Source organism: Nannobrachium achirus, assembly GCF_963921795.1.
Source record: "Nannobrachium achirus genome assembly, chromosome: 2".
Taxonomy (NCBI): Eukaryota; Metazoa; Chordata; class Actinopteri; order Myctophiformes; family Myctophidae; genus Nannobrachium; species Nannobrachium achirus.
In genome coordinates, this window is record NC_137811.1 from 19,350,829 (window position 1) to 19,422,917 (window position 72,089).

Genomic DNA, 72,089 nt, shown 5'->3' on the forward strand with positions numbered 1-72,089 from the left:
TGTGGTCGTTCTGGACGACTGCTACGTCACTAACTCTACCAACGCTGAAGAACTTGTGCGTTACTTCCTCATTCAAAACAAGTAGGTTTCATACTTTGTTTGTTACAATAATGGAGGGATTGGTGGGAGTTAATTACTGTATGGGCAGTAATCAATTCAGTGTCTTTGTGTGCTATTGAGCCTATAAAACCTGACCCTTCTCTCCAGGTGTCCCATCAACCGTCATCAGGTGACTGTGTATGAGAGCGGCTCTTCCTTCCAGGCTCGTTTCTCTGCCTTCCTGCCCTCAGTCTTCCTGTTCCATGGAGACAACCGAGATGTCTACCTTCACTGCAGCATCCACCTGTGTGACCAGAGAACCTCCTCATGTTCTCCTGTGAGTTTCACTTTGTTTCCACACTCTGCTGTTTGTTTCACACCAGACAGTTAAGTCGGTAGCAAACTGTGTGCTTACTGCTATTCCTTCACCGTTCACAGGTTTGCTCAGGGACGCGTCGTCGCTCCGTTTCCACATCTGTAGGCCTCCCCTTGAAACCTGTCACCGTTGGACCAGTCACCTGTGAGTATCAAGAACAATAAGACTATTTTATTAAATGCAAGGAGGGAAGTGGAATCTGAATATGATTAAAGGATTAATTGTTTGTTTTTTTTGCTTTTCAGGGGACAAGCTTGTGTAGTGAACCAGTGGATTTTCTGAATTTTTCTTATCTGTGTATAGGTTTCATAAACGTGCTATCCTTTGATTAATCTTATCTAATTAATTAACAACAATTTCTCTCTTGATCAACTGAACACATACTGCAAATCAATATTGAACAATGAAATGCCGATTTAATTCAATCAAATGTGCATGAAATCGCAAATCTGTGTCCACTTAAGGTTCACATCCCAAATAAAACATGTCTTTTAGTAAATATATGAAGTGTATTCATTGAAAATGTTTTATGTAGTTTCAATGTTTAGTGTTCTAAAATGTGTTTTGTAAGAAAAAACAATGATCATTTAACTCCAAGGTTTTTCATGTCATTCTTGACATCAAGTGCGTGTTTCCAAAACGCACATGGGTACCGTCATACAATGATGCCATAAAAACACAAAGCCCTAAGGGCTTGTTTCCATTGTGGTCCTATGTATTCAATTCATGAATTGAAGACGTACAATAATATACACTAAAACATCAATACTAGGAGTAATAAAAGTACAGAAACGGAGGAGAGGTGATTTCTTTTGGCCTAGCTTGCCAATTGCAGACAGGTGTAATGCACTATACTATGATTGGGCCATAATATAGAATAGTAGAATTCCACAAATTAGTTAACATTAGCCAATCAAATGCCACTTTTTTAAATCTTTCTGGTCTCCTTTCTTGGTCTTGTAGAGTGAAACACTGGTGTCTTGTGTACCAAGGTTGATGTAATGTTTTACTTAGTCTTTGCTTAGATCAGTGTTTCTCAACCCATTGATTGATTGAAGACTTTATTAGAAGTTTGCATAGGAAAAGGTACAGTTTCATGACGGTACAGTTCACTGGTACAAGGTCTACTAAAAGGAGATCCATGAAAAGACTAAGCTTATTTCCACAGGAAACCATTTAAGTATCTCATATAACATTGAATGACAGACGAATAGTACACAGTACTATGCAGTAGATATGTAAAGAAAAGAAAAATGAGACAAAAAAAAGAGTCTAAACAGTAAGTAAGTATATACAAAGAAGGGGCAGGGGAGGGTAGGGTTGGGCTAGGTTCGTTTTTTTTTTTTTTACCAGTTGCGAACGGCTGCTGCCTGTAAGTGGTTTTTCAGGGATGCTAGTGATCCACACTCCTTTATGGCCTTCGGTAAGGCTTTCCACATTTTGGTGGTATAGCAGAAAAAAGAGTTTGACCCTTTGTTGGTTTTGACTCTGGGTTGAAAGTGATCTGTGGCGCTGCCTCTGGTGTTGTAATTATGGACATCCTTAATGTTTATAAAGTATTTTGACAGGTACTTGGGTATCATGGTGGTGTAGTGTATCTTGTACACCAGGCCCATTGCAAGTTGCTGTACTCTGTCATCTACTCTGAGCCACCCCACTCTTAACTTAGCGGTGAGGTGAGTCTGATAGGGAAGGTTAAGCAGGACCCTAATTAGTTTATTTTGGGCTGTTTGGAGTTTAGTTTTCAGGGCTTGTGGGGCGTCACGATACCATACGTGGACTCCGTAGTCAAAGAGGGGCTGGATTATTGCACCAGCTATGGTCTTCAGTGTGTTGAAATTGACCATTGGGGCGATCCTCTGTAGGAAACGAGTTTGTTGGTTGATTTTATTTATTACTTTAGAAGTCATCTTTTCACTGGAAAGATTAGCTTCAAGGATATCCTAAGTAAGAGATTTCGTTTTTCGTGTTATGACCTTGTCACCCACTTTGATTGTGAAGTTATTGACTTTTTTGAGGTTATGATTTGATCCAAAGAGGATGGACTCAGTTTTTCCCAGGTGAATTGATAATGGCTCAAGTAACCCATGGTACTTGAGCCAGCCCCCCTCTGGTGGTACGCAGAAGAGTCTCCCAAAAAAGAAGAAAAATAACACCCAGTGTGGAGAATGGAGCGTATTTTTGCAGAAAAAACTCCATTCCCATTGAAAAGCAGAATCCACCTTCATAGGTAGGCCTATATTTAAACTTAATAGTCAGATAAGGTCATAAAAATAGCTAAAATAGCTGATCTACAAGCTCAATGTTCTGCAAATCCCTCTTGCCCATGGCAGGGGCAGGACGTGTGAAGTTTTGAAATGGCACAAGACTATTCGAAAATATAGTCACACGGGGCCGGATCTCCCCATAGGCAAGGGGGGCATTGCCCCCCTAAATTATATATACATTTTAAAAACTCTGATCGCCAATGCCATCTCTCTCCCTCTCTCTGCACCTCAAAATAAGTAAAACAAATAATAATGTTCCAGGCCAGCAGCTCCGCCCTGATATGCGTTGATGCGGAGGAGGGAACAGCAGTCAGTCTCGTGACGTCTCGACAGACAAGTACACGCACCACTTCTGGTTGCCAACTAACTTCAATTTTGTCCAGCGCATTAAGGAACTAATCGAGAGAAGGAACAGTTTGTTTTTGAGCGGTGGTCACAACGCTCCTATACGTGGCCGTGTGTGTTGGTCTGTCTGTCTGTCTGTCTCCGTGTCTGTCTGTCTGTCTGTCTGTAGCCTGCAGTAACCTTTTCTGACCACACATGTTAAGGGAGGGGCGCTGTTGCACACACACACACACACACACACACACACACACACACACACACACACACACACACACACACACACACACACACAACACACACACACACCACCGCTCAGTTCACACGAGTGTGATTTTTAGTTGTGCTTGCAGCTTGTTTCACTTTAACTTCTGTTCTCTTTCTCTGGCTCTTTCGGTCAATATGCGTCGATTTCTGGTTTCTAAACCTCGCGACGCGAGTAGCACTGCTGCTACGGCTCCAGTCAGTCCAGAGGCAGGCTCCTAGCCGTCGTCGACTCGGGGTACAGCTGCTCCTCAACCCGACCCAAACCCTAACCCCCAATTGAGTTCCACAAGCACGGCAACACCAGCTGAAAGCGTCGCCGTTCGCAACGCAGCAGCGGTCGCCGAGAACACAAAATGCAGGGGCGTGTACAGACATTTTGAGGAGGGGGTGCTCAAGTGAAAAAAAGGGCACCTTGTGAATGAAAGCAAGCAAGCAGCATGTAAAGACTCAGCACATCTGTGGGTGTATTTACCACTTGCAGAAATAATGCCATATAGTCCCTTCGAGTTGAGAGGGACATGAGTCCTTTTTTTTTCCTAATTCATTTCATTCAGCAGTTTGTTTTGTCTCTCCAGCAGAGTTTCTAGTGTCTCTCTCTACTCTGGAAGAGAGGTTATACATGAACTCTGCAGCCACACTGAGGCGCTCCAACCACCCTGACAAGCTAAATGTTGCCTCAATCAGTGGTTCTCAAACTTTGTCATGTCAAGGACCCCCAAATGATATGTATTTGGCCGCAGACCCCCATCTCAAAATATTTTGTTCCAGGGACCCCCAGAAGCAAAGATTTTAGTTAATTTGGGTTGCCTCAAGCTAGATGCCTAATAGATACAGTACATGCTGCTTTGCTTTGTTTCAGGGTAGAGGACAGACAAAAGGCAACACCTGGTCCTCTTTGTTTGTATTGTGTGTTATAGGTATAAGAGTGCCAAAATGCATAGGTTTTTATGCATTTCGGGCGTTATGACCCCTACAAAAAATTCCGCCCGCGCCGCGAAATGCTGCTTTGCTTTGTTTCAGGGTAGAGGACAGACAAAAGGCAACACCTGGTCCTCTCTGTTTGTATTGTGTGTTATAGGTATAAGAGTGCCAAAATGCATAGGTTTTTATGCATTTCGGGCGCTATGACCTCTACAAAAAATTCAGAAGTCGCCCCTCTGGCATTTCTTCATGCCCCACCTACTACTAAAGCTTAGATCCGGCCCTGTAGTCACAAGAATCGAATGCAGGTGTGAAAACTGAAGTATTACTGCATATAACACACATCACATTTGTTGCAATCTGGGAGCCATCGCAAAGAAAGGGCGACGCCCACTCGGTCTGTCTCTCTTCCTTTGAGAAGCGTCTGAGGCTGTCTCGAGAGATTACATTTGTTGTACTCTGCAATGCATAGTGTTGACTGCATAAAAATTAGTCCACAAACGATACAATTAAAACGGGTCAAACATTAGCCAAATTCAAATTATATAAGTAACAAATATTTTGAAAATAGACAATCTGCTATTTTCACAATGTGGGAACCTATAGTGAAATTTGTAATGCCTCAACTCCTACATTTCCAATTAGCTGGGAGGGAATTCGGCCAAAATCATCGAAATCTTGCACTTATATGTTTTTGAATAACACACTAAAAGTTTGGGAAAAGCTAACTACTGGAAAGGCATAATTTTCATCTGTCCACGGGAGCTTAACAATTTGGAGGGAATATGTGCCATCTTAAATGATACCTTTACAAGAGAATTTCTTAGTATGTTACCATACCCAATAGCAACAGAGTCCATTGAAAAATCTCTTCCATGAATTATTTGCGGTTTCAACCATATACTGACCAATATTTAATATTGGATTAATTGCAAACAGACCACTAGGGGAGCCCAATTTGTTTGTCATGGTTTTTGAAAGTCTTAATATGTCCATATACCTATTCCAAAAGCTTGTCACCAAGTGCACAATTGTTATGATTTTGTATACATTACCTCCCAGTTTATAGGCATTTTAAGCTCCCTCCAGCCATCGTGGACGCCCTCTTGAAAATAATTCCTTTCCAGAAGTTGTTTTTCCAACATTTTTAGTATGTTATTTAGCATACCCAATAGCACCAGAATCTATAGAAAAATCTCTTCAATCAATTATTTGGGGTTTCATACTGACCTATAATATTTGATTCATTGCAAACAGAAGGGGTAGTTATAACCGTACCTAACACCATACCAAAAAATCTAAAAGTTATCACCAAGTGTACCACCATGTGTACAACCATTTCCACCATGTGGAAACATTTTCAAACATTTTGTTTTCATTTCTTCATTCACAGCCTAGATAACTTGTATTCTGGAGTGGACATCAGTTTCACATGCGCTCACACTCACATTAAGGTAAATACTCTGTTTGATAAAGTGAGGTGCGGGGTCTGGGTATAGTAGTAGATGCACACGTTAGCTATACTTGCACTTAAATATAATGTAACACATATGGCACAGCCTGAGGCAGATGCGAGAATGGAATACAATAGTTTTCAGAGAAGATTACAATGGTCTCTATATACAGCCAGGTGTGCACTCGCTGCTTGTTGTCTACCAGGGGTCCTCAATATGTCCGTACGGTAATATTTGTCGGTGGTAAAGCCTTGGCCTTGTCCGTGGCTAATTTGAGATTTTCTCTTTTACACACCAATAATGTTCTTATTTTGATAAGACACAATTATTGAATGTCAAGTCTCCAGGATTTCTTCCAAATATGTATAATACTTATTTACTATGGCATGTGGTTCTCAAATGTTTAAAGGACAACTTTAGTTTTTTACAACAAGGGTTCATATTTTAGATTGTAATTAAAGAATATAAAAGATGAGTGTTAAAATAATTTCATTTACTTCTTTCTATTGCGTACTTGTGGCTAAATATGTCATTTTACATAGAATAAGCCCATTCCCAAGATACAACGCAACCTTTCATGGTTAGATGTGACTTATGGGGGGTAGTGGTGTTACTGTAAATAGCAATAAAGAAACAGCTGGCTTATTGCGTCTAAAAATACATATTTAGCCACTTGTAAGCATGCCCCCATGCGTATGCATGCCCCACATTTTAGCATGGTAAACGCGATGAAACAATAGAACGAAGCAAATGAAAACATTTTAACACTCATTTTTTCTTTTCTCTAATTACAATCTAAAATATGAACCCTTGTTGTAAAAAAAACAAAGTTGTCCTTTAATTTGCAAGGAACCCCATAACTCTGAGAGTTACAGACCTGTTATGGTCATTCAGGGCTATCTCTCTGTGTTTCTGGCAATATTATTGTCCTCTCATTTAGTATGTCTGTGCATGGCGAAACTAATTATTTTGACAAAATGTCCACCACAATCCAACAGGGCGATGACCCCTGTTACAATGTCTACAATTTGGACTTTTACGCATGAGAAATTCATTCTAATGCATGAGGTGGCTGTGATTCTTTTGTGAAATATCCCTTTAAATATGTGGCTTGGTTTGATACACCACCAACATACAGGGTAGAAACCTTTTTATACAAAAGTGAAGCTGTTGAACCTCAGATAGTGCTTAACGTTATAGTGCTTAAAGTACTATGAAGTCCTTCTTATTCTTAATCCGAGGTCACTCATGATATAAGTTGGACTGAACAAACAAGGCCTTGAGTCCAGTTGGTACAATCCATGAATTCTCACAACGTTTTTTTGTGTGTGTCTGTGCGTGCGTGCGTGCGTGCGTGCGTGTGAGGACAAGTCCAAAGCTCTTCTACGTGAATGATTACATTTTTACCATTGAGCCATACTAGAGCCTGCCTGCTTGTTCAGGGGATAAATTGAATCTTGGCCATCAGGTCAAAATTTGTGTCAGATCCTGTGTCTATAGGTGAGACATGACCTTTGACCCGATCTAAATGTCTCAATAGAAGAGCAGGGAGACATAATACAATAAGTTATATTGTATTAACATACCCTACCAAACAGATTAGACAAAATTACATAAAAAGATGACATAGTGCCACTTTAAAAGTATTTAAAAAAATAAAATTAAAAAAATAAACTAAACCAAAATGTCACTTTATGTCACTGTTATGTCATCTTACTACATTATGCAATGTCATGTCCATGGTGGCACCAAGTTAAAGGTGGTGCAAGTGGTAGTATTTGTTTTGTTAAACCTATAGGTCTAATTCTTTTGTCAAGATATTAAAACTCTGTATTCAGATAATGATCATTTAAAGTGTTTGTTCAGTAACATGGGTCTCCCCGCCCCTCCAAATGTCTAATAAACAGGAAATCCATTTTCAGGTGGGTGAAGGATAGAAGGATAGACAGCAGTGATTACTATCATAACAGAATATATTGACGGAATATCACTTACTGCAGCTTTAAATAGCTTTCTCAGTCTCTGAAAAATGTACATTCCAACAATATGGGACATTATTCAGAAAACTAAAGAGTTTAGATCTTATGCCCATCTTTTGTTTTGGTGTCTGGAAGATCTGGGGCTCATACTGACCTTGTCAGTTAAAGGGATATTCCACTTTCAAAAAACTTTTGGTCATTGTATGGTCTAATCAGGCTTGTATGAACACCCTGAACAGTTTTTAATTTTCTTCATTCAATATTTAGATATTTGATGTAAATGTTATCTGGCCCTCCAGGCTCAGGGCCTCTCCCCACACACACTCATTGTAACTTCAAACTCCATTTTAACCATGATAGATTATTTAAAAACACCCATTATTTTTTCTGGTGACTCATACTATCCTCCTAATACGTGAGCAGGCCGTGTTTTTTCCATAACGGTTTTCATTTATTTTTTTATATATTTTTATTGTATTAAATTTTTTCCATTTTCCCAAAGAATTATTAAAAATACATGAAAAACGTTTTACATCAAATATCTAAATACTGAATGAAGAAAATTAAAAACTGTTCAGGGCGTTCATACAAGCCTGATTAGACCATACAATGACAAAACGTTTTTTTGAAAGTGGAATATCCCTTTAAACTGTTTTAATGTAAAGAACTTTTGTATATACTTGATGTGAAATACTGTAGGCATGTTGTAGTTTAGCTCAATAATAACATGAAGTGAATGCTATTTTATATTGGACAAGCAAAGCTTTGGTAATTCAATCATATTTCTATCCCCTCTGTTTCCCTCTTTCTGTCCCTCTCTCTCTTTCTGGTTTTCACTTCTACACTCTGTGTTTTAAGGTATTTCAAAGACGGATGGATGGCTCAGTGGGATTTACCAGACTCTGGGACGAATACAAGAGAGGTTTTGGCAATGCTGGCGGAGAATACTGGCTAGGTGAAAAGATACAGTATAGTGTGTAGATTTAACGTGCTGTCAACAGGAGCAGAGATGTAACCATAAACTACTTGTGACATTAAATGAAAGATTGTGTGACAGCTTTCTAGTTCCATTATTGTCCATGGCCTAAAATAAAAATAAATAAATACATATTTCTAGGCCTAAACATTTAACTTAAAACTGCTACTTGATTGATTGATTGATTGATTGATTGATTAGTTTATTGAAAATAAATTCAAAAGTATAAAAACACAAGAAAACCGCAATTATAAGCCAATCAAATTAATTGACCGTACTTAGACTACTTACTGTACTGGTCAGCTGTTGTTGGGGAGCGAGGGGCAGATTACACTGTGACATGAGTTTTAAACTAGTTCAGACCGTTTTCAGAGAGACCACGTGACCTACTGTATCATACTTTTATCATTTCGGGGCATGTCAGCGGGCCTTTAAGTAAAAGAAAATAGCCAATCTACAAGGTCACAATGGGTCACGGTGTGACGCGGTGATCAGTAGTATTTTTTAAAAACGGTGAAACATTTTTACAGCATTTTCAAGACGTGATAAGCGGCATTGTGTATAACGTGTGCTTTAATTTGGTACTTCAATATTTGATGCAAAAATGCAGCTACCTTTTTTCATTTACTCAAGTAACATTTTTAATGTAGGACGTTTACTTGTAAGTTGTAACAGAACATGTTTACATTGTGGTATTGCTTCTTTTACTTAATTAGTAATACAATAAATAATTTGAGTATTTCTTCAACCACTGGTCTTTATGTCTTGTAGGGCTGGAGAACATCTACTATCTGACCTTCAAAAGAAGTGAGCTGAGAGTGGACATGGAGGACTTCAGTGGGAACGCTGCATTCGCTGAGTACAGCAACTTCTACATCAACTCTGAGGAACGTGGCTACATGCTGCACTATGATCTTTACAAGGGTGGAAATGCAGGTATGTTTGATAAGTAGCAAAATGACTGCTTTCAAACACAGCAGAATCCGGAGTGTTACTTTGAGTTGAATATACTATTGAAAAATGTTCTTTACACGAACAGTTAAACCCTCACAAGTTAAACTGAGGGTTTTGGTCGAGCTTCACATGACAGTTAGCTTGCTGCAGAATAGTCCGAATAGTCACGTCGGCAACCACACTTGCAATTTGCTGTGTGCAGCAAGCTAACTGTCATGTGAAGCTCGACCAATACTCGAGCTAGCACCAATCCCATTGATTCCCTAAAAACCCATTCACAAAAACAATTTGTTTCTTCAATTTTACAGTTGTATAATATGATTTAAATCACAACAATATTTGCATCATATCTTTAGAGCAGTGGTTCTCAAAGTGTGTTATTTGTGAACCGCCAGGGGTCCTTTAGGAAGTTCCACAGTAAAATGTAGACCAGTTTTACCACTTTAACCCTGTTTTTAACATTGTTTAAAAATAGACGATCTACAAGCTCACAACGCGTTACCATTACAGCCCATGTTGAGCTTGTAGATCGGATATGTTTTAAACATTTTGATAAATCTTGAAAAATCTTCCCAGGCAGAAAATATTTTCAGGTGGGGATCTGCAGAATGAATGAATATCAATTTTGGGGGTCCTTGACATGAAAATGTTTAGAACCACTGCTTTAGACTAGTTTTCAACAGTCTAAAGCACAAACATGTCACACTTACAAACTAAAAGGCCACCCTAAGAGTGCTCTCCAGTGTGCATATAGATTTTGTCCTAGCATAAGAACAAATCACAGCAAAGAATGAAGACATTTCTTCGTAAGAACCGTCGGTGAATGAGGCCCAATGCTTGCAACACTTCAATTTCAGCGTGCTAACATTACAGGAAGAGAAAGGCTATAGTTTCTTTTAGCTGATGATGATGTCATTGGTAGGCAGGTTTCTGAACTGTCCACAGGCCAGCAATGAGTATTAGCGAGGAGTTATCTTTCTTATTTCTTTTACTTTATTTGAACTATTAAACTACAGTAAGACAGATTTGTGTTGGTGGTGATGATGGTGGTGGTGGTGGTGATGATGGTGATGATGTGGTCAGTGTACTGCATTTACCTTCTGTTTTAACTCTTTCCACGTAGGATCATGGGACTCACTGGGCCAACACAATGGAAAGAAGTTCTCCACTCTAGACCGAGACCATAGCTCAGATTGTGCAGGAGTACGTTTCGGGGGGTACTGGTATGGCAGTTGTGCAAATTCAAATCCCAATGGACTTTATATGTGGGGGGTTTATGACAGACATAATGAAATTGGTGTTACCTGGGATTCTTGGACAGGTCAGTACTATTCCCTGAAGTCCATCAGCATGAAGGTCAGACCTCTACCCAGAAGGGAAGATGATGAACAGACAGATGAATAGAGAGCCCTGTTTGAAGCACTTGGTCAGGAGTTAGAGCTCTAATCTGTTAAGAGCACTTTATAGACTGTATATGGTGTTGGAAAGTAACTAAGTAGGTTATGCAATTATTTACAATGTTCAGATACTTTTACTTTACTTGAGCATTTCCAAAAGTTATGCTTCTACTATACTAAAGTGTAATGTATTTATACCACTATAAGTATTTGAAATCCTTAGTTACAAGTTACTTTGTATATTTAGATTATTAATACAAAATCTTAAGCAACAATGCCTACCATATATTATATTTCGCCTATTCAAAAATAGCAGCTCTACAAGCTCACAAGCTTGCAGATCTGCAATTTTTTCAGTTTCCAATTCTTTTGACATTAAGAAAATAAATAAAAAATTAGGCCAATCAAATACACAATAAGAATGTTCTACACTATGGTATTAATTGCTACTTTTACTTAAGTAAAGCATCTTAGTTACATCCACCACTGGTATGACCATGTCACTTACTAAATAAATAAAATATGATTCTAAACACAAACACATTGACTGTAGTAACATGACACAACACAGTTATGACAATAGTGTACATCGTAAGACGGAAGGATCACTTATATATTATTAACCTCTTTCGACCTTGCATCACGATTTAGTGCCATGACTTTATATTATATTGTCAAAAATAGTAAAGATTAGTGAAAATAAAAGATCTACAAGCTCGCAACGAGTAGAGATTTTGAAGATGATGTGTCAAGAAGTTGAAGAACCTTTCAGACCAAGGTTTGTTAAACTAGACCAGGTCAACCTGGTTGTGCCAGACCAACCAGGTTGCCAACCCCCTGTCTATCATCATCATTTATGACATCATGCCTTTTGTAGGCATGTCATCATCATGTCATCATCATATATACCCTTTATATAGAAAAGGGACAGACCGACATTTGCTTATGTAGGCCTACCCATTTCATGGGTCTGGCAATAACTATATTCATACCATATATATATATATATATATATATATATATATATATATACCGTAGTAAGACGCCTCAAGGAGACAAACAACCTCGCCCTAAAGGGTAAGGTCCATGGAGCTGTGAGACCCCAAACATGCGTTATCCGTTATGTGAAAATCCTATGATGTCTATCTATCACATCTGACATCATACATCCCTTTTATGCCCATACATGGAGATACCTGTCTGAACCAGCCACACAGATATGGGCTGTCTTACTCCATATATGGGCATTCCCATATGAATTCCTGTTAGATATGGGCTTAATATTGATGACATCAGGAATCTCCATACATGGACATAGAAAATTCTGTTAGAGTGGTTCCCATGACATCACAAGACCTATACGGTCGCAATTATGTAATCGACCGCTGTCTCCCAGGGCTCTATACTTGGTCAACTCCTTTTTTCCCTGTACACCACATTTCTTATGTGACTCCTGAACCAATCTGTCTGAACTCCTCTCCTGATTACCAAGGTTCTGAATATCTGTCTGATCCCAGTCTGTTAAGATTGTTTGATCTCCTGGTTAAGACTCTTGCTTGGATACTGGATTGCATTCTTGCATTTATTTCATAATTACAAAACATATTATAACATAGTGAAATTTGTTTATATCATGCAGTGAAGCTAATTAACTTGCGATGTTATTCCCCTCTCTGTAATAACTGTAATAAAGCAAGCAAGCAGCATAATTGTTCATGTCATTCATTCATAATAATACTATTTTGGTATTTCCCTATCCTACTTTTTTAGGATAGGCTGTTTACATTAGTTTTAATTAGCTGAAAAGCAATTTTACTTTCTGGTAGCCTATTTTTACTTCCAAGTGATTGTCAGCGTGGGTGGTCCCAAGTTCAGGTGGTCCCCAGATAAATTATGGAGAGTTGGTAACCAAATGGGCCCTTTAATTCCATTTGGTTTCATTTTATGCTCTCAATAGTTAAATTATTGTTAAACATCTGTATTACTTCATTTAGAAGTCGTGGAAGAAGTTTGCCTGTCTTCTCTTCTATGGGACCACATCAGTACGGCATGGAATTGTGGATAAAATCTTATCTAAAGAAAACAAAATATTCTAAAGTTTTGGGTCTAAATCTCATCAGATGGTGTCCCGTGGCTCAAATGCCGCATAAATAATGGACCTTGATATGAAAAGGGTTGAAAAGCCACTGTCCTAATAGAGCAGGGGTTTTCAAAGTGGGTGACGGGGCACCCTGGGGTGCTGTGATGCCAGTCCAGGGGTGCCGTGAGTTAATTTGATAATATTGGAATTCATCAATATCACTACATCAATATCACTTCACTATGCTTTGTAAAACAGACCTGATTTGCACCGTACTTGATGAGTTCTTTTTCCATCTACGACAACTCTCTTCACCAAAAATAGCAGATCTACAAGCTCACAATGTTGTGAGCTTGTAGATCGGCTGTCTTTGGTGAACCTTCCCCCCCAGAAGAGGCATGCTGGGGTTTTGTATATCACGGTTCCATTGGGAAAATAGTTGTGTAAAATCGACATGCTCACAACGCCTCGCGTTCCAAGGCGAACTTGTGAGCATGTAGATCGGCTATTTTCACAATTTCTGTCTCTAATATTTGACAATTTGGCCAATGTTTAATTTGTCATTTTAGAAGTATTAAAAATTCCTTAAATTGTCACTTAAGAAATGTGCATATACCCTCTATACACTTAAAACTTTATGGTGGTTTGTTTAATGTTGAGTGAGAAAACAATGTTGCACCATCTGGGGACCCCCCAAAATGATTTGGGGACCCCCCTGGGGGTCCCGACCCACAGGTTGAGAACCACTGAGGATCATTATATATGTATTTACCTGTATGTATAGAATAAAGACAAAACAATATAAGGCATCAACCAATTGGCAGCGGCCAGATTGTGTCTCATGGAGCAGCCTAATCGGCAACAGTCTTGGCCGGCTTGGTCTCATCCAGCTCAGCCTCCAGGTAGCGGAAGCGACGATGGCGTCGCAGGATCTCGATGGCCTTCTGCTCTACAGAGGAAGGAACGATGCCGAGGTCTTCCAGACCGGGCAGTCCCGGGTGCTTCATGTCCGTCGTGTGGATCCTGTCCACTTTGTCTGGGCTGGTCCAGGGCTCGAATGGACTCATTGCAAAAACACTCGCGAGAAGGTGATAAAGTGGCCGTGGCAGCGGGTAAGCCACGAAAGGCCTGTGTGCGACGGCGTAAATATACTCCACCAGGTCATGAAGCAGGTAGCGGTCAGCTAGCAGTTGTGTAACTGATGACAATTAGGACAATGTAAACAGGTGCTCCCAATCAGATCAACTAGAGGCAAGTCTACACCTGCACCCACAACACAGACCGAGATACCAAGTCAAACTGCATTTATACTTTTTATCCTACTATTTTCTGGCTTTAAGCGAGCCCACATTGTTTCCTTAGGAACAATATATTTTCTAGTTACAGCCTACTGTGCTGCACAAACTTTTAGTGTTGTGTCAAACAGAGTTTAAGAAACACATGATAAGATGTTGATTTCCTTTGTGCAGGCACATGCGTGTGTGCGCGTGTGCGCGCGTGTGTGTGTGTGTGTGTGTGTGCGTGTGTGTGGTCTTGGTGGTGAATGATGGCCAAAGTTTTGAGTAGAATATGCTCGCTGCTGCTGCTGCAGCGAGCCCACAATGATAGACCACCTAGCTATTTGAAGGCTTTGTGTACCATGTTGCACTCTAGTGGCTCCAACCAGGATGGCATATCTTGGTATATTAACAATCTCTGCTGTCAGATAGTGAACAGCTCACCCATGATATACCCCATGGCCCCTCCCACCAGACTGAACCTAATAATCAGGGTGATTTGTAATATACTGTCACTTCTGCTCACCAGCCATGAACCGACACAAAGTTACATCATGAACATTTTCAATTAGAGTTGTAGGTTTTAACTTTACTTTCAATGTCCAGTGTCCCTGATCTTTAACACCTTAATGAAAAGGACAAGGTTGGTTTGGCCCAATTTGGCCCCAATCAGAGGTTGGCTACAGGTGCGTTCCCTGGCAACCCTATACAAATAATTGAACCCCATTTTGGCTGCTACAGGATCCAGAGCAGGGCCACAGTGAGAGCGAGTGAGCTGATTGTGTGACCTGTGTGTTGATTGTTCCTTGAATAAATAACTTTAAAGTTTGTAGTTTCTGTTTGTGTCTTACACTATGTAGCAAGTGTGTGCCATTGATAGGCATGTGCCAGGTACATCACAGAACATTAACAGTGATACACACTGACTGTCACATAGTCTTGTCTAAATTTGTTGTGTATATTTTCTACAGGTTTGTGTCAAGACTCCAAGACAGTAGGAGCGAGATCATTTAGCGACCTACAACTGGGTTGCAACCCAGTCGGTAGTTTTCACCGACTGGGTCGCTAAAACTACCGACTGGGTTGCTAAAACTAGCGACCCTGTCGGTAGATTTAGCGACCCAGTCGGTAGATTTAGTGACCCAGTCGGTGATTTAGCAACCCAGTCGGTAGATTTAGCGACCCAGTCGGTAGTTTTAGCGACCCAGTCGGTGAAAACTACCGACTGGGTTGCAACCCAGTTGTAGGTCGCTAAATGATCTCGCCCTCTCTCCTCCAAGATGTGGACCATGGTGAGAGTGTCAGCTGTTCTGTTGGTTCTGTTCTCTTCATACAGTATGTACAGTATGGCACAACTGGCTCCGTTGAGTGCCTCCTGCGTATCATTGATATAGTAAAATTGATCATAAAAATATTAACCTATAATTGTGCAGAACCTTGTACTGTAAAAGGCTTGAGGGCTTGTTTGTTAAAGATGTGTTTTAATTCTAACACCTTGGTTTTTACTCCTCAACCCTCCAGTTCCTGCCACTCGACTCCTTTCAACTACTGTCCCTCAACTCCAAGAAACTACTGTCAGTCAACAGTCTCCAATTCCTGCCCCTCAACCCCCTCCATCTTTAACTTCTCAGCTTATTTGTGGTCAGAGTCTAATCCAGATTGGCCTGCGACTGACCGGTCTACAATCCTCTGGTTTAAATGGATCCTCGACCCGCAGTGCACATCTTTCACAGAGCGTGATGGAACAGTGTGGTACCAAGTGGAACGTCAGGCTGACGCCTGTGGGAACAAATTGACGGTGAGGATTTGGCTAACAATGATGATGTTGCCCACAGTACATTATAGAATACTAATAAAACCAACCAGGGATTTAAAGGTAGGGTAAGTGATTTCATTTAATTCAAATAATAACAAAATGGGTCTACGTTCTGATAGTACTAGTTACTATAGAGTGTTTGGTCCATATTTGGACTTCAGCCTTAACCCCTGTGAGGAGAAAAAAAGCTGTTTCAGTTGCTCCACCAAAACTGTTGGGTGACAGGTTTTCCTCCAATCAGGATAGAGTGGGGCCTTCCTCCAATCATGGTCGAGTGGGGGAGGGCCTTAAGCGAACCAAGGCACGCCCCACTTGATCATGAGTGGAGGAAGGCCCCCGCCTGTCACCTAAATGAAAACTGAAACTTAAGTGAAATCACTTAACCTACCTTAACTTTGTTACTAGGCTTAATTGTGGTGGATATTGGCACTTGGTGCATTGTCCGCTCGGCTAGATCTGACCATGTCTTCTTTCAGACCAACAACACCCAAGCCATCTACTCCCAACAGATGGGTTTATTGCGACCATAGGTCGCACTTACTATCAAAACCTGCACAAACTGTGAGTGAGTCCGTCAGTCAGTCAGTCAGTCAGTCTGTCTGTCCGTCTGTCTGTCACACCTCACACGTCACACTATTGCCCTGCTCATATCTCCACAACTGTTGCCCCGATCCATGCCAAATTTTGCACACACACTCCTTGCCTGCCAAACTACAACCTGCCAAACTAGGACCCCCCGAGCTCCAGGGACCCCCAGGTCCCTGGGGGACCCCCAGATGTAAAAAATGACCAAATGCGCAAAAATGACCAAATGACCACCCCAACGGGGCTGCTCACGGGGAATTCCCGGGGACCACCGACTCCTGGTGCTCCAGAACGGATGCCAAAGTGGTGGCGCCCCCAGTGGAGGACCCCCTCCACTGCAGCTCACATAAAATGCCGTAACTCGGGCTAGGAGCGTCCGGGAGAGCCGGGGCCGGTACCTATTCGTCCGCCAAGGCAACGCGGAGACCCCACCCCTCATTTCTCACATGGCCCTCTTCTAGCGCCACCATGAGGCCGATTCTTGCAAAACACATTTTTGGACACTGCTCCTACATATTTTGCCCTAAAATCACGCACATCGGTACACAGTATGTCTACACATTACCCACACAACTAGGAACCAATGGCAGTTACAGCCCTCTTTGTGTATACATGTGACCTACGGTCGCTTATCTCCCGATTAGGGAGTCTTACTGGTCTATAACCTGTCTTTCAGACCACAGACAGCCTTGCCATCTACTCCAATAGAATAGTCTTCTCTGCAAATGTCTCGCTTCCTGAGAGTTTTCCCTTCGTCTGTGTCTATCCCTTGGACACAGAGACCAGCCGAGGTGTGGCTAATAGATCAAACCCTCAGTAAGTAACATGTTTTCAAATTTCTAGTTACAGTGAAAACACAGTTAATTTACACAGGTATCTACTTTAATATGTATAGCCTATTGTGCAGATGGACTCACTGTACTAAATTGTGATGTGAGAGTGTGGTCTAGTGCAGGGGTTCCCAAACTTTTTGGGCTCAGGGCACCCATATAAATATGACTTTCATGGTCTTTGCTTAGATTATTATTGCCAGCTTGCTTTTACATTAAGTTATATAAGTGTTGTTGTTGTTGCTGCTCTCTTTTTGAAGTGGTGAAAGCCGCTTCCAAGGAGTGGCTTTGTGTGTATCGTGTGTCCCAGTCTGAGGATTGGTCAAGCTTCACATGACAATTTGGCCCTCCAGATAAAATCATTCATTCATTCAGAATTCATAAAAATACAGAACTAAAGCACATAGAAAGAAAAGTAACCAACAGACTAGGCCTACTATAATAAAATGGTCAAACACTGGCCAAATTGTCATTTATTACCTACTCTTTTCTTTTTTTTTTTGCGAACTCAAAGCGCTTTACAATGGTCCATTCATTCATACATTGGGAGGAAGCAGCAAACAGTCAACGCCAACATCCTCAATTCCCACATTCACACACCAATGGTGGCAAGTGGCAAGCTAACACCATTGGACTCAACGCAGGCAGGGTTCAGTGTCTTGCCCAAGGACACTTCAGGAACCGGGATTTGAACCGCCTACCCAGGGATCATTGGCCAACCTCCTGAGCCACAGCCGCCCCTAAGCTCATGAGCTTTTGTTTGGCTATTTTCACAATATTTATCTGTTGAACCGAGTCTAACTAAATGTAATACCTCAAGTACTACAACTTGAGACGAGACAAATTGATCAGGGGGGGCAATTTATATATCACAAGAATATAAAAACAATAGCCTATGTATCAGTGTAAAAAAACTACTACTAAAGAAAAGGGAAGTGGTTGATTAGGACCAGGACATGCTACTGCTACTGTATTAACTTAAAGGCCTGTCCATACTGTCTCCGACCACCAAACTTTTAGTCAGAAAGGTCCGGTTCAACTGCAAAATGACCTCACTCGCATCTTCTGAAAAGCATTAGCCTGAATTAGAGTTCGGAAAGCTGCACGTCGGAAAGTCGGAACTCCTCCGACGAAAAGTTCGGTGGTCGAAGACAGTATGGACAGGCCTTTATGTTAGGACATAGGAGCTAGTGCATAAGACAATCAAAATACAGCCCTGAATAAAACGTTCGGTTAAGCGGCAGGTCTTGGGCGTGCTATGACGTCATAAGGGTTGATCTTGAGCACCACGCTGGCTACTCCTCTCAGGTCTGGCAGGGAGGCGTGGCTGTCTGGAGGAAGGAACTGGAAGTCTCTCAGCAGGTAGGCAGTGAACAGGAACACCTCCACCTTGGCCACGGACTCCCCCAGGCACAGCCTGGCACCTCCTCCGAAAGGCAGCAGAGCACGAGTGGAGCCTCCCCCGCCCTCCAGGAAACGCTCTGAAAGACGAGAGAGAGAGAGAGTGGCTGCTGTTAGCTTTATGTCTGGCTGTAGGAGAAGGACTCCATTTGTTAGGAGGGATGAGGTAAATCCATGCCTAAGCTCTTTATTAAAAAAAAAAAAATCTTTTATATAAAAAAATATATATTTTTAAAGCGGTGAAAACCGCTTCCTATGAGTGGCTTTGTGTGTATCACGCGCATATATGGTCATTTTAGTCCAGAATGAACAGGCTTTTTCAAAAACAGAATGTCCGTTTAATTACCATATATGGTGATCTCAGTCCAGAATGAACAGGGTTTTTCAAAAACACAATGTATGTCACCTCATGTCCATATATGGTCAATCCAGGCCAGAATGAACAGGTTTTTCCTGTCCCGTACGTGCAAAATATCAGTCCAGAATGAATAGGCTTTTTCAAAAAGCAAAATGTGTGTCCCATGTCCATATATGGTCATTTCAGTTCAGAATGAATAGGCTTTATCTGTCCTGTACGTCCAGAATATGTGTGCGGTGTCTCTCCCGGTCAGATGAATGGATACTTTGAGGATTGGTCAAGCTTCACATGATAATTTGGCCTTCAGGTTTTATCTGTCTTGTACATGCAATAGGTCTCACCTATTGCAGCAATGACAAATAGCCGCATAAGAGCAAAAGCAAAGGCACAATAAGAATATACAGATGCTAACAGAATGGTAAAAAGGAGCATTAAGGCAGACAAGAGTAAATACATTGAAAATCTAGCAGAAGTTGAAAAATTTAGTAGGCCACAAAGATAACAGAAACTGAAATAATTATAGAGGGATGCAGTTGACAAACAACTAAGAGACCAGCAAGCAGGACTTTTTATATATTTTTTTAAAACCTATTATACCGGCTGTCATACCGGCTCTCCAGACAATTCTATACTAAGATTCACCGCTTCACTTCGAACCGAGGTTTGATTTTTATATATATATATATATATATATATATATATATATATATATATATATATATGTATATGTATATCTATATGTGTGTGTGTGTGTGTGTGTGTGTGTGTGTGTGTGTGTGTGTGTGTGTGTGTGTGTGTGTGTGTGTGTGTGTGTGTGTGTGTGCGCGCGCTCGTGCGAGCGAACACCGGCCCACAGAGAAGAGAGACATCACACACATGATTGGCCCACTGGCTTGTCTATCATCTGAATACCGGTCTAGTAGCCCAATCACTGTGGCCCAGAAGTCCCACACAAACACATAGCAGCTGATACAAGCCCACAACGCGCCGCTGCCTCAACACGTTGTGGGCTTGTAGATCTTGTAGTTCTGTTCACGCCGATTGTGGTAGGCCAGTCTGGGATCTAGGACGCCAGGGCCGAATTTATGTTCAGACTACATGGTCCTATACTGGTTTGAAGTGGTATGGGTCCAGAATTTAGTTTCCTACCTGGTTTGAAGTGGTATGGGTCCAGACTTTAATTTCCTACCTGGTTTGAAGTGGTATGGGTCGGTCCAGACTGCAGGGTCGTGGTGGGCTCCGAACAGGTTGGGAATGATCACTGTGTTCTTAGGGATGAAGTAGCCTGCAATGCTAGACACATACAAGGCACACAGATTCGATCAGTGGTTCTCCACGTTGGGGTCCACGGGTGCTTGAGGGGGTTCTATGGGGTCCCCGGCTAAATGATTAATAATAGCTTAAATTTATATAGCTTATTTCATGAACCCAAGGACACTTTACATAAAAAACAAAACAATGAACAACCAGCAAACAAATAACCAAATAAAGTTTATTCCACAGTTTGGGGGACAGAGGTTCTGGGGTTTTGTGCAACTTTTGGTACTTTAAGTATAATAACACTTTTTTCTACTTGTAAGAGTATTTCTACATTGTGGTATTGATAGGTTTTCTTAAAGGAGTTCAGACCAAAACACATATAGGGTTAAATCTGCCTTTTATCATACCCTTCATACCTGCTTTAGTTGATTTTTTTCATAGCTGCCCCTGTTGCTAGATTTCGGCTGCCCCTGTTGCTAGATTTCGCGGGCCCTCTCATAACTAACAGAGTATATAGTCTCTATTCTAGTGCGGTTATTTCTTTAGCTTCAAAGTTAGTATTTTTATTTATTGGATTGGAACGTCCTGAGACCAACCAAACCGCTGTTTTGACCTCACAGGCACCCTTACTTGTCAAACAGACGAGAAGATCCTATGCTCCTCTCCTCCCTTTCTAGGCTCTCCTCTCCCTGCTCTGGTGCAGAGCAGAAGCCATTTGACAAGTAAGTGTGAGGTCAAAACAGCGGTTTGGTTGGTCTCAGGACGTTGTGTAAACACAATCCAATAAAGAAAATACTAACTTTGAAGCTAAAGAAATAACCGCACTAGAATAAAGACTATCTACTCTGATAGTTATGAGAGGACCCGCGAAATCTAGCAACAGGGGCAGCCGAAATCTAGCAACAGGGGCAGCTATGAAAAAAATCAACTAAAGCAGGTATGAAGGGGTATGATAAAAGACAGATTTAACCCTATATGTGTTTTGGTCTGAACGACTCCTTTAAGTATACTGTGTATATACTCAAACGACACACTGTGGAAAACCACTGGCCCTGGATATGTGTAGCCTACTGTCAGCACCGACCTGCTGTCTCTGATGGCTCTGTGGGGAACGGCCAGCGGAGCCACGGGTCTCAGTCTGAGCACCTCGCTGATCACAGAGCCCAGGACGGGGAGGCGGTGCCGGTCGTTGTACGTGGGGTAGCGTCCCTCCAGCACCGAGCACATCTCCTCATACACCATGCACTGGAGCTAGAGGTAAGACATTACACCAGGGGTCTTCAACGTTTTTGGGCCAATGACCCCTTAACAGAGAGAGATGAAGCAGGGACTCCCACTACATATTGTATAAATGCGTTATGCAGATTTTCATCGACTTGTTTGACAGCACTGTCATCAGTCTATGTTGGATTCGTGTTAATGTTTTTTTAGAAAAGAGTAGAAAAGAGTGCTAGGGGTGACGTGGAGTCGGAGGTGAGTGCTAGGGGGATCTTAATATCATCTTTTTACTTTTCAGTATTCAAATAAAAAAATAGCAAACATAGCAGATCTGCAGAAATGTGCCGCTGTGTTACATTTGCATGCTTTCATGTGGAGTTGTAGTATGATTGCAAAAAAGTTAAAAAGAAATTTGAGAAAAGAGGTTTCTGCCGGACAGCAACAATATCCATTTTGGTCAGAATGTATTGAGAGGATAGCCCCTTGAGATGCAGCATCTCATTTTAGAGGGGGTCCTACACACATACTGTAAGTGAACATTATATACAGTACAAAAACATGAGTAAAACATTACATACAGTACAAACACACAACAGTACACGATAATGGTCTCCGTAGGAGATCCGTGGTTTCCCGTGGCTTGTGATTGGCTGAACCTGAGGTAGGGAGCGCTCTGCTGTATTCACTTGGACCGTGCGGACGTGCCGAAAGTCGGGGGGGCGAAGATTTACTATTCTGGCCCCCTGATTTACAACTTCTAACGGCGCTGAGTCGGCCCGTTGCGACCTTCGCAACGCTCAACATGGCTATTCACTCACTACCGCTCGCTCGCCGGTGTCTCACGTGGCTCAAGGTCGCCTGAGGCGGCGCGCCTCCGTCGTCATCACCGAAAACAAGCGCTCCTTTCCCTGTGTACAGCACAGTTAGCTTGCTCACTGCATCTCCCACCCACACCCCCAGGCCTCAACTCATTTTAAACAAAAAAGAATGGAGAATACAGTACTTTGACTTGAATCAAAGTTAGATATCAAGTAAATACAATCAATATTAAAAGCATGAACAGGTGGTTTCGAGACGTGAATACAAGGAAGGCCAAGAGAGGTAATAGATCTGAGTGAAAGAGGGAGATTGTTCCAGTCAGATGGAGCTTTTGTAGTGGAATGACCTGCTCCAGCTGTACACACCGTACAGTACTGTACCTCTGGTCTGTGCAGTAGGAAGGCAACAGTCCAGTTCAGCCAGGCGGCAACTGTCTCCGTCCCTCCGATGATGAGGTCCACTGTGGCCATGTGGACATGACTGTCTGTCAGCACCTACCCAAGGACAAGATGGATTCATTATGACTGTCTGTCAGCACCTACCCAAGGACAACATGGATTCATTATGTCTGTCTGTCTGTCTGTCTGTCTGTCTGTCTGTCTGTCTGTCTGTCTGTCTGTCTGTCTGTCTGTCTGTCTGTCTGTCTGTCTGTCTGTCTGTCTGTCTGTCTGTCTGTCTGAACCTACCCAAGGACAACATGGATTCATTATGACTGCCTGTCTGTCTGTCTGTCTGTCTGTCTGTCTGCCTGCCTGTCTGTCTGTCTGTCTGTCTGTCTGTCTGTCTGTCTGTCTGTCTGTCTGTCTGTCTGTCTGTCTGTCTGTCTGTCTGTCTGTCTGTCTGAACCTACCCATGGACAACATGGTTTCATTATGACTGTCTGTATGTCAGTCTGAACCTACCCATGGACAACATGGATTCATTATGACTGTCATGTCTGTACCAAGGTAAGGACAATATGAATTCATTATCCTATTCAATATTGTGTTATTAATGAAGTTGTGTGAACACAGTAGTCTACATGGCTGTGGGCAATTCAGAATTTGTGGATTGAGTCCAGTTTATATGAATACATTTAATCTTGAAATTTGATTAATTAGCAAACAGGTGGCTTAAATTAAGCTGACGTGAAGTGGGGGTAATTCACTTAAAGCTGTACTGTGGAAGCTGCTCAACTAGTGGTCAGTAGTGGTATTGCTTTTTTCGTCTGGAGTCGCCACGGACCACCGGAACGGGGGTCCGCGGACCACCGCGGCCGCCGCGAGCACCTCCGCCTCGCCGATACGCATCCGTAGAGCAGGATTGAGGGAGTAGCAGGCAAGATTCCTTCACCAATGTAAACACAGTTGCTGAGGGAAGCTACTTCCTTTAGAGACAGCAAGACTCGCTGTGATTGGCCGGTGGTGTATGATCCACGCTGTGATTGGCTTGTAGTGTATCATGTGGGAGATGACATAATTTTGCCGGGAAATACAGCCCCTGTCACAGCTATGTAGAAAACATATAAAGAAAAGGCTTTTGGGGCTGAAATTAACGGAGTGGGGGTTCTAAAACTTTAGCGATTTAATAGTTAGGACAATTTTAAGATAATGTTTTATAAAAAAAGTTACATAGTATAACTTTAAATTAAACAGTTTATTAAATATGTATACATCAGCACCTTGAAAAAGAGGCAAAGCAACATTTTTGATTAAAATCGTAACGTGTCATAATGCTGTCTTTAATCCCAAGCTAATGATTAATTAGTATGTTGACCTCGTGGCTGAAGGTCAGCAGTGAATCACTGTCATATACCCACCACTCCATGTGTCGCGTCTGCTGATTGGTCAGTGGCTTCATGTGTCAAGTCTGCCGATTGTTCGGTGGCCAGCAGCAGAGATCCTATGATGGCATCTTGGCATGTCTTGCGTCGTGACTGTGACAACAAAACCGTCGATTAATGCAGTATGACAAACAGAACACTATCAGGCTTTAGCTAGCAGTTAATCCATTTAGACCTGGAATTATTTTATACTTTAGCTATTGAAAAATAGCAGATCTACAAGCTCACAGCGTGGCACTGAGTGCCGTGCTGTGAGCTTGTAGATCTGCAGTCACAGCGCGGCACTGAGTATTTTTATAAAGTCGTGAAATAGTGGGCAAATCTTTGAATATACACATTTGTAACTCAAATTTTGCTTCTGGGGGTCCCTGGAACTAAATATTTTGAGGGGGTCTGTGACCAAATACATATCAGTTTGGGAGTCCTTCACATGAAAAGGTTTGAGCACCACTGACATAGAAACAAGATTTAGAAGACATTAATTTATAGAATCGGTTCAATCGGGTCAAAAGACCACCACTCTGGATGGATGGTCCGTCCGTCCGTCCGTCCGTCTATCTTGAGTTACTAATATGGTCATTGACCCCTCTTCAAATCATTCCATATTTTCCCATTTGTTGTTACAAACCTTGTAGTCATTTAGCTGGGCTCGTATCATGTCATCTCTCCGGGCCACCTCTTGAAGGAGCCGGGAAAATGGCGGATTGGGCAGTTTCTTTACGAGAAGAGAACATCACATCAAAAGGTTGAAGCATCAAGTTGAACCCTGGCATCACCTATTCTGGGCATAACAGTCACATAGCAGATCTAAGTGAGCTTATTAGAGATTCGTTGTAGAGGGGGGGAAAGAGGGGGCTCAAGCCATGAGGGTTAGAGCCCTGGGGGACCCAGATTAATGATTAAAGAGGTGGTGCCATAGTTTTGTACTTTTTCTGTTTTGAATGTGTCTATGGAGTTAACATTAATCTAAGAGACCACCGGGTGGGGTTATAATGTGCTAATCTGCCTTCCCTGTGTATTTTTGGTTTCCTCCTGAAAGCTGAAAGCCTCTGAGTCAAAAGGCCTGATCGAAAAACACTGATTTAATGACATCATAAAATCATCCCCTCCCCTTTTAACATTGTGGGTGTGGCTAATTTCAGCTGGGTCACCACCCATGCTAACAACCAGGAATGGGTGTGGCCACATAAACACTTTCTGTTGACTTTTTGGGGGGAAAAATCTTCCTCCTAGTATAATCATAATACCTGAACATCGTGTTTTAGGGTGGAAAAAAATCATGGTACCCCATCTTTAATGGAGTTTAAGTGGTTAATGTGTTAGATGTGGTGTGTGGCGAGTGCACTGACCCGGAGCAGAGGGAAGGAGTCCAGAGCAGAGATCCAGGACGAGCCCCACAGAGCCACGATCTGGTTCAGACAGCCATGCAAACTCTGCAGCTCCTCAGAGGTCTTCTCATACTGCAGTAAACACATTACACATTAAAGGGCCTACACCATGCTTTTAAAACTATATTTTTTGTATAAATATATGCTCAAAATTGAGTCTTAGACAGGTTTTAACCCTCAACAAACACTCTGACCATTCCTTTGTTTGTTCTAGCTCTACTATAATGAGGCTCTCCAGCTGCAATACCAAAAACGGCCTCTGTTTGCTCAGTGGCGCATCTAGTGGGGTTTTTCCAAAGAAAAAAAAATTTTTTTGAAAAAAAATTTTTTTTGAAAAAAAAAAAAATATATATATATTTTATTTTTATTTTTTTTTAAACAGAAACGTGTGTGACGTCACACGCGTCAATTCTCAGAACAGCACTGTTCTGAGAGCTTCTCATCTCTGTCTTCCCAAAACCAGAGAAAGACACACTTGTCAGAAATAGGACTTTGTGAGGATAGAAGGTGCCAGTGGGACACCAAAAAAAGGTTTTAAAATAGAAAAAGTGAAAATTCATGGTGTAGGTCCTTTAAACACTGTCCAATACACATTACATACAGAGTACACACAGGACAACACATTACACACTGCAGGCACATGCACACATAGACATCAAAGGGGGCTTGAGCCCCTGCCATTTTATTGGTCTTCAAAAAGTGCCCTCTCCAGACCGTGAATGTGGTTTTTACTATGGTGAAAGAAATGCAAACTCCCTCTTTCCATGCCATACCTGAAGGCAGCATTCCAGAGAATTGCCTTCCAAACTCCTGAACTTTAATGCAGCATCTAATGTTGAAAGAATTACCCTCTCTGTGAAGAAACTGACTTGAATTTTCTTAGTTCAGTGTGGTATCAAGCATCGAAAATAACCGACCTCCAAACTCACTTGTGAGCTTGGAGGTCTGCTATTTTTCGATATTTTCACCAAAATGCCCTTTTGGAAAATTCAGCCTGGTTCAGACACACTGTACAATGCACAGGATTATACATTACACAACATGATACAGTCTACTAATGTCACTGCCAGTGTCATGTCACCACTAATGTCAACTACTGCTTGTTCTACAGGCATGTATTCTATTTCTGGTCTGTCATATCCCCCACAGGCCGACAGTTATAGTTACTCACTTCTTTTTGGAAGACCAGAGTGGTGATCACATTGCTGGCCGCCACAGTGAAGTCCTCTGAGAGATCCACAGCACTGCCCTGATAGTCCATCAAAACCTGAAGGGTGAGAGAGAGCAACGATGGAATGGACTTGTTAAAATGGTGGTTCTTTCTTTGTCGTGTTGAAAATTTGTAATCATTTGACCCTATTTTTCCAGCCTAGTGCCAACACAATAGAAGAATTGAGTTTAGTTTGTTAGAGGTTTAACCTTAATGACCTGTGGACACAAGTGACAGGTCTTCAAGTGACCACAGCAAGGAGTCAAAGTGAATTTGAAAGTGATCACTGGGTGCTTTAGGCAAAATGTTTTTTTTAGTTTATGTTTTGTTCATCATAACATGACCTATAACAGGCACTCCTTATAGGCTACCTGTCGCAGGTGCAGAGCCTGCCTCTCGATCACACCGTGCAGAGACCTCTGGGAGCAACGCTGCAAGGCCCCGTGGACCAGCCTGCGATGGGCCCTCCACTCCTCCGTGTAGTCCCCCAGAGAGATGGAGCGGCCTCCCCACGATACCAGGTCTCCTGATGAACAACACACACAGATTATCAACCCTAGCCATCCACTCCTCTGTGTAGTCCTCCAGAGAGATGGAGGACCCCCCGCCCAGTGTGTGTTACTATTGGACTGGTCTCCCCCGCCCCCCAGGACAACGCACGGAACCAAAGGTGAATGAAACAGGCGAGTAAGTATGTTGTACAGTATGTTTTATATAGCACTTCTCATGGAGAGATCTCACAAAGTGCTTAGATGATTTTTTATTTAGGATATGTGCACAACAAAACGGAAGTGGGGAGGAGGTTTCACATCCGCTTTATCGCTTCTCATGCCAGATACTGATTAGAACTTCCGTCTCCCAGACTGCAAATTGTGAGAGTCAACAGTCTGGCCACGCGAGACTATACAGTGACCCCAACACCGGAGCTAAACATTCAAGAAGGAATTTGAGATTGTTCCTGTTTTCTTATTTATTTTTACCTGTGTATGAAATAGGTCTCCCAGCAAAGTCTGACCATTTCTTCACCAACGCTTCTCTTATGACATCACTACTGTTTAGCACCACCATGGCTATAGGACGAAAAAGACACGAGACGATTACATCATGGAAAACTAATACATACATACATATACATTTGGGGGTCCCGCGTGCGGGAGGGGATCGAGTCGGAGTCGAGACCAAGACCAACGGGGGTCGAGACCAAATCAAGACTGAGGCCCGATAACACATAGAAAACTATGGATTTTCTTACTAAGCCATTTACCCACATCATCTAGTAATCCATCAATTAAAAGCACCAGATAGCTCCATTATAATGTTAATGCGAATGGACTCCTCATAATATGGGTTTACAGTTATTTATTTGCATTGTCTTGACTATTGACTCGAGTGGGGGAAGAGTCCCGAGTCCCTTAGTCCGAGACGGAGTCGAGCAGGGACGTGCTGCCATTGGGAAAAGGGGGACAACTCCCGAACGGCCGGTTCATTCCCGGACGGCCCAGGCCGGCCATTAGGAAAAAATACAAAATGAAATGTCGGCCTTCGTTCCATTTTGGGGGCTGGGCGGCCAACAAAGTAAATCGTCACTGTCGGGCAGAAACCTTGTATCTCCAAGTTTCAAATTTGTACATTCTTTCGTAAAGCAAAGCCCTGCTTCATCATACAAGGCTGTCGCACAAAAGTAGTGAAAACAGCAGATCTACAAGCACACAACGCCTTGCGGTGTTTTGTATTTATCATTTTTAAAATGATAAATACAAAACAAACAGTTATGGACAACAAAATATAACTCATGTAATTGGCCCACTGGCTTGTCACTTGTCAGGATCTGAAATGGCAAATCTTTGAGTAGCAGCAGCGCTATAGAGAGAGATCTCTCTCTATAGCTCGCAATGAGGGCCTCCAACTCTTTTTCCCGGGCTGAATCAGGGGATTCGAGACCAAGTAAAATCATGGGCGAGACGAGACAGAGTCAATGAAAATTTGGAGTCTTGACTCGAGACGAGTCATTGCCTCGAGTACTACAACACTACACTGTGATGTAATGGATCGATCATTTACTGGTGCTGCCACACTTGAGGCGGTAGATGCTGCCGTAGCGCTGTGCCAGGCTGGTCAGGTGGATGGGCAGGTGGTCGTGTGCCAGCTCCTTCATGTTGCCCAGCAGGAAGAGGCTGGGCGGGCCGGGCAGCCGAGGAGAGGAGGGGGAGGAGAGGGAGAGAGGGAGAAACCCATAGAGATAGTGTTGTAGTCTAGATGTCACTGCAGAGAGAGGACGTGAAGAAGACCACGGTAGAGAGGGAATGTTCACTATTCACGGTGGTGGGAACTGGGAAGGTACTCACATTTTATACTTAAGTAAAAGTATCGATACTGCAATGTAGAAATACTCTTTTACAAGTAAAAGTCCGGAATTCAAGTAAAAGTACAAAAGTATTGGTATCAAAATAGCCTATACTTGAAGCAGTACAAAAGCAGAAAGTACTCATTGTGCCGAATGTTCCGTTTCAAGTTTTCAAATGAATGTCTTTTGAAAATAGCAGATCTACAAGTTTGTGAGCTTCTAGAGCTTGTAGATCGGTTATTTTCAAATGGCCAAAATGTATGCGGTGCTGAAGTTGTTAACATAGGTTTTGTAATAATGATGTAAATCTACAAAGTAACTAGTAACTCAAGTTTTTTTTTAGTTACTAGTAGCAGATATGCTATTTCTTTCTCTTTTTTTTTCTTCTTTTTTTTACTGCCAAATAAATCATATAGGGAATATAAGATAAACAAGTGAAATTGCACTGATGAAACAAAATAATCTTTGGAATTAATTGGAACTGAGCACTTAAAGGGGAACTCCACCACTTTTCAACCTATGTTCATATAATTGGTCCTCACTCAAAAATAGCTTTTCTTTTTTTTTTTTCTTTTTTTTTCTCAGAGGAGGGCTGTGGGCTGGTCAGAAACCCATAGTCTTGTGACATCATCGATTACCAATCCAGCTTATAGAAACTGCAGGCTTCCTATTCCTGAAAAGTTGCAATTTTAAAGTGGAAGCCATTGTTCTCGCGATATTAAAAATCTAAATATTTTTTTCAAAAATATTGATTAATTTTTTTTTTTGGAAAATGATGATGTCACAAGACGATGGATTCTGAACTTCCCACAGCTCTCCTAGGAGACTTGGACTGAGTAGAAAAAAATTGTGATATTTTATCATGAACATTAGTGAGGACCTATTATATGAAGACAGGTTGAAAAGTGGTGAACTACTCCTTTAAGTATTAACTTTTTAACAAATGGTTTGTTTTTTTAACCAAAGAAATCTATGGATGCGGTTTAATATGGTGAAAGTAGTAAAACGTAGTCTGGTGAAAAGACCCGCAGGGGTCCTTGAGGGAGTTCAAGGGGCTCCCCAGCTAAATGATAGTTAGGAACAAAATGGACCCTTATGGGTATGTGACTTAGAGAGTGTACACATGGAACCAAATGGACCTGTTAAATTGATATACTGCATGTCAAACTGGGGGCCCTTGAACTTAAAATGGTTTAAAATCACTGCCTACTAGAGCTGTAAAATGTTCTCTTATGGGGGTCCCTGGCAAATATGGTCCTTGACATTAAAAGGTTTGAGAACCACTGGTCTAGAGGACAAAATTGTAACATTGAAATGTTATAGTCTATGGGGCTGTTAAGTCTGACATCATTTTGTAGGCAGAGGAGAACTTTTGGGGCCAAAAGGCCCCAGCGCCCTTTAATCTTTTTACTATTTACTAATTTTTCTTCTCTTTGTTGTTGAAAGGAAAGTGGTAGAATTATACTTTAGTCGCTATTTTTGTCTCGGATCTGTTGAAATAGCGAGGGACAGATATTGATAATAAATCTGCTTGGAGATCTGACTACAAAATGATGTCACGGCTTAAAAGCCCCATAGTGAGTTACCGTTTGACAGGCTTCCATGTTGGTGCTCTCCTCCCCGCATGGACGAGTCTCTCTGTCTGGACGTGTAGTTCAGTACGACCCACAGCAACACAGCCAGAACCAGCGCTCCCACTGTGACCGCTGACACCTCCATTCCGGACGTCCACACTTCCAACGCTTTCATCATCATCAACATCATCATGATCATCATCATCATCATGCTCTGCTCTTTTATATCCCTCCTCCACTCCACCTCCCATGCAGGGACGTGCAGGGAATGTTAGAGAGGCAGGGGCTGACATTTCTAAAAGGGCCTGTTGGTGAAAATATTGAAAATAGCAGACCTCCAAGCTCACAACGCGTCGCATTGGAGGTCTGCAATTTTTGGTGCTTGATACCACACTGAACTTTGCATAATTGATTCAATACTAGATGTGGCGTACGGCATGGATTTCTACACAGAGAGGGCAATTCTTTCAACATAAAATGCAGCATTCAAGTTCAGGAGAGTTTGGACAAGGCAATTCTCTTGAATGCTGCCTTCGGATATGGCATGGAAAAGAGGGCATTTGCTTTTCTTTCACAATAGTAAAATCTGCGTTCATGGTCTGGAGAGAGGGCACTTTTTACAGACGGATAAAGGGACAGGGGCTCAAGCCCCCTTTGATGTCTATGTGTGCTCCCATGCCTCTCCTCCTCCAAACCGGCCTGCCCTTTGCAGGGGTGGAAAGTGCATAACTCAACTACTGTTACTTGAGTACAATTTTGAGGTATTTTTTTTTTACCTTGCTGGAGTATTTCCAATTTTCAGTACTTTTACTTCTACTCTGCTACATCTCAGGGGCAAATATTGTACTTTTACCATTTGAAAACTTCAGTTGCTAGTTAGTTACTTTGTGGATTTTGATTATTATTGCAAAACATACTTTACCTACTTCAGCATTTCAGACTTTTTGAAAATAGCCGATCTACAAGCTTACAATGTGTCACAGTGCGACCCATTGGGCTTGTAGATCTGCTATTGTTATACATTTTATACTTTTGAAAACCTGTGAAATGGGACTTTCGGCATAATGAGTATGTTCTACTTTTAGTACTTTGGCATTGGCAGAATCAGCCCTTGTGGAATAAAAGTGGTGTGACCGTGCCCTAATAGAGTGTTTTTACTTTGCAGTATTGATACTTTTACTTAATGTAAGTAAAGAAACTGAATACTTTTTCCATTGCTGGCCCTTTGTGATTGTTTGTCTTTCGCCTGATTCAAGGAGGGCTAAATATTGTTGCAGGCCAGTGAGCAGGGGGTCAAGGCAATGTACTGTACATCCTCACACACCATGATGTGATAAAACAGCTAGGAGCAAGGTTGATATAAGTTCATATGAATAGCAATCAATCTAGTGGTTTTGTTTCTCTTCATTGTTGAAAGAAAACAAAGTAACAAATCAAGGTTACGACTAATACACTGCACGCAGAAACAGTCTTGATACGGTGCGTGTGATAAGAGCCACTGGGCCTTGGCTGGCTGGCTTCATTGATTATCAGTGAATGATAAAAGGAAGGAAGGAAGGAAAAAGGTTTGCTTTCCAAGAAAGATGGATGTGTATTACTAGCAACTGTCCATCATCTTTGGTTCCTTCTTTATTTCTAGTCACATTTTGTCACAGATGTTGTGTTGTTGCTGTGTTCTGAAAAAAGAAAAAATACGAGACATCACCTTTCCTCCTTTTGTATGTCATTATGTTTAAAGGTTGTTTAAAAGGATTTCCGCATGTTTTTTTTTTTGTTTTTTTTATTGTTAGAGGGAACTGTGGAGATTAAATGCCAGAACTGTTATAGGCCTACTCTATTTATTTACTGCATGGATTTGAGCCTGTACTTCAAGCTTGGCTAATGCCCTCTTGTTATTGTTGTAGTGTCTTGTATCTATGTTTCTAGCAGTCGGGCTGTTAAGTATGACATCATTTTGTAGGCAGAGGAGAATTTCTGCCCCCAGTTTCCGTGAATCTTTTTACTATTTTTACTATTTACAAATTTTTCTTCTCTTTGTTGTTGAAAGGAAAGTGTTAGAATTATACTTTAGTCGTTATTTTTGTCTCGGATCTGTTGAAATAGCGAGGGACAGAAAATGTTCTGGGGGCAGAGTTCTCCTCTGCCTACAAAATGATGTCACGGCTTAAAAGCCCCCAACCCACAAGTATGATATATCATTGGTTCTCAAACATTTTGCCCCCTTTTTAGTGTGCATTAGATCAGGCCATAGACCCTCATAACTCGTAAGAGTGTACAAATGTTTACGTCTCAGAATTAAGTAAGGGTCCATTTGCTAACTAACTGATCCTAATTATTTAACTGGGACCCCCTGGACCCTCCTCATATCAAGGACTCTTGGCGGTTCCCAGACCCCACTTCGAGAACCACTGTGATAAATTCATATGGACTTATATGGAAAATGTATACTTAGTCGTACGACTGCGTGCTCGCCGAGCATAATGTGTTTTACGTTGTCTGCCTACAAAATAATAATAATAAAAATAACTTGAATTTATATAGCGCCTTTCAAAAACCCAAGGACGCTTAACAAAACTGCCTGAATAATGTCTCTTCAGTGCGGACATGGCGAATTGCCATGGGGAGAGAGCTCCAGAGGGTTGGGGCTGCCACACTGAAAGCTCTATTGCCAAGGAAGGGATGGTGAGGAGCCCCAGGGAAGCAGATATCTAGTTCCGCTCCGGGGAGTAGTCCTTGAGGAGGTCTGACAGGTACTGTGGGGCCAGGTACAAAAGAGCACAAAAAACACAGTCAGAGATAAAAACATAGTTAAAAGAAAATCACACCCAGTGTTAAGTGAAAGGTGCTATTTATGAGATAATTTCATTAACTCATTCACTGTCAACTAAGCATATTTAACCAAACTACTACTAAACACTGACAGCTATAGCTTTAATTTTTCCTTACCTTTTCAAGTTGTCACACGAACTGTGTTCGTTTTTCGATCGACCCCGCTTTATCTGCTTCTGTGGGGAAAAAAAGGGGGAAAAAAACAACGATGATATAAAGGAACAGCATGTCAATATTGGAGATAGTTGAATGAAAGTAGTTGCATTCACTGAGAGGCAACATTATCCAAAAATAGACAAACTCACAATGCATTGCGACACGTTGTAAGCTTGTATAACTGCTATTTTCACCACTTTTGCAGCAACAACATGCTGTCGGGAACATATCGTACTGTGTACAGGTTTTCAGGAGTATGATAAAATATTTCTATTTCTATGTATTATTTGTGGTGGTATGACATACAGTAAGTGCAGTAAGTGAAGTGTGAAGTGAAGTGCTTTTGGAGAGTAGAAGGGAACTGATGGTATTTGATCAGCTGATCAAACAAACAGTGAATGGGAGTCACTGGTACGACTCCCTCACTGAAGTAGAATTCAGCCTCAGTTATACTGGGTTGTGTACGTGTTCACATACTGCACACACCAGTTGTTTCTAGATCTGTTGATATTTGATTGCTTTTGTTCTCAAACTAGAGTATATGGTGATGTATCAGTTCTATCATATATCTGCTGCTATTTTAATTGCCTTGTGCATGTTCAAGTACAAGTACTGCCAGACAAATTGTTGTAAGTTTCTAAGTGATATTGCATTAATTGTACATGACATTAATTAGGTTATTGTTTATTCCCCCAAATCATGAGGGCTGATTTGACCTTTGATAACAAATAAATTAAATGACTCATGTGAACCACAAAGGTTAATGCACTTAGGATGTTCTTGTGTTTAACGTACATGGGCCAGACATGTCCGTCAAACAGACCGGGCGGGTGTGGCACCGTCTAGTTTCTTGAGCACCTCCTCTTTTTGCATTCTTCGTATGGAATGGAAATGAAATAATGTTGGTTCAGCACGTCGATCAAAGGTGTAAAGCAGGAAACCTTCCACAATCAGGATGTGAGTCTCCTCCTCCTTCTTGTGCTCAGACGCCGAAAGGATGTCGGTATCCAAGGTGTTATTAACACTGTGTAGCTATTTGATAATATAATAAATAAGCATATGTAATAAAATATGTATTGTGATATGTACTGTAATGTTTAAAATAACAATGAACGCATTCACAGAGACTAGTTGTGAGCTTGTAGATCGGCTATTTTTGATGAAGATGCCGTACTGTAGGCTGAAAAGGATTGTAGCCTACCAAGTACAGTGCATCTTACAGTAGGTCCGTTTTACTACGTAAGTATAAGTGGTTAAACTGAAGTGATATTGATAAATTCCAAATATTATCAAAGTATTCTGAGGCACCCCTGCGTCACGGCACCCACTTTGAGAAGCCCTCCTGTGGGGTAGCAAAAACCTGACTCTTACATTTTAAATTGCAACCACTGATTGACATGGTGATACAAACAGGAGCGACACAAGGAATTAACAATAAGCAATTTTAATGACAGAGAAAAATGGAGAAAGGTAGATAATGAATGTAGAGATCAGCAACAGAGATGGTGAACTCATAATCACATGCACAACTTTCATGGCTGTAGTTTAGTTTTTAATTTAGTTGGCATTATGTATACTTGCATAGCCCCAAACAAAAATCAAGGTATTTATTTTTGTTCTCTTTTTTCTAAAATGCTTGATTAGAATTTTCCCTTCAGGCCTCCCCTTACTGTATGTAGAACTTTCACTATATATTTTGCCTCCTGGCAGAGATATGCACTCACTCTACTGACCGCACTACTGGCTTACTTAATATACCGTAAGTTAAAGCTGAACTGTGTAACCTTTCTTTAATGAATAAATTGTATTAATTGATACAGGATCTGACGTGAATTTTGAATTTTTGTCAAGATTACATGTATCCCCAGAACAAAAAACGATATCAGCACAGGAAACCAGGTTCAAACCCGGGGTAGAAGAGGAAAGTTACATAGTGCAGCTTTAGGTTTATTTATGAAGCACATTTCATACAACAGCAATAGACTCGATGTGCATCAAAATAAACTAGACTTATAGTAGCCATTGTACAAGTCAAAATGAATGCACTAATCATGTGCACAGCAGAAGCTCAACACTCACAGAACAGCTGAAGTTTCAGATTCAGATTCCTTTATTTGCCATTGTGTAATACACATAGGAATTTGCTTTGGCATACCACATGAGTGCATTCAGTTCACTTCTCTTTTTTCCACATAATATAAAACCGTGCAATAAATATGATATAAAGTGCAGTATTGTTCATTTGTGCAACACAGACATACATGTTACTGGCGTCACAGGGGAAGAAGGGAAGCCAGAGTCAGTGAGCAGCCTGGCGGAGGGGGAAAAAACTTAAATTGTGGCACGCTGTCGTGGCCTTCAGCAGCCGCATCCTTCTCCCAGAGGGGAGCAGGGTGAGGAGGCCGTGGCCAGGGTGGGAGGGGTCGGCCATGATCTTTCTTGCCCTCCTCAGTGCCCTGGAGTCGTGCAGGGACTTGAGGGAGGGCAGGGGACGGCCAATCACCCTCTCCGCAGAGCGCATCACCCGCTGCAGCTTGACGAGATCTTTTGCAGCTGCAGCGGGGAACCAGGTGATGATGGAGTGCGTGAGGATGGACTCAATGATGGCCGTATAGAACCGGGTGACATCACTATGTCATCATGGTCACAACATGCTGTACATGATGTGACCATGACAGCTTCATCTCGTGGCCACTGCAAATGTCCAACCAGATCCAAAGCTCTGGGACAGCTCTTGTTTCTTGTGACCCTGGCAGTAAGTGAACCATACCAGGTGACATCTCCTCTTATGTAAGGATCCATTCAAACTTGGAATCATTATTCTACAGTATCATGACTGTCTCAGAAATGTTTTAATGAAATGTTAAACCCATTCAGGCCTGGAACACATTTTAGTGTATGGGAGGGGCTTACAGTACATGTACAGTATGTAGCAACATATTTGTTTTTGTAGGTTAATTTTGTAGGTTGATTTAGGCCTAACTATAGGTTAGGCCTAAACCACATGAACTCTAGCATCCCTATTTTTGGGGCCAACATTCAGTGAAAAGAGCAGATCTACGAGCTGCATTGTGTAGACATTCATGTTACTGAGAGTGTCTGTGTTAGAAAATTCTAGTGATTTCAAATTCTTCTTATGTATCTGTTCAAGTGCAGTGTGTGTGTGTGTGTGTGTGTGTGTGTGTGTGTGTGTGTGTGTGTGTGTGTGTGTGTGTGTGTGTGTGTGTGTGTGTGTGTGTGTGTGTGTGTGTGTGTGTGTGTGTAAGCATGCACATGTGATCCAATGGTACAGTATAACAGGTGATGCAGTTGGCCCTAATATAAGTTATATGCATATTTTAAAGTAATAATGAGTATTGGATTAGGATCAGGTCAAATTCTGTATTGATGAAGGTGTTTCTATTTTATTTTAGGGTCAAATTAAAATCATAAGGTGATAACAAACCTTGAAATGCCTCCCATCTGCTAGGACAGTAGTTCTCAAATGTTTTAATTTCATCGACCCCCATAACAAGTAAACCAAATGGACCCATAAATGCATTCACACCCACTCTTTTCAGCACCAGGACATCTTATCTTGTACCACATGTTGAAACTCTCAGATGGTCCTTGACTTTATTTAGTGTCCAGCTTGTTCATTAACTTTCCACTGGGTAAAACCAATGTCGGTTTATCAGGTTTGTGAGTATATAAGGAAGGAAGAATTTGCCCAACATCCCGAGTGACTCTGTTTCAGAATGAAGGGCTGTGGGGCTGTGCTAGTTTTACTGTTCTGCCTGTCTGAGGCTGGGGCTCAGGGAGAGAGTGGACGGGTCAAGGAGATAGAGAGCCATGGTGAACCTGCAGGTACCCTCTTACAACCAGACCTTTGGGCTGAGCTCAAAGCAGTGAGAGACATGGTTCATAGCCTGGGAGCCACCGTGGTAGAACAGAGGGAGAAGCTGAAGAACATGGAGGCCAGGGTGGCAGCCAGCGAGGGAGAAGCCAAGGAGCAGAGGAACTTGGTGACCGATCTTCGGGTGGAGCTGAGTGTCACCAAGAACGAGATGGAAGGAATGGCAGAAGAAAATGCAGGTTAGGATGGTTAAGAGCAAATATTCTTGTTATGCAAAATATGATTTAAAATTGGATCTTAGTCCAGCCTGAAATGTATGTTTAACTTAAGCTACATTTATCTGTGATATCTTTCAGAAATGGGTTAGGGTTAGGGTTAGGCATTTGTGTCTCCATTCGGAATCAATGGGTGTACATTTATATTATTATAATATTTTTTTTTTTTTTTTTTGTCTTGGGAATGCGACACAAAAACAAAAATATTATTGAACTCAAGTCTCCATAGCGTGAGTAATCAATAGAAAAAAAGTCATTTTGGGGGTGAACTACTTCTTTAAAGTATAAGTAAAAGTAAGAGTACATTTCCTATTTTCCACATCAATGAATTACTGTAAGTCTTTCATAATTAATTTATAGAACCTTGTAACTCTTATATCTGGCCTTGGAAATGTTCTCAAGTAGGAGTAATACGTGTTTTAGTTAGTTAGTTAGTTAGTTAGTTAGTTAGTTAGTTTATTTGATCAACTCATACATTTATACAGGTCATACATTCACATAATCATTGTTACAGGTGATCAAAAGGATTGGCAGAAGCTGAAAGCTTGTGAATGCCTATCCTACGTATTCATGAAATTAAGACATTGATTAGTTATAAGAGTGTTCAGATTTTTTTTTTCATCATTTTCTCTGTGATCTTTTTCAGAAATGGCTGTGAAATTGAGTGCTAGTGAAAGCAAGGTGTTGGACTTAAAGAAGGAAAGTGAAGGTAATTTGAACAGCAGGGAGAAGCATGCAGTGTTGAAAAATGTTACAAAATGTTTTGATCATGTCATTTATTACATATTTGATCCATTTAATCCACAAGGGAAAGTTTATCCACTCAAATAGTATTTATGATTGTCTTATAGTAATATTATTAATCTTGTGTTGATTCAGCCCATGTTGCTCAGCTGTTGTAAAATATGATTTAAAAACAGAGCTTGAAGGAGTTGTAAAGGTCCAGGCTGAAATGTGTTTAGAATGTTTAACATACATTTCTCTGCGATGTGTTTCAGAAATGGCTGCGAAATTGAGTGCCATTTCGACCAGACTGGGTGTCAGTGAGGGCCAGGTGTTGGACTTGAAGAAGGAAAGTGAAGGTAATTTGAACAGTGGGAGCATGGGTAGAAGCAGGCAGTGGTGAAAAATGACTTACTTTAGTGTTACTTCAGTTGAACTAAGCAAATAGATACTGTTTTGATAATGTAATTTATTGTATAGTTGATCCATATAACAATTAGGATAAACCTTCCCATGTGGTTATTAACCACATGGGAAGGGTTATCCTCTCAAACGATACTGCAGGAGTATTTATGATTGACTAATACTAATATTGTGTTGATTTCAGCCCATGTTGCTCAGCTGTCTACCACAAACACACAACTGACTGCAACTGAGAGCCAAGTAGAGGAACTGATGAGTAAGTAAACAGTATTTTCTAAAATGAAGACAGAATACTGAAAAATGTATTAAAAATTCATAGAAGACATATAGACATATTTCTCAGAGAGCGGCAACCATAACTGCGGTGTCAAGCGACACCGCTTCACACAGCGACACCGCAGCTACACGGCAGCGCTCTGGATAAAAGTCTATATATTTGAAACTACAAATCTACGTGAATTTAAAATCAGTGCCAATAGTTAAACAGAACCGTAGCACCCCAATTCTCTGTCAAACATAACAGATCTACAAGTTCACAACGTGCCTCAATGTGACTTGTTGTGAGCTTGCAGATCTGCTATTTTTGGCAAAGAGATTTGGTGTAGACTAGAGGGTATTAGTATAGCAAACGGGTGGACTGGGCATCAGGCATACCGGGCATAGTTACAGATAGTTACAGTAATTTTTGGGCTGGGCAGCCACTAAGTGGAGAGGGCAATTCCCTCAGTAGCACCGGCTCACAGAGCTGAGATACATCACATGATTAGCCCACTGGCTTGTCTATCATCTGAATACTGGCCTAGTAGCCCAATCACAGGCTACTGTGGCCCAGGAGTCCCACCCAAACATTTTACAGCATACAAGCCCCACAACACACCACTGCCTCGATGCATTGTAGGCTTGTAGATCTTCTATGTTCGGTTCGCGCTGGTTGTGGTGGGCCGGTCTGGGCCAAGATGCCAGGGCCGAATTTATATCCCAGTCCGGCCCTTATAGCAAACCTTGTATAGAGCACTGGGAGGCGGGAGCATAGACATATAAAGGTAGACGCCTCCCCCTGGCTCTGGGCATTGGTAAAAGAGGACTGGCAAGCTTCCGGAATTCTGAAGGACGGATGCTCGGTAGGCCAATCAGATGCGGGACTCCCGTTTTCCCACTGCAGGGGGCAGAGTGCCCTCCACAGTTCCACAATTAGGCACTTCCGCCAGTCCTGTTTTACCAGTCGCACCAATGAACTGCAGCGGCGGATGAGGTATCTAGCTTTTTATATCTGTGACTGGGAGACTCCAGGCAACAGTATAGTGGTTATTATGTCACTCTCACAGTATATTATTACACTTAGCTGGTCTGAAGCAAAGCAATGACTTTACCTTCATATACACTTTTAAAATGAGGGTCTGACCAATTAATTTACTGTAGATGAGTACCTGACCTAGGTCGGTACTAGGTAGGTAGGCAGGCAGGCAGGCAGATCAGCAAGCTCACAATGTGTCACATTGCAACACATCGTGAGCTTGTAGATCTGTAATTAAAATATATATATATATATATATATATGTCACGGTTTGATAGAGAAACAGTACGGTCGAGAAACGGAGCACTCGTCGTGCGGCACGGGGCGGAACAAGCGGTCGCCACAACAACGTCCTCCAGGCGGAGCCGCTCGATTGTCCACGACATTGCAAGCGGCGCGAAGGCCAGCGGACCGCGGCCGGCGGAGCGCCGCGCGAGTTACGAAGCCGTGGTGAATGCAATCGTTATATTTATATTTAGCTCATAGTAAGCTAATGGCTAAACACTGCCGAGCTAGGCTAGTAAATAAAGAAAGAGAGTCGCAAACGAGTGACGTCAGCGCCTTCACTAGTGAATGGCTGTCGTCGCCATCTGGTGGTGATTGGTGTGTGGTGAACGACAAAACAAGCGCTCTTACAATGAACGCACTGAGTTACCCAAACGTACTGTAACATATATATATATATATATATATATATATATATATATATATATATATATATATATATATATATAAATATTTTGAATATTTTTTTAACATTAACACAAATCTTGTGTGGCGGTCCCTGGCACCACATATTTTCAGATGGGGCTCTGCGACTGTGGACAAATTAATTAATCTGTGGGTCCTTGATATGAAAAAAATGCGAACCACTGGTTTAAAAAATATTAGAAAGCAAGCCCAATAAACAACAACACTTTAGACCCAAATTGCTTATTATAAGCAGATATGGCAACACAGGTTCACCCCAGAGACCAACATCATTGAGTTTCCTGTTTACCACTTCTCTCATTTACAATGAGAGAGCTAATGTGAACACAGCTTCTGAACTATTATTTTTCGCCATGGTCACTGAACTAAATATTGGACCTGATTATCACAAGCCACATAATATTAACAAAATTGTCATACTAAAGTGGCTTTTTTCAGCAACACAACAAAGGAGAAAATCAACTTTATTATTGCCCTTTATCTGTCCCAGCAACACACTCTCATGGGATCTATAGCACCAGTAAACAGGATGTGCGGCGAGATTTTCCGTCAAAGCCGGTGCCCACTTAGGAGACTATTTGTAGGATTTGTGTACAATGTCGCACTCCAGTGGATCCAATGAGGTTGAGCTATCTTCATAAATTAAATATCTTTGGCCAAATTGACCATAGTACACAGTATCACTTCAAAAGAGGCTGCTCAACAGCGCCACTTGAAGGTTGGTCACCTGCTTGGTTTGAGGCTGTACTGATACAGGCACATAGACATATGGACATATGGACAGAAATACACACAAGTCAGTTGTTGGAGCGGCTGACACCGCTCAGAAACAGGACAAGACTGGACAAGGACAACAAGAACACGTCACATTGTCAGTCAGTCACGACACATTGAAAGTTCAATTCAAGTTTAAAGTTGTACCATGTAACTTTTTTTATAAAACAAATCTTAAAATTGTCCTAACTGTTAAATCGCTAAAGTTTTAGAACACCCACTCCGTTATTTTCAGCTTCTGAAGCCTTCTCTTTATATGTTTTCTTCTTAGCAGTGACAGGGGCGGGATTTCGCGCCAAAATGACGAAATCTGCATCATCTGTATACGTTGTGTATACGTTGCCCAATCACATCGCCGATCATGCACACATGGTACACTACCGGCCAATCACAGCTTATCTGCTCTGGTCTCCAGGAAGCGCCTCCGCTTGGCTACAGTGTTTACCATGGTGAAGGATTTTAACCTCTTAATCCACAAATCCTGGCCAGAAAATTACGTTCTACCATGCGTTCTACCCCTCCACGGATTACTATCGGTCGCGGTGGTTTGCGGCGCCGCTCCGGTGGTCCGCGGCCGTCGTCCGCGACGACTCCGGCCGAAAAACCGCAGAAAAAAGCAATACCGCTACTGACCACTAGTTGAGCAACTTACACAGTATAGCTTTAATATTTTTTCAAGGTAGGGATACTGTAGGCTATACGGTGTGTGTATTGGCTCTCGCCAACAAGCCTGGCTCTTTGGCTTACTGGTTAGCGCACAATGCATGCCTGGGATTTCGGGGTCCCGGGTTCGCCTTCCAGCCATGGCTACAATACAATGATCTTTATACTAGTCTTCCTATAATGATAGTTGAGAGAATGATAATGACTTGGAGTTGTTGTTCCTTTAGAAAGAAAGAGAGATCATCAGATCCTAATATTCAAAAACTCACAAGAATAGAATGGTCTATCGAGTACAGTAGCAAGCAACTGTTTAATTTGACTAGTTAATAAGATAACAGTTTTAATACATGATTTGTATGCTTGCTTAATAGTAATATAATATTATAAGCAATATGATAATGCTCCTGTGTGACAGACAAACCAAAGGTGGCCTTCTCTGTTGGTTTGACTAATTCTGGAACAGTTGGACCATTTAATGTTGCCACCACTCTAGTCTACACCAAGGTCTTCACGAACATCGGCAACACTTACAATCCAATTACAGGTAGGTGGTGATTAATTGATGTCAATTAAAGGGATATTTCACTTTCAAACATGTTTGGGGTCATTTTAATATCTGCTTGAGCTTTTGTGAGCTCCCCGAAAAGCTTTTTAAGTTGCTTGATTCAGTATTTAGATATTTGATATTAATTATATCGGACACGTATATTCCTATACAAACCCATTGCAACTTCAATGGGTTACAATTGTTATTTTTTCACAATTCTTCACGATTTTTCAAAATATGTGTGTGTGTGTGTGTGTGTGTGTGTGTGTGTGTGTGTGTGTGTGTGTGTGTGTGTGTGTGTGTGTGTGTGTGTGTGTGTGTGCGCGCACGCGCCTGCATGCGCGTGCGTGCCTGCCTGCCTGCACGCCTGCGTACATATGTGTTCTTTCACAGGCCTTTTTACATCACCGGTCAAAGGAGTCTATCTCTTCAGATGTACTGCATTTACCATCCATTCATCAGAGTATTTCCGCATTGAGATGTATAAAAATGATCAGATACTCTTTCATAACATTGGATACAATTCTGCAGGTTATGAATATGTATCTAATGGAATGATCATAGAGCTGGAGATGGGAGACGTAGTTTACATGCGTTTACCTAGTGGGAACAGGCTCTATGATAGCTCAAGCAACCACATGATATTCAGTGGTATTCTGATCTATACTATGTAACACTGGTACCATTACATTAAAGAGATGAGTGTTTGTTGGCCTCCATAATGCTCATATTCATCCTGTCAATAAACACATATTAAAATGCACTGTTGTCAGTTTACTGATTATTTTAACTACTAGATTAGATTAGATGTTCTTTGTTACCGTATCCACATGTGAACATTATTTTTCTGATGTAGTAATGAGTCATCTAGAAAATGAGTAGGCCTATATCCATATCCATATGCCACATGCAGTATAGTATTGTAAGAAAACTACCTGAAACATTCTCAGTGAAAGATGTAAGACCTTTAACAAGATGCATCTTTGTTTTTAGGGTCAGTGGAGAGAATAAATGCTGACACTTGACACAAACACCTTTAGACAAAGGAAATGTACAAGAACAGAAAACATTTGTGGTTTATGTCTAGTGAAAAATTGAGGTATCAATACAGCATGTCCAGCATGTCCACACACCAAAGAAAAAACTTTCGAGTGTAAACACTGTGACAAGGGTTTCAGTTGTTTAGGTCACCTGAAGACACATCAGCGTGTCCACACTGGAGAAAAACCCTTTGTGTGTAAACAGTGTGACAAGGGTTTCAGTGTGTTAGAGAGACTGAAGACACAGTGTCCACAGTGGAGAAAAACCCTTCGTCTGTACACACAGCGTGACAAGGGTTTCAGTGATTTAGACACTCTAAAGAGGCACCAGCGTGATGCAATTCATCACATGTAGATTACTACAATACATTAGAATACAACATCAGGTTTAAAAAGACAATAAATGATGGAATCACAAAAAGAGCTCAAATGCCATGAAAATGTAATTCAACTTCAAGCCACTGGGAATGAAAGTATGAAGTGAGTGTTTTCAATATGAGGATTCTGTCTCTTATCTGAACAACTTGTTGTTGCCTTTCTTCTTAATTACTGTTTACCACTGCAACGTTTTAATTAGAACGGAATCGCAGAAGACAGAGCTTATTCTTCTCCTGCACCTTGGCCAATGTTCATTTTGTAGACTAAAGCTAACTACTAAATTTTAACTGGAACTATATCACATATAAATCACATGTCAACACTAACGTTACATTGGTGAGACTCGGTATAGACATTTTATTGACAGCTTATTACAGAACAGAGACATGTGTTGTTTGTGAAGCGTGTCTTTCATTGCAGTTACTTGATGCTGGGGTCAGTTACTTTTCACCTCAAGATACCATGAGGTTTCTAAAGTGTCTCCTGCAGACTCTGGACAGTATGTCAGGTGACAAAAACAAACACGCATCCCAAATGTCACCACCTTAATCACCTAATATATAAGATATAACTTCCACTTGGTTCCAAGATTTCTAGCGGAAGTGCTGCATTTAACGGACGTTACGTCATGCAGTGCGGGTCCTTTTACATTGCCCAGCGAAAAAAATACAACTTTCGGGAAAATTCAGCCCCACCTCCTAGAACGGTCTCTGCCTCATATCTTGACCAGGCTTTTCTCTTCTCTAAGCCTGGCTACGCGAGGCTACATTTCTCATAATCTACTATAACAATATGACCGCAGGTTATTTGTCGTTTTCCTAAACGGCTGTCCCAGACTGTGTGTCTGTGTTTATGCCATGGGCCCATAGCCAATCAGAGAGAGGTGACGTCATGGAGGCATTTACCTGTATAAGGGCCACGATAGGGTCCGTCTATGCCTGTAGCCAATTAGAGAGGGGCAAAGGGTGACGTCAGGGACATGCTGGGCCCCTGATTCAGCCCGGGAAAAAGGGTTGGAGAGGCCCTCATTGCGCGCTATAGAGAGAGATCTCTCTCTATAGCGCTGCTGCTACTCAAAGATTTGTGACAGTGACAAGCCAGTGGGCCAATTATATGAGTTATATTCCGTCGTTGTCAGGTGGAAACCTTATGTCCAAAACCGTTTGTTTTGTATTTATCATTTTAAAAATGATTTAAACTAGTGAAAACAGCCGATCTGCAGATCTGCTGTTTTCAATACTTTTGTGCAAACAGTTTTATTTTTACTTTTGTGCAAACAGTAAAATGTTTTCCTAATGGCCGGCCTGGACCGGCCGGGAATGAACCGGCCGTTCGGGAGTTGTCCCGCTTTTCCCAATGGCCAGCACGTCCCTGGGTGACGTCATATAATACCGAGGCATATATAAGGGCCACGTCTATGCCCGTAGCATAGCATAATTATGCCAGATGGGCATAGATGGGCATACAGTATGTCCGATAAGCTTGAGCCTTTACTTCTGGGTTTGGTCATCAAGTTGATTCAATGATTCAACTAAATTCACAGATGGATGAATTGCAACTGTTAGATGTGCAAATCGGTGTTATTAGGAATGATGTCAATGGTTTGTGTTGTGTGACGTCAGACCAGAGCTCTGGTCAACCTCAATAAGATGTGACAGTTTCTGAACATCACATTTAGTCTGAGTACGACCAAGAGACACTTTTTACAGACATAGTGTACTTACTGTGAGAGTCACAGACATAATATAGAGACATACAGTAGACAAAGAATATATTAGTCTTTCCAGCCTGCAATATAAAGAAACGCCTTCCAATTTACAGTCCAAGTAGCAGAAGTGGTGTCCATGAACCAATCTTCCAGGACACAAGTGTCCTGTTCTGATTGTCCACGTGCCTTCACGTCTCGGGTCACCCTCCATGAAGACTTGATGTTGAGGTGCCACAACAACCTCTACTGTCAAATGATGAGCAATGGACAGCTGCCCTCATCTCCCTGTCAAACGATCACCAGCTGTGTAACCAGCCAGCAACAAGGAGACACAGACAAACCGAGATCTTGCGAGGACTTCAACGCAGCCAGGAGAAGTAAAGAAACATTTGATGACCTACACAGGAAAGAAAACCTCTTATGTAATAAGAGTTTCACTGAGGTATCAACACAGCATGTCCAGCATGTCCACACCAAAGAAAAATCTTTCCAGTGCAAACAGTGTGACAAGGGATTCAGTAGTTTAAGTCACCTGACGACACATCAGCGTGTCCACACTGGAGAAAAACCCTTTGTGTGTAAACAGTGTGACAAGGGTTTCAGTGTGTTAGGTAACCTGAAGACACACCAGCGTACCCACAATGGAGAAAAACCCTTCGTCTGTAAACAGTGTGACAAGAGTTTCAGAGTGTTAGAGACTCTAAAGAGGCACCAGCGTGTCCACACTGGAGAAAAACCCTTTGTGTGTAAACAGTGTGACAAGGGTTTCAGAGTGTTAGGTCACCTGAAGGCACACCAGCGTATCCACAGTGGAGAAAAACCCTTCGTCTGTAAACAGTGTGAGAAGAGTTTCAGGCAGTCAGGTACCCTGAAGAATCACCAGCGTGTCCATGTCGGGGAAAAAGCCCTTCCAGTGTAAACAGTTTGACAAGGGTTTCAGTGAGTGAGGGCCTCTGAAGAAGCACCATCGTGTCCACACCACATACGAGCTTCAATCAGTTACAAACCATCATCTCCACACTTCACCAAATGAGTTGTCCACCAGAATGTGCTGACCACTCAGGCCATGCTTAACCCTTAAGTTATGTTCGGGTCATTTTGATCTGTTTAAAATTTTCATTCAAAAAAAAAAAGAAAAAAAGAAAAGAAAAAGAAGTAGAAGTTTACATGTTTTCCACATGAAACTCACTGGCCTTAAAGATTCATCTGTGATTAACATGTAAAAAGAAAAAAAGTATTTTCACTATACCCATGCTTGGGTTTCAAAAACAATACTAATATACATTTTTACTTAACAAATCATCATCATACATTGACTGTCTCAATTCCAAACAATTCATATGATATAAATGATAAAATGAGTTGAAGCATCTGGCAAGAGAAAGCGCTGTTCAGTGTGTCCTACAACAGCAGACAGGAAGAACAGACTGCTTGCAAGAGGTACACTTGTACACATACACTAGGAAGCATGCTTCATAGTGTATGTGTACAAGTGTACATTCATAATGTGACGTTCATGTGTGTCTGTCCATCTGACCATCTGCATGCTGACATCACTGCTACTACACAGTTTCGCTGCCATGGTAACCGTCTGTCTGCTTGATACTCTGACGTCATAGTACTGACATCATCACAGACTGGCCTGGACACGGAACACCATGTATGGGCATAAAGATCCGCCCAACGGGCACTCCAAAAAGGAACAACATATATGGGCATAAAGATCTGCCCAACATTACTTCTCAGACTCCTACATTCAATCCCTCAGAAAACTGTTATGTGATATAGCAAAGCATAAATGCAAACATTTACCATATATATCATATGAATGGTTTGGAATTGAGACCAAGTCAATGTATGATGATGATTTCTTAAGTTAAAATGTATATTTATATTGTTTTTGAAACCAAATATCCCCCAGGTCAAAATGACCTGTGAACAGAACCAAGGTGAAGTGAATCCGAACTTAAGGGTTAAGCGGAATGAAACGCGATGATCCAGGCGACCTGCCTTATGCACAACTCTAGTCTTATATAATGAGTGTTAGTGAGGACCCTTTATAATATGAAGATGGGTGAAAATGGGTGAAAAAGGACGACCTTTAATGAATTTCAGCTCCTAGCGGCACATCATTGCTTGAGGGCACTGGGTCAGCCTGAGAATGTTCCCGTGCAGCTGGTCTGAGAAGGCCTGCAGAGAGAAGCTGCCCTGCACCCTCCTCCTCCCGGCTCGCCCCATGTCCGCACGGAGCCCGGGCTCGCCGAGCAGCCTGGCCATGGCCCAGGAGAAGGCCTCCGGCGTGGGCTCGCACAGGAAGCCCGTCTCCCCATCCACCACACTCTCCAGGGGGCCCCCAGAGTTGGCAGCGATCACGGGGCAGCGGCAGTACATGGCCTCCACGGGGACGATGCCGAAGTGCTCCCCGCTCGGCGTGTACAGCACGGCCGCGCTGCCCCGCAGCAGCGCCACCTTCAGGGGGTCGGAGGGCGAGCGCAGGAAAGTGACGCAGCCCTCCAGGCCGAGCCGCGCCGCCAGCTCCTTCAGCTCGACATGGTGCCGGACGTTCTCGGCCACCCGCTCGTCGTACCCCCCGGCCACCACCAGGTGGACGCCCGCTCTCCGGCCCGCCGGCAGGCTCTCCCTCAGGGCGGCCAGGGCTTCCAGCGCCAGGCCTAGGTTCTTCTTGCGCTCGTAGCGGTTGAGGGACAGGAACGTGCAGGTGGTTCCCTCAGGGAGCAGGCCCTCGAGGCCCCTCGGCTCGGCGGACGGTGCGTCGAAGGCGTCGGTGTTGAGCGAGGGGTAAAGGACGTCCGTCCGGACCCCTCCGAGGCTGCGGAAGGTCTCCCTGAACACTCCCGCGGTGAAGCGGCTGTTGACCAGGACCACGTCGGCCATGCCCGTGGTGCGTTCCTCCAGCCAGTCGATGGGAGCGCGGTACAGCCTCCTCAGGGCCGACCCCCTCTGACTCAGCAGTCGGTCGGGGAAGTGGCAGTAGAACAGCACCTTGCTCCGGCGGCGGGACAGCCTCAGGACGGGGATGCACGCCGACACCTGGTCGCAGAATACCACGTCGTACCGGACCCCGCTGAGGATCAGACAGAGGGCGACATAGAGCATCCGCAGGTAGGCGCACGGGGCGCGCAGGCGGCCCCACACCCCGGTGGGCAGCCAGTCGCCCACGCACACCACTGGCAGCCCGGGGTCCAGGGTCTCGGAGAAGCAGTGCGCGGGGTCGTGGTGCGCCGTCCAGATCTGGACGCTGCAGCCGCGGGACCGCAGGGCGACGGCCGCGTCCACGACCAGCCTCTCTGCCCCGCCGATGCCCAGGTCCGGGTGGAGGAACACCACCCGCGCCATCCTCTGTGTCTCAGCAAGGTGTGGAGAGCAGACCTCTGTTTAGTCAGTGTTTATAAAGAGCCCTGATGACACTTATAGCAAGAGTGACAGTGACCCACCTCCCTCTGACAGCTACATATACTTAGACATCTGTTAGGGATGGGATGTTCAAACTGTTTACAGTAGAAAAACACCATCCATTTAGGACTAATACAAATAAAAGATCTTATATAAATGTATCTCTATTGTTTATAAATCCAGTATAAATCTCTCTGTCTGTTTGTGTCTCTCAATCGGCTTCTCCATGTGACGTCACCCAAATGGCCATATTTGTAATACCCAAACTCTCCTGGGTTGGTGCATCTCATCATATGATGACTCATCTCCAAGTCCTTGGACAACAGGTACTGATATTTAATAGTACTGTACTACACTAGTATAATTCATTACATTAAAATCTATATTTTATAATTCATTACATTAAAATCTATATTTTATAAAGCTTAAGTGGTCTGTGTCTGGACAAATATGTCACACTACAGTTAAAGCACTGTTCTGGGGGTAATTTTAAAATATATTCAGGCTTTTGTGTGTGCACTACAGACAGTTTATAAGTTGCTTGATTCAATATTTTTGATATTTGATATTCATTAAGATCAGACAACCTCTATAGGAGTCCTAATAGGTATTAAGGAAATAACTAATTTAAAACACAAGTACCTGTTTCTGGTGAATGATATTATCCCTCTAATGCAGACTAGGGCAATTTTTATACAGCTCATGGTTTACTTCTAAAATGTATTATTTATGGTTATGGTCCTCTGCAAGACAGTCAAGTGAGAATCATATATATTCAGTATGTTTTTAAATGGCTAGAAAGTCTCTTTTCTCAGAAGGCCTTTAATATGAAAGGATTCCTAACTAACGGTTTGTTCCTTGTGTACTCTGCCATTTGACCGAAAGACAATTTATTGGACTGTAAATATAATAGCAATGCAGTACAGTAGGCCTACATGGGGACTTGGGGTACCCCAATACTTCAAATAGATTACACACAACAGCGTTTTTTTATGATTTTTTTACTTCCTATAGTAGGATAATGGTACAAAAGGAAAGCACAAAGCTGAGTTACCGCACAGAAAAGTGATTGTCTCGTCCTCCTTTGTCTTTCTGTTTCTGTCAGGCTGGGCTGCAGGTCAACCTCTAGTCTAGCACATGTCAGTGCAATCAATCACAGTGTTGCACATGCAGATACGTTTACAGGTGGACATTTTGCTGGTAACGTAGACTTCTCAGTGAAGCTGAAACCAGCAGGTAAACTAAACTACCAATCATCTTTTCCACACCGCTTACCTAGACATTTATTTATGTAGTTAATCAGTACATGCATACACATTCACATACTACCTACTGTATGGATTAATTAGTCATTTAAAAATCGCACCAGTGCGAAGTGAGCGGTGCAAACACGAAACACGTGTATATCTCCTTTTATGGGCCGTTCTGTCCGTGGCGTCAGCTAAAAGAATTGCCAGGTAGGAAGAAACTAGACCAGGTCAACCTGGTTGTGCCAGACCCCCTGTCTGTCATCATCATTTATGACATCATGCCTTTTGTAGGCATGTCATCATCATGTCATCATCATATATACCCTTTATATAGAAAAGGGACAGACCGACATTTGCTTATGTAGGCCTACCCATTTCATGGGTCTGGCAAACAGACTCAACATTTATCCATAATTCAAGGATAAATTGTTCTTAGTTGATAAAAAGCTATATCTTTGTGCTGGGTGGTGTCATATCTACTTCTACATCATAGATATGAAGTAGATATGATCCCATCCAGGGTTCATGTGATAAATGGACCTATAAGTAAATAGAAATGCGGGCACTTATCAGTTGTTTTGATATAGTTTGCAATAAAACAGGTATACGAATTTACAACATATCACCGATATCATTCTCAAATTTCAAACAACACAACAGCCTTTGGTAATCAATACCAGTGCACCTTATCAGAAAACTATCAGGTGTAAGTACTACAGTAAGTACAGTAAAGACTTGCCGAGCCAAGTACACTCCCTGGACATGACGCTAGTATGCCGCAGGGACTTAACCCCCAATTCAACCCTTGATGCTGAGTCCCAAATGCCAAGCAGAGTCTTTGGTATGACCCGGCCGGGGATTGAGCCCTGACCTCCCAGTCTCAGGGCGGACGCTTAGTCAGCAAAATATTATATATTTTTCATTAGACCAAGGATGTAGCAGCATTAATAAGCTAAACAACAAACAAAATGTCCGCAGCGTTCGGCAAAGGTCGCCGCTAGTCCACGGCGCGCCTCCGTCGGTTAACAGTTTTTGTCTAACTACTTCCTAACATATTAGGGGCTGTAGTCTGTTCTCACCTAGTGGGCCGAGTGGTCCGCCTCGCTGGGGCCAACAAAAACCACGCTTAAATCTAACCTTAATTACAATTATTTTCGACACATTTTATTTTTAAGATATCAAGCAGTGCTGGTTAAGGGATGCGATCCTGTGGTGTTGGGATTGGAAGTCTAATGCCTGACTTTGCACGCCATAGAGTCAAATTTAACGTGGTCCGCTCGTGAGAGAGGCAGAAGGGGGTGTTGCAAAGTTACAGTGATCGGGTGGGAAAGCACTGTTCGCCTTCTTGACAAGTGGAATCCACAAATCACTGTCTGTGTCCATATGTGTCCCTTTTATGCCCATATTATGAAGATCTCTGATGTCACCTTTTACTTTACTTTATTTGTTTATTTAGACAGGACAATGCATAATGGACCTCACATACGGTGTGTATGCAACGTAAATATGCCGGATTTAGCAAAGATGTTAATTTACATCCGCAGTCCCCACACAGAACAAAACAGGAAGACAGTGGAATACACTACATTAGGAGACAAAGCATAGAAACATACTGTACATACACCTACAGTATATATCCCTATATGAAACAGACACTCTATGAGGTATTCAAATAGAAATTCATGTCATAGTACTGACATCATAGACTGGCCTTCCATTACTATGATATGTGTAAGGCGCTTTTACAAAAGGTACAACAGTTACTCTCTCTGACATGGGTTAAAACAGGTACAACGGGTCTTGCACAACCGGAGGGGAAATGCATTCCCAATGGCCATATTGCTTGCTACCAATGATCCAAGATCGATACCAGCAGACACCCCACTGCCCTACACCCCCCCCCCCCCCCCCCCCCCCCAAGTTTCTATGAGCACATGATTTTCACTACCACTGGTTCTGTTTGTTCCTAAGGGGTGAATTCAAAACATAATTGGTGCTCTTGTGTCAACAATTAAGTAGCATTATACTGAAGCTAACTCCAACAGTTGCTCGGCCTCTCCGTTTTCAGGTGCAGAATATCACATGAGTCAACGACTCACATTTAATGTACTCAATATCAAAATAAAAGTACAGGTATCAAAGGTATTAAGCATATAAAAGTACTACATGCTATTCACAGAATGTTTTAATACTTTAAATAAGGCCACCCATATGTGATTAGAAATGATAATGTCACAATGGCTACTGTCCAGTGAAAACCATACACTGTTCAATGAATTATGTGATTTTCATTATTTACAAATAAAACGTTGTATTCAACAGGCTAACGGTGTGTAATTAGACAAATTATGAGACAGATGCTCGTTATATTCTGTTCAGGACTTAATTTATAAGTAGACCCATATAATACTATCATAACCAGGAAAGTTTGACATCTGTCGTTGCTGTTGTGTTGGTCATGTTGAATAATGACTTTCTCAATACGTGTTGTATCTTAAGTATATACAATCATGGTATAAAACAGTTAATTACGTTGTAAGTGACTTAAATGTTGATGTTTCTTGCTACCCAGACCTGATTGTCAGCATGGTCAGTAGAACAAGCCATACCATAGGTATTAAAGATGAAGTCATGCTGTCCTCGTAGAATGTGTTATTAAATGTTTTATGTGTTATTATGTTACAATCGCTTTGAACCTGGCTTTCTGCAGGTGTGAATTCAGTTTTAGGGCAGGGGACTGAGATTGGTGCAAAGGAATGGAGAGGAGCTCCAGACAGAGATGGCACTTGTTGCTCCTGTTTAATAAACTTGAAATTAGACTCTGTCATGTCTTCACACAGCTTGGAATTCTTGTTTCTTGTTTCATTTTTATTTTATTTTTCCACAAACATGGATTGATTTTATTTGAAAAAGAAAGTTATGGGTGGGTGGTTGGGGCATTTCCAGGCCAGCAAATCAATGATGCAGGCCTGATCTTTTTCTTCTTCCTCAATCTCTTTCCACCGTTTCTTGAAATGACATTGGTGGAGCTTGTATGACAAAGACTTTCACCCACTTTTATTCTTTACTTCTGTAAACCTCTGATGTGACAATAAACTTGACATTAATTGAGTATTGAGCTAGAGCTAGTGTTTATTTATTTATTCAAAAAATCGTAATGCCCTAAAAGCGGCCACCCATCGCCTATAACAGTGGCTCTCCTTTTCAGGCCGGCTATTTTCAAAAATGTTGCCTCTTTCTCATATCATTTGACAATTTGGCCAATGTTTGACCAGTGTTTATAGTATAGTTTGTTGATTAACATCAAAACACATAAACAAGACATACAACTAAAAGTAATGGGATTGGAGGGGGAAGAAAACAGGTGGGGGGGAAATAAAGGAGGGGCGGAGGGGTCAGAACTCAGGAGGAGGAGCTATAAGCTAGTAGCCTATTTAACCATGAAATACCTATCTCTATTTACACATGCTGAAGAAGCTAGAAGCACACACATCTGCAGATAGGCTGATCCTCCCACTGGAAACTTTTTTTCAACATTTTTGTTCAGCTTATGTCTCTTTGAATCTTTTGTCTGTAACAACTTAAGTCTAAGGTAAGCTCTTATTTTCTCTGTTCTCACCCTTTTAAATGTGACATATTTTAAACTCTCGAGTGGGTGTGCAGTGCTGTGGCAAGTTTAAGATGTTTTTTATTTTATTTTTTATGTACTTATTTAGCAGCTTACTTATTTACATAACTTTATCCTAGCCTATAAGGGTCGTTCTCCATTGACAGAACCCTGTGTGCGCAGTGCACACGTCCATATCCTTTATTATTACACGGTGTCTTTTTGGGCTGTGCTAACCACTCCTAAATCTGGCTTTATCTGTTTGTCCTGCCTCACCCTTTGTACGTATAGCCTGGTCATGTCACATTGTTGGCCAAGCTTTGCGGAACGCTTAGTGAAATGAACACATAAATAGCACCGCTTACTTTTTGTATTATAGAGTCATTTTCAACATGTTTCAAAAGTATAGGAATAGTTTGTATGTGACCAGGGGCGTCACACTCACAAGGGAGGGGGGGGGGGGGGGGGGGGGGGGGAGTGGGACTGAGTTACTAGGGCCCAAGGAGGAGGGGCCTTCATTATTTCATCTATTGAAAAATAGCAGATATACACGCTCACAGCAGCTTGTAGATCTGCAATTTTTGAAAAGTCGTGAAAATGTGTGCAAATCTTTGAATATATGTATTTTTAAGTGAACATTTGTAACTCCAATTTTGCTTCTGGGGGGTCCCTGGAACTAAATATTTTGAGATGGGGGTCTGTGGCCAAATACATATCATTTTGGGGGTCCTTCACATGAAAAAGTTTGAGCATGATCTACAAGCTCACAGCTTGTAGATCTGCTATTTTTCAATATAGTTAAAGTACCCAGGGCCCAGAATTTGGTGCGACACCCCCTTATGTTTTCTACACAACAGACATTAGCACGTACGTATTCATGTATGTATGCTGCACATTTGTATGCACACAAGCTGATCAGTATCAGTATGCAACGCATGTATGATTATTCACATTTTGTAACACCATTAATAATCACTGCTCTCCCTTCTTTTTTACAGATCACATTTCTCCTTTGCTTTTCAGCTGTGTCTCATCCAGAGACGACTATGGCATCCTCTCAGGTAGATACTCTAGACTAGAGGTTTACTGGCAAATAGAAACTCAGAATGAGGTTTCATTGTGGCAATTGATGCATATTGAATGAAATAACACCTGCAACTCATTTCTTTAGGACTCGTCGGTGAAAATATTGACCGCCAACTCGGTGAAACTTGTCGAGTGGCTCAGCTCAGATCGCCACATCCTACAGCATGCAAATGCCGACGGAATTATCGATAGAAGAATTTACAAACAACTGATGTATACAGCACGAGCTCAGCCAGAAGATGCTTGTATTGACCTTATTGACGCAATGATTGATAAAGGCGAGGAAACTTCATCTCGGTTCCTTAGACTTCTAAAAAAAACTGAGATTCAAGACACATATCCGCAACTCAAGGAATGGAATCGTTCTTTTACTGTCACTGTGCCAGGTAAACATTGTATTATATCAAATAATATCAAACTATCATATTAATCATGTCTAAACACTGCATTAAAGCCTCTCACTTCTCTATTCCGTAGGACCAGAACCAAAGATCACAAACAGCCTTTCTGTTCCAGGTACAGACCCTCTTCACACAAGATATCCATAATTCCATACAAATTTCTCTTCCCAACTTACCATCTTGAGACATCTTACTTATTGCAGAATGTTATCCTTTGTTTTTGTGTCCAGACAAAAAGGCTTTCTTCATCAAGAATCGTGGGGCTTTGGTCCAAAACGTGGTGAATGTGGAGCCCATCGTTGATGACCTGATAAGCAGGGGGTTCCATGCTGAACTGGCTGCCACAGCCAGTGCTCAGATCACAGACCCAGCACGCATGAGAAAGATCCTTGGAAGTGTGAGCAGCAAGAAATATGCAGAAGTCCTGTTCGACGCCCTACTCGAGCATCAAAATGATGTCATGATGGACTTACTGGGATAAAATACACACACACACACACACACACACACACACACACACACACACACACACACACACACACACACACACACACACACACACACACACACACACACACACACACACACACATATATTTTTTCTTTCTTTCTTTAAAAAAAATGTATCCCACGATTTGGTAACCTATTTTTCATTTTTCAATGAGATATTGTTTAGATACTTATTTATTTGTATTTATTTTGTATCATGTGTAGGACATGATAAATGTCTACTTGCATTTCACTACTCAGGTTGTACTTTTATTTGGGAAAACATTCTGTAGAGAAAAAGGAAAATAAAGATACAGTGCTATGATGTGACATTCTGATATTGTAATGAACTTGTTGGTCATCAATTGAAACATGTATTAGAAAAAGATTTGTTTTTGTGAATAGATTGTAAAAAGGACCACTATGCCAAAAAATAAAAACAAATATTATAAAACAACCCTCCTTTGAATATGGACTTTAAAATTGACTTTATAATTTTCATATTTAGTTGGAAATAGTTGAGTGAAAACACACTTCACAAAAATATAAAGATTAAGCCTTTTTTTATATTTTCATCCATGATACACTAGATGAAAACAGAACTAAATTGTCCAACTTGACCATACTGTATAATCCAAACCAGTTTACCCCTACAAATTAATAAAGTGTGCAGACACAGCTGAGGGCTCCAGTATGTTATTTGAGTAGTCCCTTGAATGGTAGTTTTGAAGTGACCTGTTATTCTATATGCACTAAACCAGTAGGACAATTGGCACAGTCACTTTCACATTGCGACAGGGATCTCCATGTATGGCCATAAAAGGGCATGATGTCAGATTTCATAGACATCATAGAACGTTCACGTTACGAATAACTCTAAAGCCCCTTTTCGACTGCAGCTTTAGCACCACACCACACCACACTACACCACACCACACTGCACCACATAAAAATATCTACATTTTCCATTACACAAAAGTACCCCTATCGGTAAGAAACAAATGTATCCTTTTAACTGTGATTATAATACAATATAAATGTGTATTACAACTATCCAAAATTATAATACACTATAATAGATTATAACTGTGATTATATAACACTATAAAGTATTATTATTTTCCTTTTTTCTTAATGCAAACAAACATGAACATACAAATACAAATCCCCACCCACCCACCCCACAGACCTGTACCAAGGAAAGAAAAACACATGACAAAGACAAGGAAAAGAAAACAAAACAAAAGTAAAAAAAAAAAAAAAAACTAAAATAAATATAATTGCACTATGTTGCAGTTACAGTTTCTGCCTTCATGCTCTCTATGAATGACATGAAAGGTTGCCAGGCTATGTCAAATTTTTCAATTGATCCCAGAAGGGAATATCTAATTCTCTCTAACTTAATGAACTGCATAACTTCTCTTATCCAATGTGAGTAAGTGGGAGGAAGCGAGTCTTTCCATTTAAAAAGTATCAGCCTTCTGGCCAACATTGTACAGAAGGCCAAGACATTACCCTTGACATTATTTAGTGACACCTCCGGCGGCATAGTACCAAATATTGCAATATAGGGAGAGTAGTCAAGTGGTTGTCCAATAACTTTAGATAATGTATCAATCACAGACTTCCAAAAGTCGTACAGTGTTGGACAAGTCCAAAACATATGGAGTAGATCTGCAGGAGCCTGCTTACATCTATCACATAGTGGATCGATATTGGGTTTAAATTTGGACAATCTAGCTTTGCACCAATGGAGTCTATGGACAACTTTAAATTGTATGACAGCATGACGCTGAAAGATGGACGAAGAATGAATCCTACGTATAATTATTTGCCGGAATTTGCTGGAATTTGTTCTCCTAAATCTTCCTCCCACTTAATCTTGAGATTATCTAGAGATGCCGAGTCATGTAGATTAAGAAATTCGTATATTCTCCCTATGATCCGCCTGAGGTCAGTTCCTTGGCTAAAGATAGTGTCCAACAAGGACGCAGAGGGCCTCTGAGGGAACCCTGGGAGCTGTGATTTAACAAAGTCCCGAACTTGAAGATATCTATAAAAATGTGACCTAGGAATACCGTATTTGCTCACCAGTTGTTCGAAGGATGCAAACACATTATCCACATAGAGATCATGTAGGGATGAAATCCCACCCCTACGCCAGACATCAAATGCTCCGTCTAACATTGAGGGGATAAACATATGGTTTCTGACAATTGGAGCATAGAGACACAAGTCGTTCAATGCAAATGACCGTCTAAACTGGTTCCATATTTTAACTGACTGTATAACAATGGGGTTATTACTGTAAAATGAAGTAGGCTTTTGAGGTGGGAGTTCGGAGCATAATAATGCTGGCAGAGAAGTGGGAGCACAAGATAAACCCTCTAAAGCCAACCACTCCGGGACATCAGGCTCATCTACAGCCTTCATCCAGTACATTAGTGCCCTAATGTTGGCTGACCAATAATAAAAGATAAAATTTGGGAGTGCCATGCCACACTGTGGGCGAGGTTTTTCAAGTATAGCTTTTCGAATACGTGGACTTTTATTGTTCCAGATGAAGGCAGAGATAAGAGAGTCCAAAGTTTTGAAAAATAACTTAGTTCAATTTTTTTTTTTTAAGTATTAATATATTACTATGATCATTATAATACACTCTAATAGATTATAATAGTGGTTATAACACAATATAATCTATTATCATGTATTACAACTATATCCTGGTGGTCTAAATGAAAAGTCAGTGAGTGATCAGTCATTATGAAGTGTTTGGCCCTGTTTGGCCTAGCTCAGACCTACTCTAGATTGGATACTTTTTAGTACCACGTTTAGTACCACTTTCACACCACTCTACCCAGGTCCTTGTAGTGGAAACATTTCTTATTAAATCATCCACCTCTCCAGCCTTCCATGTTACAATCTCACTGTCATGCCTGAGCGCATGATGTGGGAACATTATCTGCATGAGATATTGTAAAGGTCTTGAAGGCCAATGAAGGCCCTGAATCAGGTTGTGGGCCACAACCAGGTACTGTAGGCGCGCCACAGACAGTTGCGAGAGCTATCGTATCCGTATCGTCTGAGAATGAGGGAGGTAGGGGAAGTCAAAATCATTGTCAATGAAGGTCACATGGTTTTTTGTCTCTTGGCCAAAAGACAGCCTTCGGTTGAGCAAGAAACACGGCAACGACATGAAACCACGTGACTTAGATAGAAAATGAATTGGACTTCCCCCTCTCCCCTCATTCTCAAAAGATACGGAGAAGATGTCTCACGCGTATGTCTGAATGCGGCCTAAGACTCCCTAAATCGGGAGATACGCGACCGTCAGGTCGCATACACAAACTTTAGAGGGCAATGGTAGCCAATCAGGAGGGAATATGGGAAATGGGACAGATCCATGTTGATGACATGACTCTAGCTAGACATGTCTGTGTATACCGCTTTGTGTGATTTTTCTTGCTTCCTTTTTGTCATGTGCAGGACATTACAAAATTATACTGGCAGCATTATCTGATGCATTTCTCTACTCAGGTTGTATTTTTATATGGGAAAACATTTCTTTGAAAACATTCCGACTTTCAGTCATACCAGTTAACCAGTATTCTCAGCAGAATGCAGTTTTGCCTCTGTTTGTTTCTATGGGGCTTTTAAGCTTGTAAAATCATGTTTCTACCACTTTTTCTAGTCACATGTTCAAATACTGGATTCTGATTGGCTAAATTCCGGAGGTTATGGCAGAACAACCGCCGCAGTTGTGTGAGGACGAGATCAATGCGCCTCAGTGTACATCCGGGGACTTCAGGAGGTAGTCGGAACACCTTTCCCCCAACCAACATATGACGGTCGTAGCGGTCCTATGTTTACTAACGTGCGTACGACGTCGCCGATTTATTTGGATCCAATGCAATCCGCCAACTTTAAAGCCCCTTTTCTCTGAACCTATGCCTTTCTGGAAGCGAACAGCCTCTATTTACGGCCGGAACGGTCCTTCTAACTGACGTTAGCTTAGCTGTATGCTAGACATCTTTCTCTGCATGGAGTTGGCGTCATCTGGTGGTGAGTAGAAGTTGTGTGAGGACTTGTCCGAGATCAATGCGCCTCAGTGTACATCCGGGGACTTCAGGAGGTAGTCGGAACACCTTTCCCCCAACCAACAAATGACCGTGGCAACGGTCCTATGTTTACTAACGTGCATGCTATAGTCGCCGATTTATTTGGATCCAATGCAATCCGCCAACTTTAAAGCCCCTTTTCTCTGAACCTATGCCTTTCTGGAAGCGAACAGCCTCTATTTACGGCCGGAACGGTACTTCTAACTGACGTTAGCTTAGCTGTAAGCTAGACGCATGGATTAGTATGGAGTTGGCGCCATCTGTTGGTGAGTAGAAGATGTTGTTGGTGGAACTATCTGCTGTCTCGCGGAAGTTTTATAGGCAATAATGATTGTAACTTAAGATCCTTGCAAGTTACAACTATGTGTTTTCTTTCATGTATAAGGGAAAAAGTGGTAGAAAAGCTATTTACCACTCGGGGTCGGACATTATGCTCTGATAATGTCCTGTGTGAGGGTGTTATCGGACTCGGCTTCGCCTCGTCCGATCACCCCCTCACACAGGACATTATCAGAGCATAATGTCCTCTCACTCGGGGTAAATTGCTTACATACATTGAGATGCAAGTACCCATGGAATAATTGTTGTGCAATGAGATTGAGATATCCTATGATATTTAGTTGTTTTTATTTTATTTGTGTGTGCAGAACATACATTTGTACTTAATACATTATGTGATGCATTTATCTATACTCAGGTTGTATTTTGATATGGGTGGGGAAAAATAGATAGTGATATGGTGTGACATTCTGATATTGTAATGACGTTTATGGTCTACAATTTAAACATGTAACTGGAAAAAGCTTTGTTTTGTGTCCAATCCATACTGCATGTCCAGGATGATTTTGATTGTAAAAAAGCTAAAGAAATAAAAACAAAGATACAAAACAACCCTCCTTAGAATAGGGACTTTTATTATTATTTTCTTTATAGTTTTCATATTTAGTTGTAAATAGTAGAAGTACGTATAACCAAAATGTTATTTGTAGCCTACCCATATTGTCTTCATTTTTAAATTGTATAATAGACTCTCATCCCCAGACAATCACATGCTTTAATATAGGCTTCAGAGGGTCAACAATATATCATTCTCATTACATCTATGGGAGACTTGTCTTCTCACTCATCAAGTTCTGAAATCACTAGTGTAAAACACTAAATACTTCCCATATAGTCTGCATAATGAAAAAAGAAAAGAAAAAAACAACACCACTGTCTGTATGACATTAATGTTGATAATTGTATCTTTTGATGTACCGGCCGAGAATGACACTTTTTGGCCCTCCTTCACATCTTTTTGATCTTTCTAAACAAATTAAAAATGTCTTCTAAGTGAAAATAAACAAACTGTCTCGCCATCTGGAAGAAAAAACTAAAAACAATTAAATCTCGATTTTAAGGATTTCCATAACTGTCATGTACTGTATTCTTTCATATACAATGTCTGACCATCATTTTGCGAGAGAGCTCCAACTGTGAAACAGATTGGATGTGTTTTCTGTACTGTTACCTTGCCTGTCTCTCTCAAAATATAGTAAATTCCAATTAAACACTCTGAGTTCTCTCATGTCTTATTTCTTTGAATTAAGGGAGTCTTTGAATTAAGCGAGTCTTTGAATTTTTGTCCACATTTTGTTGTAATAAAAACTCTGTAATAATTAGCTCATAATGTAATAAAATCACAGGGCTCCACATAATATGGGTATATTTTCATTACATGTTAGTGACTCTTGACTCGAGTGGACTCGGTTGGGGAAGAGTCCCGAGTCCCTTTGTCCGAGACCGAGTCAAGACCAAATAAAGGCATGGGCGAGACTGCGTCAATGACAATCCAGACTCGAGACCGGACTCCAGTACTACAACACTAGTGTGGACACTGTGGTGTGCCTTCAGGGAACGTGACTGACTGAAACTCTTGGATTTTCTCCAGTGTGGACACGTTGGTGTGTCTTCAGGTGATCCGAGTTACGGAAACTCTTGTCACAATGTGTACAGTGGAAAGGTTTTTCTCCAGTGTGGACACGCCGATGTTTCTTCAGATCAGATGACCAAGTGAAACTCTTGTCACAATGTGTACAGTGGAAAGGTTTTTCTCCAGTGTGGACACGCTGATGTGTCTTGAGATCACATGACCAAGTATAACTCTTGTCACAATGTTTACAATGGAAAGGTTTTTCTCCGGTATGGACACGCTGGTGTGCCGTCAGGTGAAAAGACCCACTGAAATTCTTGTCACACAGTTTACAGTGGAACGTTTTTTCTACAGTGTGGACACGCTGGTGTGTCTTCAGGTCACTTGACTGAGTGAAACTCTCGTTACAATGTTTACACTTGAAACCAGTGTGGAGACGCTGGTGGTGTCTCTTCAGTTCATATGATGATTTGAAACTCTTGCTGCAATGTTCACAGTGGAAAGGTTTTTCTTCAGTGTGGACAAGTCGGTGTTTATGCAGGTCACCTGATCGAATGAAACCCTTGTCACACAGTTTACAGTGGAAAGGTTTTTCTCCAGTGTGGACACGCTGGTGTATCTTGAGACGATATGAAGAGCCGTAACCCTTTTTACAGAATATACACTGGAAAGGTGTTTCTCCAGCATGGACACCCCCACTTGTCTCCCCCCAATTATTACTGTCTTCAGTGACTTCAGTGTGAGATTCAAGGTGAACTTCAGAACAATGTGAAGAGATGTCTTCATCAACAGGCTCCTCTGGTCTTTGAAGTTGCTCCTCCTGCTCAGGAGAAACCTCCTCTTTACACACAACCAGGATGTCTAGGAGAAGACAAAATAACATGATAGTCAACACTAAAATGTAAATCTATGTTTCTATCTGTTCCATGTACAAATACATTACCTACTAAGACTGACAAACAGTAAATGAAAAATAATCTGTGTCTGGGGCTAATTTAACAAGCCACCGATCACCGATGTTTGATTTCTTGTGCATGCTGCCAGTAGGCCAAGTAAGCATTTATTAAAGTCTGTAAAGTTTCTATCGTTTACCAGGCTATCCCTGCTTGTCACTATTAATAGCTTGTATTGCAGTGCTACTCAACCCGCGGCCCGCGGGCCGCATGCGGCCCGCGCCGCCTGTCTGTGCGGCCCGTCATGGCAATACCAATAAAAATATGATTTTTCTAAGCCTGTCAAAGTTAACGCGCAACGCAAAATGCGGTGATGTTTGAGCCTCGGTGGATTCCGTAGTCAGGAAGCGATTGCAGTCAATGCACAGAACACAGCCTGAACACAGTAGTGCGGAGATGCTGGCGGCTACACTAGATCTATTGTACAACGAGACGGTCAGACAGACAAATCTGCGGAGATTTTGCAGCAGACAACCACAGTCGGGCTCACTGGAGTGGAGACGCATGGCGGTCGTGCGATATGAACGCTCGCGACCGTCATGTTTTAGGCTAGTGAAGACGTAGTCGTCTGTGCTTGTCTCTGCCTCCGCGGCTCCGCCAGTCAGCACCGACATACAGTGCACACACGTTCCAACAGATCGTAGCAGCCAGGGAACTATGCTTGTACCCCAAATGGGGAAGTTTTCTCATGCCAATAACGCTCCTTTTCATTAACTCTCTTACTGCCACAGAATTTAACAAAAAGCTCCATCCACTGCCAGAATTGTCGCTCATCTTTGAAGGCCTACTGGAGAAATTTGGTTTCGACTATAAAGACAACAATTATATGGCAACGTAGAATAGAATGTCTACTTTGCAACAGAAAAAGATTTCGAGTTTTTATCTTGTTCTGTTCATTAGCTAGAAGCTGCAGAATGTGGCCTAAAAACAGCTCTTTGAGAACATAAAGCTGAGAAAAATGCATTTTTGTGAAGAATACATTTTCAGGCAGAAATCTCTCTTTAGCCTTTTATTGTTGGCTTCAGTAACATCACACCTATGATCAGTGGTTGTTTACAAACAAATTCAAAAAAATAAAAACAAGAAAAAGTGTCTTTTTACACACTTTTAGTGTGTAAGAGAAGTAAGAGCAGTAGTAAGAGCAGTGCAGAACATTGACACAGTGACATGAGCTTCAGCCTGAATCCTGCTTCAGCTTTCAGGGTTCTCTTTATCTCACTGTGACACTACATGTCTACAGAGTGTATATGTGTGTGTGCGTGCGTGCGTGCGTGCGTGCGTGCGTGCGTGTGTGTCATTCAGCCTGCACAGGGCCTGGGGCTCCATTCTGTTTCACTCCAGCCAGGCTCCTCCGGAAGGGCTCCACCGGGTCTGCTGAACTCGTACACGAGCCCATGGTCGATCTGTAAATTATACAAATACATAATTACTATAAAATACATGAAAAATAGTACACCTTCAAGCTCACAACGCGTCACAGCAGAATGCGTGGAGGTTGGGGGCCTACTATTTTCATCAAAAGGCCGTTTTAGAAATGTCAACCCCTGCCTCTCTAACATTCTATGCACTTCCTGCTTACCACACAAATATATATATATATATATATATATATATATATATATATATAGTAATTATGTAAAAACAGCATTCATGGTCTGGAGAGGGCACTTTTTACAGATGGATAAAAGGGCAGGGGCTCAAGCCCCCTTTGATGTCTATGTGAGCATGTGCATGGTGCTAAGTCTGATTTACAGAAAAAAGTTTGTTTTTTCTTTACCTATCCTTGTCCTTGGACGACCACGATGTGGAAATGAAGAAGTAGGCTCATCATCATCGTCGACTCATCATCTAAAATCATAGCCAGGAAAATATCAAATAGTTTATATCTAAACAAATCAATTTACAATTTTGACATTTAGCAAATGACTTACAATAAGTTCATATATAACATAAAATGCAGTTATAGTAAATAGTTACCATGCATTTACTGTCACAGTGACATTCCCTTTATACCCTGTATACCTATATAAAATGTCACAATGCAACATAGCTCTGTTTACACAAAGCTGTACTCCCTCCAACTATGTTCCCCATTTTCAACAGTTTTTATTTGTAACACTTGCTTTGGCAATGTAAACGTATGTTTTCTCATGCCAATAAAGCTCCTTTGAATTGAACTGAAAAGCTACATCATCAGCTACTGATGATGATGATGATGATGATGATGATGACGATAAAAAGAAACCTCTCCCTCTCTCTCACACACACACACACGCATCGTACGCACGCACACACAAACTAAGCCAATAAATCCTAAATTCCCATCAAATAATCTTAGTAGGCTGTGCAGTGCACGTACACTACACGCGGTACGTGCACGCGCGTGATAGGAACTCCACGTGTGTCCTGAGTAGCGACAAAAACAAACAAAGCACGTGGATCCTAACTGCTTGGATCAAGTTACTGATCCGGTCCGGATACGGAAACATTTCTTGCATGTATGTGTACGTGTAAATAGCCGGATGCAGTAGGCGGGCTCTAGACCGGATCCCAATGTCGGAGTGGCAACACGTCGCAATGGAAAACCGTTACCCACTGACCATCCCCCCATCCCAGGCTTCCAGTTCCACACGGATGCTCTGTTATCACACAGTATACAACTATATACAGTATACAACTATACAATACATACATGCACTGGATTGGAAGTCTTACTTTGGACAGTAGAATCGTGGCCTCTGTTCTCCGAGGGGTCTCTACGCGGAAGCCATTCTTCATTGGCCAAATCGCCCAGTTCGTCCGTCTTTTCGCGGCGGTACATGGGTCTCTGCTGCTGCGGCGATGTGAGCCCCCGGGCGGGGGGATCCATCCTACACGGGGGTCGAGCTCCGTCGGGATCGGTTTCCACAATATCACGAGGCTCTTGATCCATTTTTGGACCCCGGTTCTTCGTGACTGGCACCATCTTAGTCTGGGATCGCTTCCAATTTCGGGCTTTTGATCCGGTCGGGAGCGGATGACGTCCTACGTTCTTCAATCTTTTTATCTTCAATAACAATGGCTACAGTGATCTTTTTCTCTTCTTCATCATCATTATCATCATCATCATCGTCATCATCACGTCCACCACCACCATGGGCGCTGGTCCTGGGTCACCAACACGGGTAGGTTGTGTAATCCTAATTCTAACAAAGTTTATTTCTATCGGTCAGGGGGGGTTGGGTCGCACTTCGGCGGAATGATACCAGCAAGTTGAGGCTGAGTTGGCCTAATACATCTCAATATTCTAGTACTGCTAAATACTACTACCTACTACAATTACTATACTACTAATACTATAAAACAACTGATTTCCGACAAAATGATCGCTTTTACCAACGTTTCTCTCTCTCTTTCTCTACTAACAGCCCGATGCATAAAACAATATAGTCCCTCAATGCTGCTAGCAGCTAGCAGTGGCGTCAGTTCAGAACAAGCTAAGGTATGGCAACATGACTGGTGTCTGGTGAAGACACCAGTCATGTTGCCATACCTTAGCAACAGGCACGATGAAAAGTACATTTTTATTATTTCCCCCTGTCAAGGTATGGCAGCTGCATACCCCTGCCATACCCAATTGACGCCCCTGGCAGCTAGTCGCTCTGGGCAGGCGGAGCCAGGACAGTCTGTTTACTTTTTTTTTTTATGAAAGGTTTCCGGCTGTCCTCAAAACGACACTGACGACCAATTATGCATTCAAAAGTTGCGCAAGGACGACTTTTATCATAATCCATAAAAAACATCAAACGAACGAACGGGCGTATTGGCACAGACGTCCCTGGAGGATTGGGGCGAACAGGAACGTTCAAAGCAGTATAAGAGTTAATAGGACGGATTTAAAATAAATAGACGTTTATACTTATTATTCAATGATCACTATTCTTGGGGGACATTCACCAAAAATAGCCGATCTACAAGCTCACCACAAGATGCATTGTGAGCTTGTAGATCGGCTATTTTTGGTTAAGAGTTGTTGTTTTATGGAAAAATAACTCAAGTAAAGTTCAACTCAGCCAGTTGTACTGTACTTGTAAAACAGTTTGATGCTTTGAGCTTTGTAATTTAAACACAACTAACTGCTCATTGAAGGAGATTGACCAAAACTAGCCGATCTACAAGCTCCAATGCATCTTGTGGTGAGCTTGTAGATCGGCTATTTTTGGTGAATGTCCCCCAAGAATAGGGATGCTGGGGTTTGAGTGATTGAATAATAAGTATAAACGTCTATTTATTTTAAATCCATCCTATTAATGAAAAGGAGCGTTATTGGCATGAGAAAACATACCTTTACATTGGCAAAGTTCACTAGCCTTGCATACCCAGACACAGGGGCGGTTACAAAACGATTGAACCAGTTCTGTTAATTTTTACTTCACATTTTGTGAATAAAGCCTAATTTGATCAAATTCGATAATGTCTTCATTCCATGAGGTTTGGCCTGGCTTATATAGATGGAAATGTGGCTGTTTTCTGTGTGTTTACTTAATTATTAAGCTTGTCATGAAGCCTGTTACAAAATCATTGTAAACGTCCAAAATAGGACCGTCATTTTTAGGTTGCGGCCCTTTGGACTCTTGGTATTTTGCTGAGTGGCCCCTGAGCCTTCCTAAGTTGAGTAGCCCTGTTGTATTGGGTTAAGTTCAAAACAGAGATAAGATACAAAAGAGGTATAACACAGAAACATCTCTACCCACATAGTTTAAAATCTAGAAATGGGTCTCTGAGTCAGAGGTCCAAAAAATGAGACGGAACAGAGGGTTTTTGAACCGAGACAAATTTCCCAGAGAAACCTTCTGATTTGCTATCCCCAGCCCGAAATGGAGCTGATAAAAAGTGGATCCGATCCTAAATGGAGCTGGGGGATATTTACCTGATCTGGCTGGGACTTTAACCCCATATTGTGTCAGATGCTTATGTTCACCAAGACCAAATTGCAAAAGATTTTTCTACAGATTCTTGTACCTCTGGGCATGCTTAACACATCATGTACAGTATTATAATATACGAGTTAAACGTGCATTATGCTAATTAAACAAGGTCTTATGATTAAAATGTTATCAGATTATCAGATTTGGAATCATCATGGTTGACTTGTATGAAAAAGTGTCTTCATACATGATTCTAGGTCATCTGGATCAAAAGTTATTTTTTAGAGATGGTGCCGGGTGGCATTTTGAATTTGGCCCCCTAGCAAAGAATGTTTGGATGTTTGGAGGGACCTCGGAGTGAAATATTTTATAAAGTGTCCATAGAGGTCAAATCAATCATCAAAACATTGTTGCCAGTGGTTTGTCACAGAACCTCAGTTTGTGACTGTAAGTGATATCTTTTCATATATTGACTCACCTCGTGTGTTCTGGGCGATTTAGACAGACATCTGTATTGATCAGTGCCAATGCCAGTAGGCCAAGGAAGTATTTTTCTGATAGATAGAATGACTTAAACCCTCTCTACTTAGTGAGCTAATCCTCTATAGTTATTAAGATATTGTGAGCATTAAAATCAAGAGCTGAGAAAAAGCCTCACAAAGATGAAAAATGTCCCATTTCTAGATGGCCTGCTTCCTACAGAGCCACACCATGAAAATCAATTTACATAGGCCTACATAGATTCTCAACTATGACCCAAGTTTCAACCAGGTATTACTTCATGGACAGTTTTGCTTCTGTTTGAGGACATCAGCTGTGATCGGTCTACTTTTGAGTAGATAAACTTTTTGTTGCCACCGCACACTGACTCCTCTGGTGCAATATCCTCTATTAGACCAATAACATTTAAATAAGTGATGGGTCGCACTCTACAAGAGCGCATTAACTTTTACAATGTAAAGCTGCAAAACATTTACAATGTAAAGTGATATGATGCAGTTTTAGTTTTACATTGCATTTGCACATGTGCCTTTGGATATGAATACAGTAATAAAACAATGAATGTTATTAATTATATACCACTCTTTGTCCCTATTGTAGTCGTTATACCATTGAATTCCTCCGCAAACAAATTTGTGTTTCTACTGCTGTTGTATTTTACTCCTCCCACCCAAAACCCGCTGCTGACAGGTACCACCCCAGCCCATAGGAATATGTGCAGTCAGGGGCGTCACAAGGGGTGGGAAAGTGGGACTGAGTTACTAGGGCCCAAGGTGGTGGAGGGGCCTTAATTATTGTATACTTTAGCTATTGAAAAATAGCAGATATACAAGCTCACAGCGCGGCACCGGGGGCCGCGCTGCGAGCCTCTAGATCTGCTATTTTTGAAAAGTCGTGGAAAATGTGTGCAAATCTTTGAATATATGTATTTTGTAACTAAAATTTTGCTTCTGGGGGGTCCCTGGAACTCAATATTTGGAGACGGGGGTCCGTGGCCAAGGGAGTCTCTCTCCATTCCGACATGTCGCCACTCCGAAATTGACTTCTTATTGTCGGAGTGGCGACACTCCCATAGGGGTTACGTTTAGGGTTAGGGTTAGAGATAGGGTTAGTGTCGGAATGGAGACATGTCGGAAAGGAGACATGTCGGAGTGGCGGGATGCGCCCCGTGGCCAAATACATACCATTTTGGGGGTCCTTCACATGAGAAGGTAGAAAGATTTGAATTATTTAAATATTTTCATGATTTTTCAAAAATAGCAGATCTACAACGAGTGCCGCGCTGCGAGCTTGTATATCTGCTATTTTTCAATAGTTAAAGCACAGGGGCCCCACAGTGAATCATTGTACCCAGGGCCCAGAATGTGGTGCGACACCCCTGTGTGCAGTGATATCACTCTCCACACCCGCCTTCCGAACATGGGTCAATTGTGTTCATATGAATCGAGCATCCATACTAACACAATTTGCCCACGTTCCGGGAAAGCCGGATGCATCACGGTGGATTCAAACCCACTACCTCCATGGAGCTGCAGGTACTATACCACTCTGCCACACGAGGGCCCTAAAACATTAGTTTTCAGATATATTGTAATGATGACTATAGATATTGTGACAGCTCTTGAGCCCTACAACAGAAGTAAAAATGAAAGAAAGAGAGAGCACATGAAACTTACTGAGGTGTGGGTGGTCTTCAGGTTCAGGTTCCTCCCAGGCCGAGTCTGGAGAGTTCATCTTCACCTGCAGTCTGGACCCCACAGACTGGTCTGAAATGAAGCAATTGAATAAGGACTTTAAAAACCGGAGACCAGATGGTGTCAAGAATAACAATAGTATTTGCAAACATGCAAAGGCAAAATAGCCTATTTTGTTGACTCTTGTTAGGATTAATTTTGAAATACTGTTCTGGATTTTTATATCCTTTTATTTCGATAAACACTATTTCCTTTATATCCTACTTACTCCACACCGATGAAGCACTAGTGTGGATGCACTGGTGATTCTTCAGGTCATCTGACCGAACGTAACTCTTGTCACAATGTTTACACTTGAAAGGTTTTTCTCCAGTGTGGATATGTTGGTGTCTCTTCAAGTCAGTTGACTGAGTGAACGTCTTGTCACAATGTTTACACTTGAAAGGTTTTTCTCCAGTGTGGATATGTTGGTGTCTTTTCAGGTCAGTTGACTGAGTGAACGTCTTGTTACAATGTTTACACTTGAAAGGTTTTTCTCCGGTGTGGAAACGCTGGTGTCTCTTTAGGTGACCAGACTCACTGAAACTCTTGTCACAATGTTTACAGTGGAATGTTTTTTCTCCAGTGTGCATAAGCTGATGTCTCTTCAGGCTACCAGAACCACTGAAACTCTTCTCACAATGTTTACAGTGGAATGGTTTTTCTCCAGTGTGGACACGCGTGTGTGCCCTCAGGTCACCGGACTGACTGAAACCCTTGTTACAATGTTTACATTGGAAAGGTTTTTTTCCAGTGTGGATATACTGGTGTAACCTCAGACCATACGAAGAGCTATAACTCTTGTCACAGAGTTTACACTGCAAAGGTTTTTCTCCAGCGTGGACACCCCCACTTGTCTCTCCCCAATCATCACTGTCTTCAGTGGCTTCGGTGTCATATTCAAGCCCGACTTCAACTTCAGAACAATGTGAAGAGACGTCTTCACCAACAGGCTCCTCTGGTCTTTGAAATAGCTCCTCCTGTTCCTCCTGGAGCAGACTGGGGCACCTCTCCTGTTCAGGAGAAACCTCCTCTTTAAACACAACCATGTGGATGTCTAGGGGCAGAAAAATAACATCATAGTCACTCAAATGTAAATATATTTTTCTATCTTCCATGTTCCATGTACATAGGGCTGTCACAATTATTACATAATCGTCTAATCGTGATTATTTGACATTATCGCAATTATTTTGTCATAATCGTCATAATCGTGAATGTTGAAAAATGTCCCAAATAGTGGAAATAGCAGATCTACAAGCTCACAACACGTCGCATTGCGACGCGTTGTGAGCTTGTAGATCGGCTATTTCCACTATCAAAGTTATTTTTTAAGTAGTAAGTTGTCAAATATGTCAGTAATTTATTTGTGTATTTAGGTTATGTGTCATATCTACCATGTGCAACTT

At 41.7% G+C, this 72,089-nt stretch overlaps 3 protein-coding genes and 1 long non-coding RNA gene across 4 annotated transcripts in view; all 4 read right to left on the minus strand.

Moving 5' to 3' along the window:
* Positions 1 to 18,793: 18,793 nt before the first annotated feature.
* cyp21a2 (cytochrome P450, family 21, subfamily A, polypeptide 2) lies at positions 18,794 to 31,162 on the minus strand (the record flags this gene model as incomplete). The annotated part of the gene is made up of 11 exons (XM_080740343.1): positions 18,794 to 19,041; positions 20,509 to 20,612; positions 21,664 to 21,830; positions 22,997 to 23,110; positions 25,067 to 25,153; positions 25,788 to 25,898; positions 26,998 to 27,093; positions 27,408 to 27,562; positions 28,017 to 28,106; positions 29,098 to 29,298; positions 30,967 to 31,162. 11 exons carry the CDS (start codon positions 31,160 to 31,162, stop codon positions 18,794 to 18,796), a joined length of 1,569 nt encoding a protein of 522 aa, XP_080596469.1.
* A 17,266-nt stretch (positions 31,163 to 48,428) lies between these two features.
* On the minus strand, positions 48,429 to 49,667 carry LOC308296978 (alpha-1,3/1,6-mannosyltransferase ALG2-like; the record flags this gene model as incomplete). Its single annotated transcript, XM_080740353.1, has 1 exon — positions 48,429 to 49,667. The coding sequence occupies one exon, from the start codon at positions 49,665 to 49,667 to the stop codon at positions 48,429 to 48,431; it is 1,239 nt and encodes a 412-aa protein (XP_080596479.1).
* A 12,882-nt stretch (positions 49,668 to 62,549) lies between these two features.
* The window catches only part of LOC308280450 (uncharacterized protein), a 9,842-nt gene continuing 302 nt past the window's right edge, over positions 62,550 to 72,089 (minus strand). The window contains exons 2-4 of the mRNA XM_080720724.1: positions 70,910 to 71,737; positions 70,624 to 70,713; positions 62,550 to 63,447 (exon numbers count right to left, since the gene is read on the minus strand). Coding sequence (XP_080576850.1) covers positions 62,564 to 63,447; positions 70,624 to 70,713; positions 70,910 to 71,737 — 1,802 coding nt within the window. The 3' untranslated portion in view covers positions 62,550 to 62,563. The remainder of the gene's footprint in view (positions 63,448 to 70,623; positions 70,714 to 70,909; positions 71,738 to 72,089) is intronic.
* LOC308301147 lies at positions 64,534 to 65,380 on the minus strand. Its single transcript, XR_013962856.1, has 2 exons — positions 65,317 to 65,380; positions 64,534 to 64,942 (listed from the first exon to the last, which is right to left on the minus strand). It is a non-coding gene; the product is annotated as an uncharacterized lncRNA (long non-coding RNA).